The following is a 60,948-nucleotide window of genomic DNA, read 5'->3' as shown; positions in this document are numbered from 1 at the left end:
CAACAAGGCCTGTGGCCGGCTCATCCCTGACGGCCTTGGCCAAGTGAAATGGATTCAAAACTCTCCCGCCTCCGGGAGAGTGCCAGGCCACACGCACTCGGGAAAGGTCGTCACTACCCGCTGCCTCTCGCTCGACGGTCTCCACCGACACCGAACTAATCGATTCGGCAGAGACCCAGTCGAGCCCCTGGTCCTCGAACGTCTCATCGGAGCCGTCCGAGGAACCCCCTCCGGCGCCACCGCATTCTTCCGTCGGAACCTCCGGCAAAGCCACGCCAACATCTTCATTCTGAAAAAAGAAAATTTGCAATTAGTCGATTAAAACAAAAGCTTAAATTCTTCCGAGAAAAGCAAAATGCTCGCCGCAGCTTTCGAATTAAATCTAAAAGATTTGAATCAGAAGCGCAAACGGCGTCCATCGAACGATGTGCCGAGATATCTTCTGGGACCGATTCTCCAAGTAACATTAAATAAATTCTTACGTCTAGAGCCAATATGGACTAAGACTTACCTGAAAAATCTTTAATCTTTTCTGCAAAAGACAGCAAACGGCAAAAAAGCAACGCAATCGAAGAGCACAACAAAAGCACGTCCGACCAGAACAAGAAATACAATCGAACTGCGAATCGTCATGTGTGACGAATTTCGAACAAACGTTAAAAGACGCGTCAACAATGTTCGAATTACGTAAAAATTCGAATTAAATTTTATTGTTTTAAAATTAATTTATAATTTTTTTCTAATTTTGCTTCAATCATTCTCATGTGTTCGAAATTTGATAAATAAATTATCTTCTGCATTTACATGGTGCAGAATGTCCACCGTGAAGAGATAAAAGACGATGTTTTTAAATTCTACGTCTCGAGGCTCGACCATCTCGGAAAATTGCCCGAAATTCGTTTAAATAAGTCGATAAATATTTTTTTTTGTCCATTTTCGGCCATCGCATGAAATAAATCAAATTCTTCGGATTTTGATTTGTTTCGGCCAATATTATTTCGCTTTTCGGAGAGATTCGTCAGTTGCCGTCCGATTGCACGTTTCGCGTAGTTGTGAACGGCTGCTCTAAATCATATTTCGTTTTCTAATTTAATATATTTTTTCTTACCCTAATTAAGAGAATATGCATTGGAATAAAATTAAAGTAATAGTTTATTTTTTTAATATTAAATTTATTATAATATGTTGGATTTTATAATTATAAATACAGTAATTAAATTTCTTGGGCGGATTTTTGGCGTTGTATTACATTTACTATTGAGGAACCTGTAACTAAAATAACGCATTTTGGCATATTTTCGATTTGAATTTCTTCGGTGTGCGAATGGTGTTTAAGTTTTAAATTACGAAAATAACAATGGCTAGTGATTCAAAGGTATAATTAAGTTTTAAAATATATATGATAAAGTTTTATGTAATATAGTTTTGAGTTGTCCTGATGACATGTAAACTTTTAAATGTTTGAATACTTTTCTTTGCATAACACAATGCTTAATACTATTTGTTAATTTAGATCAGACTCATGTAAATAATTATTTTATTTAGGTTAATAAAAGTCCACTTTTCCATATTCAAAGTAAAGAAAGAAGTGATCTAATTTTGCCCTTTGATAGTCTCACATTATATACCTAAACAGCGACATCTGTGATTTAATTTGAGAAAATAATTATCAGAAATTAATTTATGATAATTTCTAAGTATTTAGCTATAAGGTTTGTAAATGTTGAACTTAAAATTATTAATAAAATGTAAGTTGATAGGTCCTCCTCCTTTAATTGAATTTGTTGAAATTTGCAAAATATTGTCAAGTTGAAAATTAGGTTAATGTTACTTTAGGCACAGCCTACAATAAGAAACAGCCTAGTCAAATGGGGGAAATCCCATTGAAGAGTTGTGTCCAAACGAAAATATTTTCTCCCGCTAGATGGAGCCACACAACGGACCATAACAACACACACTGATTAAGTTATCCTAGCTACATGCTGTCATATGTTCGTAAAATAAAACAGTAATTCAAACAGGATATAGCAAATTATTGATTTTTTTTAATTAAGATTTTGCCCGGATTTCTGCAGAACAATCTAAAACAATAGACATGTTATCAATAATTATCTAGACGGTTAAATGCGATAATAATTAATGGGCTAGATGTACTGTACCTATTCTGGTCATATTAAAACAATTTTCAACTTTAAAAAATATTTTTATATCCTTACAATTTTTTAAAGCAATGAAACAGTAAAAATAATGCAAAAAACATGTTCTCTTTTACTTTATTACAATAATTTTTATTAATTTTAACATTTTATAAACAAAATTTAAATTTTTTAAAATATACAAAAATCACGAGTTTTCACCAGGCCTGTACCAGTTGTGGCCACCCCATGTTTATAGAGGTGCCACTTTTATTATTTTTCTTGATAAAGCTTTATTATTTGACGTTTTGGGTCTATGATTCTCCCGAATATAAGTGTCGTTCACAGTTCTTATGTAGTTGGAAATGTAGGGTCTGATGAATTTTCTTAGAATTACATTACACAGTATATTTTGGTGTCCATCTTTACCACACATAAACAATGGATTTTTCTCCATCCAAGGAAGAATAATCTTACATAAATTATGCATCACAGCTGGTTGCTGAATTAAAAATGGTAAGCCTGCATGAATAGCCTTCTCCAGTTGCTGCAAAAACCCAATAAACTCTACTTTTGGATATAAGAGCCCGCCTAGATCATTTAAATTTATTATGCCCATGATAGGTGCAGGGGATTTCACTGATGCAAGTATGTCCAAACAGTCGGAACATTCAATTTTCTCTTCGGTGATACGTACTAAGTATCCAGCAATGTATGCCATTGTAGCAGATTGAATGTTTGGCTTTATAATATTGGAAGGTCTAATCTCTAGCTGTTTCAGTTGTGGCTCAATATGCTTAGTAACTTCCTTGATAGTATAGTTCTTATCCATGCATGCCTTTAAAAATAATAAATTATTATTATAATGATTACTTTATTAGGTATATTAAATTAAATTAAATTAGGTCTATTAAAGTAATTTATTAATCAAAATATAATACCTGATTTACAATAATGGACATGTCTTCATTAGGAGACATCCATTCCTCACAATCTAAGCTTTCTGCATTGCTTTCAAGGGATGCACTAATTAGTCCTGTTTTAAGAATTGTATGCAGTCCTTGCATTATGCTGCAGGCGTTTGTCTGGTCATTGAATCCAGACATGGACCGCAGTCCACTAAAAAGGTTCTCTATATCATCTGAATTGAATTTTCTGGTTAATATAAAATCAAAACCATTCTCCAACAAATACCTGATACACAGAACAGTGGATCTGGTTGTGAGACAAGCAGCTTCATAAGTTTGCTTACTGATAAATTGAACATTGGGACTGTCACAGCTATCTTTCCAGGACTGTAAATATCCCAAAAACTCACCATCCAACCAATTGAGCCTTTCATCATTAGCAGAAACAAACTGCATCACTGTTGCATTTCTGGAATGAATGTGGTGTTGAGTATTGCTGATATTGTGAATAGCAAACCATTTTTGCATCATTTCCAAATACTCAATTGTGCCCTCGGCCTCAACAAAGTTCAAGTTCCCAAACCTGTGTCCGTGCTTCTGTAAAAACTTCAGTGCAGCAATTACATTTTGGCTGCATATGTCCACTGCACGCTTAACCTTCATCTTATCAAAATTTGTTGGATAGACATGTTTAAAAGTTAAGCATCTTACTGGTTTAATAACATGATCTCTCTGTAGGTGAAACAAGTTTCGGAGAAATACACCACTAATATGTTTTCCATGATTCACCATTACCCTACTTGGAGAAAGAAGCAATGACCAGAAATTTTTTAATATATGACATGGATCATATGATAGGAATATTGAACGATTATTATCCATTGGATGTGGAATCTTTGGAATTGGAGGGTTAACAGCACTAAGTAATTCAAATAACTTAACATTTTTACTATGGCCATCAGCAACTATCCTGAGTACTTTTAGACCTGCTGTCTCCACTGAATGAATCACATCTAAAGTTAAAGTATAAAGTTCCTGACCTTTTAAATCATTGATAAAAAAAATATGCAACAGGAATTCGAAAATTTTTTGATAATCCTGAAAACACAAAACACAGGAGACTATTTGCTGTGACATGTTCAAGTCCAAGTTGTTTTTCCAGGCCATTCATTTTTACTGTTCCCACTACTTCGTCTGCTTGCTTGTTATACTGTTGATTAGGTTTAATGGTCATTTCATCCAAAATAAGTGAACCTAATTTTTCCACTTGTGACAACTTTTTTGCCTCCTGAGTTAATCGTTGCTTAATTAGGGAACCCACACTAACCCCAGAAACAGAGCCTATATATCTTTTCAATGTTGATTTTGATGGTAATGATAAAAGTGGAGTTTTCCTAGCAAATGTATATGCCCTAGAAGACTTTTTGCTCCATAAGACACAGTATTTTACTGTGTTGTCACTCCAACGAGGCTTTTGTTTATTGTAAACAACCAGCTGTTCAAGTATGAAATCTGCTTTGCAGTTACCTAAAAGTACAATATAATTTTATTAGTCACTAACACAAATCTGCCAAAAAAGTTAAACAATCAATAGCAGATTACATAAAACCAATTTTGTGTTATAATGTACTATATTGATATAATAGGATATTAGGAATATTAATATGTTATCACATGAATTATTGTAACATACCTTGGGCACTGTCATTCTCTAAGCTTTCTATATGATATTTTTCAAGCTTTCCAGCTAACAATTTATTTTCTGCTTTCAATCTACGTTGTTCTTCATACAGGCGCTTGATAGTGTAATCTTGTCTCCTGCATTTCTGCTCCAAAGTTTTCAGTCTTCTCTTGTCAGAATTCAGTTTTAACATTGTATAACTTGTCCCTACAGAAACTTCTATACCAGATGCAGAACTAGATGGCCTTATGTCACAGTCTGAAAGTTCACATCTGGCTGTGGAACTAGAGAACCTGCTTTCATAGTCTAAAAAAACAGCTCCGTCCACAGGACTCATTAATGGAACTTGATCATGTACTTGTTGCTCAGATTGAACATGCTTTCGTTTGGTACCAGTACAAACTCCTTTCTTGGGACTAACCTTTTTTACTTCTCTTCTGGCTTCTTTACAAACAATCTGCTTATAGGATGGGTATTCGGGAAAAACGCTTGGGACGGCATTTCGAATCAATATTCTCTTTTTCAATCCTGGTTTATAATCTGATTCTAGAAAGTGCTTACTGCAGACAACTGACCAGTCACTTGGCTTCCAAAGTTTGGAACTGTTTTCATCTGTAAATTTTAAAAAGAGTTAGCTTATACAGTAAATCTATTAGTTATACCATCTATAAATAATTTGTATGCATAAATAGATAAATTGTACAAAAATTTAAAATGCAATTGCAATATAGCCTAATCTCATTGAAGTTAGGGGTTGTGCAAAAACCGTACTTGTCCTCATTAAGGGGGAGTATATGTATTTAATTTTATTTGTATTTTAAAAAGCTGAAATTAAATGCTTTTCAAATACACCCATGTAGTTTTCAGCAATGTCTTTCTACCGTTTTTGAAATATCCGAGAAATTTGATAAAAGGAAGTAATATATAAATTTTCGAGGGTTGAAATTTTCCATGTGCTTTTTTAGGGAGGTTTTATAAAAGCCACAAAAGATCATAATGGGAAGGGGAAGTAAGATTTGGGAAATATGGGGACACGTGGTTTTTGCACGAACCCTTACAGCATATAATAAAATAATTGCAAAAGTGTAGCATCAATGGCAAGTAGCATAGATGTTATAAAATTATTCGTTTTTCCTACATTTAATTATGGAGTATTAAATAATTATGGAGTATTAAATAAATCTTACCTTTTCTACTGACAGCTTTTATCCATTTTAAACGTAAACTCTCTTCCGCTGGATATTCGTGAAAACTTGTTCCATCTTTTTTTGATTTATTTGATGTACAAAACGGCACAGAGCAATGAACCATTTTAAATCAAACTTTATAAAAATTTACCAATATCTTGATGTAAAATATTTTCAAAATTTTAATTTTTTAAATATATTATAACCACGTCTTTACAACAGAATTAGCATTGATTACTTGATCGAATAGTCCGGTCATCAGCGCTCCTAGTGAGGACTATGTGCAAACCGCCTCAGGAATCGACACACGTGTTCAGCGCAAATGACTAGGCTGTTTCTTATTGTAGGCTGTGCTTTAGGTAGCCAAGATGGCGGCTCGTCTCTAATTCCAGTAAGGAAACAGTGGGACGCACGTTCTAACCTAACCTAACGTAACCTATTCTAATAAATTACCATAATTATTAGCACCAAATTATTGGAATAGGTTAGGTTAGAACATGCATCCCACTGTTTCCTTGCTGGAATTAGAGACGAGCCGCCATCTTGGCTACCTAAGGTAACATTAACCGAAAAGTATTTCTTCTGATGTCATCTATTACTTAATTCAATGATTTAACATATTGTTTATCGGTATAATTCACACATTAATTATTTTTTATAACTTGGACTTGCCAGTATAAGATGATAGATCCATCAATGAATAGTACCGTATTAGTCTTTTGTATAGAGTTTAGAATAGGGGTATCCAAAATGGTACTGGGTTTTTTTTTAGCTCTTTCCACTATGTGGGCACTAACAAGGCCTTTTTTAACAATCTCATGATGGGGCATCTGGGTGTGAGGGACAGGGGGCCCAACATATGTGGATGGATCACATCCTAAAAATTCCTGGGGATTTTTGACCTGTCTGGATTCAATCCCAAGTCCCCAGAGTGGTAGGCTGCTATCTTGACTGCTCGGCCATTTGGTTGTCGAAACTGGGGGTCAACTGAATGCCATTTATTCATAAAAGTGTAAAACTACAACTTGCAACCGTGCCCAAAATTTTTTTGGCTAAATGTAACTTTTTAATTTTAAAATTATTTTTTGCTCAAAGCTACCACCAACCAAAGCCAAAATTATCGGGCTGGAAATGGCTATATTAATTATAAATTACAATATAATTTGCTATTAGAGTGTGGCGTTAGGTGCCATCTCTTGCTAAATTTAATAATTATAATTTAATTACATAATTTTTAAATAATTTAGACCGAACTGGAAGGAAAGAATCGGCCTAAAGCGGGATTCGAACCCGCAACTTCTGCAATCTGTGCAGACACGTTACCAGTTACGCTACCCGGACCTTTGGTCCGATCTCCCCATCCAGTATATCTAAGTATAAGCTACGGCCATTACAACGCCGGCTGGGGACACATCAAGTGCCCACGTCCAAGACATTCAACTGGCCATCGCAAGCCCGGCAAGGCATATATATATAAACATCAGTAGCTTCGTAGGTCGTAGCTTATACTTACATGTACTAGAAGGGGAGATTGGACGGAAGATCCGGGTAGCGTAACTGGTAACATGTCTGCTCGGATTGCAGAAGTTGCGGGTTCGAAGTCCCGCTTTGGGCTGATTCTTTTCTTCCAGTTCGGTCTAAATTATTTAAAAATTATGTAATTAAATTATAATTATTAAATTTAGCAAGAGATGGCACCTAACGCCACACTCTAATAGCAAATTATCTTGTAATTTATAATTAATATAGCCGTTTTCAGCCCGATAATTTCGGCTTTGGTTGGTGGTAGCTTTATGTATTACGGGTTGGCTGATGTTTATTTTATATTTTTTGCTCTTTGTGTAAGTTTGATTTTATAGATCTTTTTAAAAAATAAAATGTATCAAGTTGTAAATGTGAAATTCAGACATGTTGATTTTTTTCTAGAAATGACTGGAAAAATGTTGTAGAATGTTTGATTTTGATGTTAATAGAGTAACCAAAGGACACTTCGTCAAACATTTCATTGGAAATAGATGCATCAACAATGTCTGACAATATGAAACTTTGAAAAAAATACAATCACAAGATGTTGCTCTATCGCTTCAAAAGTGGCCATAATGCAACAAAGATTCACGATTTCAATCTGGAAAGCATTTGTTAAAGTGTTCACATGTGAATAAAGATCAACCATGTGTTACAAGTGTCAAAGTGCCAATTGTTTAGAACAGTGGCATGCAGTCCATGGAAGCTGTGGAAGTGCCGCTTCCCTTGTATTTTTTAAAATATAAATATGGTACATATTGTGTGATTATTTTCATAAACATGTTCTTGTATCTTTGTTTCATGTCAATGAGTCTATCCTTACGTTTCTATATTCAACGGTTGACTCAACAGTGAATTTTCCATTGAGTCCCTCCGTTGAATGATCTGATGTCATGTTTTGTAGAAAAAAGAAACATTTCCGTTGAAAGGGCACTTTTCATGATGGCCGACTTAATTAAGAAGGCAACGATTGTGACTGTTTTGCTAAATAATTAAAGTAACTCGCTTAACCATTATTTGAATAAATTCTTTTATTCAAATGAACCCTTGTCTGTATCATTTTCTAGTATACTCGGTCTTTCTTCTCGGTCTATAATTTTAATTAATTTCTTAAATATTTATATTATTAGGAAGACTTAAAGAGGGCCAAATATCAGTCGTAATCAATTTTGTACAAATGAAAAAAATCTTAATATTTCAATATTGACCAAATTATCCAACATAATCGTGCAATCACATGTTTTATTATACACAGCTCATTCATTAATCTGTCCGCTATTACAGCATCCATAGCAAGAGCAAATGAATAGTTTCTATAAGTGAAATTTACTTTTGGCCACATTTTTTTTTTATGCAGCAAGAGTATAGCGAAATGACATCACGAGCAGTGTTGGCCAAGTAGAAACCAGTTTCACTGTGTTTGCTGTAAAGCGCTTCTCGAGCGCTGCATAAAGAAACATGGCCTTTCCACGGAAGCCGCCATGTTAGTTCATTGAATACTCAATGGTCTTTCAGGTTGTTGAGACCAACAGTGAAACATTACTGACGGCACTCGTTTCAATGGAGAACTCAATGGTTCATTTAGAAACGTTTTCTTCTCACCATTGAGTCAACCATTGAATATAGAAATGTATGGTATTTTAGAATAAAAATAAATAAGTTGTTTATTTTTGTTATTTCCAGTATTTGTTTTTAATTTTTATGGAAACAGCTTTTCTATCATCAAATGCCACCGCAAAGGTGTAGAAAAAGGTGGTAATCTGCATTGTCACAATGGAGCTGCTTGCAACCAACATCACTGTCATGAAAGAACTTGCCAAAGTTCTTTCATGACAGTGACAGGACAGCAGCTATGAACAACTGGACTGTTTGGACATCAAGATAAAAAAAAATTGACAAAGTCAGATACTGCCACAACAACATGCCAATACAGAACAAAGATGATCTTAAAGAAGCTGGCTAGTCTGGGCTAGGAGTTTCTGCATCATGCATTTTAGAGCCCAGACTTGGTACCAACTGACTACCATTTATTTTGCACCCACCCAACAGAAATGTGTTACCAATGTAGAGTTCAATGACATATCCGACACTTGAGGCCCTTCAATGAAAAACTCCAGTCATTCTATGCTCACAGGATTGATAGTTTGAAGCAAAGATGGCAAAATGGAATTGATGTTGATAGTTATTACGTACCAGGTTGAACTGTAATCATTGAGTCAATTGTCAAAAAAATCTTTTTCAATATTTCTGAATTTCATCTTTACAACCTGATAGAAGACTTTCAATTTTATTTATTATTAATATATTATTTTTCCACTCTTGATATTTCTTAGATGGTATGATAAGATCCAAAATGTTGCAATAAAGGGAATTTTTGAATTTCGAGAATGAAAAACAGTCACAAATTCACAACCACTAGTTTTAATTGAATGAATAAATTTATGGACAAGTATAATTTTATATATTCAAAAATTTTATAGAAAGTAAAAGTTGTAAAAATATTCACACACATTTCAGTATCAGTCTTTAAAAAAAATTTTGTAATATATAATTTTAATTACTTCTTTTCTAGGATGTTAAGGCAGAAAGCGAACAGATTAATTTAAAAGTCGTCGGTCAGGATGGTAGTGTTGTCCATTTTAAAATCAAAAAACATACACCTTTTAGGAAGTTAATGACCACATATTGTGATAGAGCAGTAAGTAATGCATTATAATGTATTTGAAATATTGATTTTTAATATAAATATGATATAGATTCACTTCTGAACACTTTAATAAAGTTACTTTAAGTATACTACAAGTTTACTTGAAGTATCTTTAAAATATATATGATTTTTTCAGCTGAAGTTCTAGGTGTTTAGTTTTATAAAATAGCTAAGGGAATAATTTTCTGGTCTTTGTTTTGATTTCTACCATTAGATAATGTTAACCCTTCCAAAAAAGGGGCACAATCAAAAATATCAACATCCTATGAGTTTGAATAAACTTTGAATGTCTTCCTGTGGGAAGGTTAATCACATACTTGACTTAGGTGAGTCATTAAATAAAATATTATTATGGCTAAATATTTGATGGCTAAGATCAATGAGCCCCAGAATGTCTACAAAAAGGCAAAAGAATGAAAGGATAGGGGGTATGCCTTATGTGGCAGTGTTCAGCAACTGCGAGCAGAAAGAATCTTTGTATGCGCTTCCAACTCGTGAGTGACCTCTGTCCAGAGTGGATGTGTGTTGTTTACAAAATGGCAGTGAGACAACTTTGTTGAATGCTTGTTATGGAAAAATATGACAAGCATTAAAACAGTAAATTTGAAAGGTAAATGTTTTTACTACCAAGATACACAACAAATATAAAAAATCTTCATAGAATAAGTTTAAAAAGTTTTATTTTTAAAATGTTGCATTTACAAAATCAGAAATTGTTAAATTATGTAAAAATTATTAATTTAAGTATATACAACATATATACACAATTTATTTGTTATTCTGTTTACATTCATCTACAAAATTAGCCATTTTCTTCTTTGGAAGTGCGAACAATGAAAGCAGCAATCAAACTTGCTTGGTAGCTGCTTCCTGCACACACTTGTAGAGGCATCATCTGGTGGTCACTGCATGCTAAATGTACTTACTCTGGACATGCACATTTGCTTGAACCAGTTTGTCTGTTTTGCTTGGATGCTCATTCATGCCCACAGTTGCTGGATGTTGCCATGCAGGATATACTGTACCTGTACCCTAAGAATTCTCCTACTGGACATTTGCAGAGGACTTTCTCATAAGGTCCTGGCTTTACAGGGGAGAATATCTTGTTGACTGAAAGCAGAATACATTTGTACTTGTCTGGACTTCAGCATGGAGAGATATTAGTGTTTATGCAGAATGCCAGTTCAAGGAATAGATGGGGGGACTTTGTGGTATTATGACCACTGAGGAAGCCTGCAAAAGAAGAACCAAAGTGGAATCACTGCTTCTAGAATACTCCTCTCACTCGCTGTGAATTGGGTGAAAATTATGATGTGTAAAAAACAAAGCATTGTTGTACAGTACAAGATGTGTAAAGATGGGAAAGTTTAAGCCCTTAGTTGGTCAATACAATCTTTGTTCAAAAGATAATAAATAGCAATATGTGTCAGATTTTTTAGTTATTTATGTTAGGCTCAAAGCAATCACTCATTGAGAGAAAAAAATGACCACAACATGTTGTGGCTAATTCAAAACGGCCATGAAGCGAAATTTGCATTGTGGCTTTCATGATATTTGACCATGATGTGTTGTGGTGATTAAGAAAAGACATAACGCGTTCTGAACGTTAGCTGATGCAACCATGATACGAAGGATAGGTTGTCACTTGTCAACGGGCACATTGCAAACACTTGTGGAGTTTGTATTGTGTTCATTCTTGACTAGTGCTGCCATTTTTAGGGTAATTGCCTTTTTCCAGAGTACAATCAATCTCCCACTACATAGTGACACCAACTATATAATTCCAAATGTCATCAACTGACATTACATTATTTAAATTAATTAAATTAACATTATTCATAATTGATTTGTTCTTTAAGCCTATGTAAATATAAATTATGTTCCATAAACAAAATCTTAAGTTCACTTTTGTTAGTTGTGCATTCTTTTATACCACAATCACGAAACCAAGGTAATTGTGTATGTTTTAAACTAGTGGTTCCCAACCGGTGTTCCGTAAGCATCTCCCAAGTGTTCCGCAGATTTAGTCGCAAATCGGAAAGTGTACAATCGTATTCGAGCCGCCGAATATCAAAAAATTAAAATCATAAAATTTTCATAAACTTAAATATATATGTACAACTTGTACTTATGGAGTGTACTACTGTTTCGAATAAGATAAAGGCAATGATAAAAACTGAATGAAATATGTAAAAAAACATCAGGCACAAGTTTCCCATTAAAGTTATTTAGGTATATTTTTTCCTGTCTCAAAATTGGAGTTAATAATATGAGTAGAGATTCTGAATTATAACTGCTCAATTCTAATAAAATAACTGATTACAAGCTTATGTATTTCATATTAACTTATGTAAGTGTTCCGCTAAAGAAAATTGCTTACAAAAGTGTTCCGCATCCTAGAAAAGGTTGGGAACCACTGTTTTAAACAAATTGCCATTTGTATTTTTTTAACTTTATCTCACTCTTCCAGTCTATCCAAAATAATAAAATTTAAATTTTTATCACATCCATATAGGCTAAATTTAAGCACCTATATGCAATAAAAATTGAAATCAAATGATAGGGACAAGAAGTAATTTCTTTGTAGTAATAAACCTTATTCTCACACATTACCAGTACATGACATTTTTATAGACTTCTTTATCCAGTCTACTTTTATATTGTTTTATAAACAAATGTTGTTTGAATTTATTTTTTAAATTTGCTGCAACTCAATGAAATGTTTTCTACATAAGGGAAAGAAATATACTTTATTTTTCTAAATATAACTTTATATTCACTGACTTCTCCAGTACTTGACTCAGGTATTCATTTAACAAGCTATATTCTTTATACTCTTCTTCGGGTTTCTTTAACTTTTGCTATTCTTCTAATCAATCTTTGTGATCTGTTGTATATGAATAAACTTTTTGCAAAGCTAAAATATTATTATTATTCTTTAATTTATTATACTTTTTTACTTATTATTCTTCTGTTAATGGACAATATAGTTTATTTGTTGTACAATTCATATTTTTTAAAATTTACTCCATTTGTAAAAGTTGTGAGACTAGAAATTAGGTCAAATTTAATAAAATTTGTTAAATATGTAATAAATTGGTTCAATTTTTTCCTTTATTTTAGTTTTTTAAAACCATTATCTTAAAAATGGACTGTGTGAATTATTTGAATAAATACAGTTGTCGTAATTTATATAAAATATTAGTAATTATGCTACTACAGTGGATTAAATTAAAATCGGACTGCAGCAATAAAAAGAAATTTACAAATGAAACATACATGGAGCTAATCTTCAATACACACTGGTGTTCTAAAGTATTGAATGCATACTATAAAATTAATATTTTTTGATAAATTGAGTGTTAATGATTATGAAATGTTGAATCAGTATTAAGTCATTTCAATGAGAGATGCATAAAAAAATGCTCATTTTAATGTCAGTTACTGCTGTGTCAACAGTTAACTGTATAATATTCCCAAATATGCGAGGTGACACCTAGAAATAAATGCATTGAAGTTTTACATAAGGAAGCTCTGAATATGACTCAAATTTCCTAGAGACTGAACTATTCTTGTTGCTGTTCTATTGTTGCAACCTTTTAAAACTTAGCTGATTTACCTTGTAGTGAGCAGCACCACACATTTGCCAAGGGTTGACAAAATTCTCTGCTATTTGAGCTGAAAAAACTTGATTTGTTATCTTTCAAGAATTGATGGAGCAACAGGTTATTTGGACATTATTCATATTCTGTTGATTTACATAAACTCAGCAGGCTTTCAGTACTTTAGAACACAAGTGGAGTAATTCCCATATTTTTCCCAGCATGGTGCCAAGGTCTTGGATTTCCTGTAAGAGATTGCCCCTGTTTGCAGCCAGTGACACATGACACACCATCTTTTGCATGTCCTCATCAGGTGTGAATTGTCACCATAAAGTGCTTTCTTTAAGGACCTAAAGATATGAAAATCATTGGAGATAAAGTTGAAAGAATATGGTAGATGTGGAAGGATATTGGATATATTTTAGGCTGTGTTGTGCTGTATGCAAATGCTAGCTGTCAGCAGACCATGTTTTTGTTGTGAATTTTAAGCTTTAGGTGCTGTCAAAACATCACAATATTTCTTACTGTTCATTGTGTTTTCTGCTGTAGGTAGTGCTTTACAAGCACTCCCAAAAAAGCATGAGTAACATTTTGCTGGCAGACATTTCTGTTTGGACTTTCTTTGATTAAGGGGAGCCTAGATGAACATGAACAAATGAACACTTAACATCTGATTCAATTTCTTGAATCTGAGATGTTAAGTGTTTGTTTGACTCATAAGTAATCATCATCTTGGATTCTATTTCTTTGATGGTGATACATATTTAATTATTAATTAACTAGCAGGTACGCTGGTGTTGCTCGGGCAAAAGTAACGATAGCAAAGATTAAGATTATTACGTTATAGTCAACCTTACCCGTTTTCACAGAATGCAAGAATTGGGTCCCCCTGTTTCCAGACTAATTAGAGAATTTTTAGATGGGTCTAAAAATATGTTCGATTTCTCACAAAAACGAAAAAAAACTGTATCTGCACGTCGCTTTCTCTTAACAATTCCATTGTTGACACTTCCATTGTTACTTAACACTTCCATCAAAAATGGAAGTGTTAAGCCTTAATCCTGTCCCTCTCCCCCGTGGGGAGGAATTTTGAGAAATCCTTTCTTAGTGTGTGTTCTCGTGACGTACCCTTACTGTGTACCAAATTTCAACTCCTAACCGTTTGGGCTCTGCGCTGATTATTATTATCATCATCATCAACTCGTCTCAATTATATATATAGATAATCATTTGGAATAGTTGTTAAGTGTTTATCAATTTTATTAACTAGATGTCATCATTCAGAACTGGAATATTTGCTTTCTGGCATGTAAAATTGCACATATGATTTGCTCCTCTGATTATGCATTGATAAGTCATCTTCCTCTGCTCTTTAATGTGTCAAAAGTACTGAACAGGCATGAGGTTGGTGCTTCTTGAAGTCTGTGTTTAGACCCTTAGGGTCTCATCGTGTGCATATCTTTCAGTATCAATAGTTGTAGCTCTTCATTGACAATTTTCTGTCCTGACTCATAAGTAATCATCATCTTGGATTCCAATTTCTTTGATGATGGTATGAGTTTGTTGATGTTTACAATGACATGACGTACAGAATTTGTGGAGACTGTGATGCATCTTCAACATTTTGCACTGCATTGGCAAATTACAGGCTGAAACAAACACTTGGCTTCTGCTGGAACATGAAGATCCATATACTACTATCACTCTTTGAAAGATTTCTGCTAGTTTCTTACCTTCTGCAACAAAACTGATGGAATGCATTTCTTTGTATGTTTGTATTGATGCATTTTTCAAAATTACAGATTTTGAGCATCACCGGATAATACCATGCTTCAGCTGCATTCATTGCTAGACAACTTTGACACACATGTAGAATGCCATGATAGCACAGCATGCTGTCTTCCTGCTTTTATGATACCAGTTTAGTTTTCATTTAATCCACTGTATTCATAATTATGATATGAATTATTTCATATATTCAATATGGAAACTCATGTTTTTATTAAATTGTCACTTTTGTATTAATGATGTTAGTTATCTAATCATGTATGAATATTAATTATAGGGTCTTAACATACAAAACGTGAGGTTCCGTTTTGATGGGCAACCTATCAGTGAATTAGATACCCCTTCTGGGTTAGAAATGGAGGATGAAGACACCATTGATGTATTTCAACAACAGACTGGTGGCATTCTTTTAAACATGTAATATAAATTTTTTGAAGTTTTCAACCTATTTTTATATAAACAAAAACTGATTAAATTTGAATTAAATATAAGTATCTAATGTGAATTTTTCACTTATATATATAAAGCCTTAATAGTTGCAGAAATTAATAGATTTGTTTTGAGATTTGTATATAAGTATATTTATTGTTACTCAGAGCATAGTTGTGTAAAATATATATTTTTAAACTTAATAAAAAAATAACTTAATGTAAATAATTTATGTAAATTTTGTTTTTTAAAGAAATATACATATTACACACATTTGTAAATTATATTAAAATCATGGAGAATCAGTGATTTGATTAAAAATTGTTCTGTATTTTTAATATAATGTCTTATTTCCAATGTCATGAGGTATTGATAAAAATCCCTGTTGAGTATTTTTTTGTAAGTATTGGGTTGTTTGGAAAGCTGTTAGGGACTCTTAAGAGAAATAAACAGTTTTAAAACTTAAAAACATACCTTTATTCAGTTATGTATGCACCATTGTTTTTAATGACAGGTTGCCACTGACACTTCACAATACCCTCTTTGGAGAACTTCCTAGTTTTCCCATAAAAAAACTGTTCCACAAGATTTTTGCAAGCTTCCAAATTACCAAAGCTTTTATCACAAAGGGAATTCTGCAGAACCGGAACAAATGGTAGTCTGATGGGGGATGGGATAAAATATCCAGCCTAGTTTCAATAATTTTTGGTGTGTTTGTAAAGATATGTGCATTCTGCCATTATCTCGATGAAATACAATGTTTTTTCTGTTGGCCAATTCTGGACATTTTCCTTCAATTGCCATCTTTAATTGATCCAGTCGGAAACAATACTTATCAGAATTGATTGTTTGATTCTGTTGAAGCAGTTCATAGTACAGAATTCCTTTCCAATTTCACTAGATAGTGAGCATGACCACCTTCAGATGAAGATCAGCTTTTGGAATTTTTAATGGTGGTTTGTTTTTCTTGCCCCACAATAAACAATTTCCTTTTCATCATCTGTCACTAAATATTTCAGTAAAGGAAAATTTTCATTTCATTTTTGAAAAGAATCACAAATGGAGATGCGATCCAGTAAGTTCTTTTCAATTAAGTTGAGGTACTCAATGTCGTAATGATTCACATATTTGAGCTGCTTCAGGTGTTGAAATACAATACTGTTTGATGACTACACTATGTCTGCTATATCTGCTGTGATGAAGGTTGTTATCCAATACTGTTTTGATCTGGTCCTCTTCAATAACAGTCGGTCTTCCAGAGCAGGAGCTTCCCACCTTAAATTTAGTGAACTACTTTTGAACATTTGACTGCTACAGCACTCTCACCATAAACATTACATATTTCTTTTGCTGTTTCTATGGTATTTTTGCCTTTTTGATGAAAGAAAAGAAACAAATGTCAAAAATGCAATATGCTTGCTTCCATTTTCACAAGACACATTAAATGCCCATTACAAAAAGAAATTTTTATAATGGATTTTCAATTTGTCTTGTAACAGACATTTTTCATATTTGTTGATTTGTACAATTCTAATAATTTTCACATCATCCTGTGTCTCAACTGTCAACTAAAAAATTGAACGTTCCAAACAACCTAATACTTATCACTTCCTAAAAACTACTACTAAACTTATAAGATGCAGTGGCATAGCGAGGGGGTGCAAGGGAGTGTATCTTGGAGACCATTTGGGCACCTCTTGCAGAGGGGCACCCAAATGGTCTCCAAGACAAACTATATGTGTTTCTGGAGAAGGGAGGCATGCCAATAAAGTGTTGTGCCCAGGCACCAGTTATGTTCGCTACACCACTGACAAGATGTTAGATTAATTGCTGAGAACTAATGAAGTTTAAATGACAAATACTAATCAAAAGTAGAATTTTTTTACATTATTATTTTTGACCAATGTATTAAAATGATTAATTTATAAATTATTTCTTAAATTATTGTGATGATGTATTTGTCTAATCCAGTTTTTAAAAAACTATTGAACAGTTTTCAGTTTTAATCATATAAGGTTCAACAAGGGACAATTTTAAACTTATAGTACCTTGTTGTAGCTCTATTGTGTACCACTAAAGGTATGTTGTTTGCAAATCAAAGCTTTAGGATGGATGGTGAACCTTTAGGAGGCAAAGTAGAAATTTGTGCATGCTGAAGATTGAGTTCAGTTATTTTTAATGAACATTATTTCTTTAGTTGTTCTAATTAATAAAAATTAAAAGGAATTGATAATTGCATCATGATGAATTGAATATAAAAGAAGAATAAAAAGCTGAAATTACAATCCTGCCTAATATGTCATGTGGTAGGCAAAAGTCTTTTAACATGTATTGGGAATGCATGCAGTAGGTTTGCCATCCTTGCCATAAGAGATGTAAAATTAATGATAGTGATACATAGATTTTTATTTGCTAAAGATAAGCATTTGTTATGCCCATATATAATAATGAATTTTTGTATTTTTAAGCACAATAAATGAATTTTTCATCTAAGGCTTAGTCATTTTATAATGGGTATATTAAAAGCTACATTTCACATTTTTTATCACAACAAATGTTATAACTAAACAATAATAAAAAATTTGCTGTATTTCAACTGAACAATATTAGACTTCAGAATCAATTATTCAGTAACTTATGCTGCATACAGATTTTTAACCTAATCATTTACATAATTGCTGTACTGGCTAAAAAATGGAAATGATGATATTCATTCTAACAAGTATTTCAGCTGAAACCAAATATATACTCTCATAATAAAACTTTGTTTTTTGGCAAAGTACTGGGTCTATTTTTTTGAGAAGAATATATTTTTGTAGGATGATATTTGTAAGACCCCAGGGAGGTAAGAGGGAGTCATACCTCCTTTTCTGGCGACTCACTTGTCAAGGATGGCTGTTACGTCAACGGCGCGTTATGCGTTACGCGAGTGGAGGAGGAGGAAGGATGGGGTCGACAATAAGGCGAAGCCTACAGTCAAGAAAGACACCATTTTATAACAAAACAAGATTTATTAAAAGCGAAACGAACAAAACTACACGTCTACCCTCATATACAAAAGGGGGTCCGGAGATAGAGAGAGAGAGAGTTTACAAATATATATTCATACCTCTTAACAATTCCGTATTAGACGGAGTCCGGTAAATGGAATTGTAGATGGTCGTAGACGGGCACTTAACACTTTAGAATTCCTTTGAACTTTAGAAAACTTTAAGAACGGTCGATGGCGCACGTCGTACTCAAGAGACGATCGGAGAGAGAGCTCTTTAGGGGGTGAGGGAAGCGTCTTTTATAGGTTTTTGATGAGAAAACCAGTCACGTGATCGATAACTGATTGCAATTAGGGCCATAGGTGTTCCTGGGTTTTAAATAAACGACTAGTTTGGACGCTAACTGTAAACTATCGTGCAAGTTGATCTACCTGCTCCGAGGGAATAACGGCTTGTTGACAGTTAGGGGACGATCGTTGCCAGTCGAGGGTCAACAATTTCCCGGGTATGGAATGTTGTTGATTAAGCCGTTTATAACTGGAGTGAAATAATTCAGAAATTTTAGGTTCTTAACTTCCAGATTTCACATATATATTTGGTGTACGCCACTATTTCAATAAAGCAATAATTTAGTCTTTTGTGTTAAAAACTTGAACTAACTTAGTATTTCACATAGTTTGTATTGTTTAATGTATGTCAGTACTTCTCATTTAACAATAAGCTGAATGTTTTGGTTTAGTTAAACACACACACAACTATATTTAATAAATGCATTCCTCAAAATGCGGCCCGCCAGTTGCCAAGTGGTTCTGTTCCCTGAACACTAGGAGTTCAGTCATGGGTTTTCCAGGTTTTCTCCATGTCTGTAAAGCCTGAATAGGGCCGGTTATCCTTAAAAAGATCTCCCGGAAGGCATCCCCCTAGGCAGATCACTCAAGTGTTGCATTGCTGTAACTAAACAAACAACAACCTTAAAATGCAAATGAAATTTTATTTAAAAGTTGCAATTTGTAATGACATCGAGAAATGTGGTTTACATTGATAATTTAATACATACTGATGCATATTGAAAAAAAAATATATTTTTTATTTCAGTAAAGAATAATGATATATACCAATATCAACTGAAGCATCTTACAAAACTTAATAATGTGGTATGTGTCAGTATACACTACAGTAATACCAAATTCTTTAAAATATGTAAGTAGATTATATTTTAAAATAGAATGTTATTTTTTAATGATGATGATAAAGTTTTGATTAAAATATTAATTTTATAAATGTTTGAAAATTGTATTTAATAAAAATTTAGATCAATTACTGTTATATTTGTATTACAAATCAGTTACTTCCTTTGTCTTTGAAGTAATCTACATGAACATTGCGTAAGTGTTGTATCAATGAACTTTTTTTAGAAAATCTCTTATGACAAACAGCGCAGCAAAAGTGCTTTTCTCCCATATGAATTCTAACATGATTTGTTAAGCTGCTTTTGCTGGTGAAACGTTGGAAACAAACATCACAACAATAGGGTTTTTCTTCAGAGTGAAGACTTAGATGTGACACCCACTTTGTTCTGGACACAAAGCTACTTTTGCAAATATGGCATTCAAATGGTTTTTCTCCTTTATGAACTTGAAGATGAGTTACCAAATGGTGTTTATGCATGAAACCATGATTACAAAAATGACACTGAAATGGTCTTTCTCCTGTATGGATTTGAAGGTGTGATATCAAATGGTGTTTTTGAGTGAAACCACGTTTACAAATTCCACATTGGAAAGGTATCTCTCCCTTATGAATTCTGATATGAGCATAGAAGTTATCAATTTGAGTAAAACCCTTTTGACAGATTTCACATATAAACATCCCGTTCTGATCTTCATTGTGCATTTCTGAAAGATGATATAGATTTTATAATGTTAGTATTAAAACTTGCATATGTAATTTTTAATATGATCTACATATACTACTTATGAATCTATATTTAATACTACAATGATCACAACTCTAAATAGGATTTTTATAAAATCTACCTGTAATAATGAAAACAATTTTACAAAACACTTCTGCATATTGACAATATAAAGGTAACAGAAATGCTCCATTCATTGCCAAGTTGAACTTTATAATAAACCAGAATTTCTAACTTTAAAGTTGCCATAATGGAAATTGGTATATATGAAATTACAGTATTTGTAATTGTGACAAAGTTTTTAAGATTGCAAAATTTGGAACACCATTTTATGTTAGTTTTAAAGTGGCACAGGCTGTTAATTCCATAAACATTTCATTCAAAATCCAACCATGTAAACTATCTTTATTACATAATGTCTTGAAAGAAATATTGAAATTTCTGAACAAAGTTCTGAAAATGTTGGTTTTTCAAGACTTTAAATAGTTTACTAAAACGGTTTCACAAGATAATCATTAGCAGTTGTTCCAGTGATGCGATTTCTTACAAACTATGATAAAAGTTATGTTTGATCCCTGTAAAAGAAACGAAAACATCGAAAATTAAAATACTAAGTATATGTTATGACAAATAAAATTTTTAATAATACTGCTAGGTATAAAGTTAAAACTCTTTCAATATGTTAAAAAAGTATCGGTATACTTTTCTATTATTAAATATAACTTGATACCAACCTGTTTTGTTTTTATGCAGGCTTTTTCATCAGTTAAAACTGTTTGATTAGAAGAAAAAATAATAATTATTATTATTATTGTACAACAGAAGTATTTATTAATTACTACTAAAGTAAATATTCTTTTGAAAACTCAGAAAAGTTGAATTACATAATGTGATATATAGAATCTATAAAGTAAAAACTGACAAAGTGGCATTCTAAATAGGAATTGTTTAGAATCTAGAATAATCCTTCAATAATTTGCACAGGAAGTTCACAAAGAAAGATTGTACATGATTTAACTAAATGTTTTTATAAGTAAAATAATAATAAGTTTTTTTTATTAAATAATTATATAACTTATCATTATAATATACAGTATTATTAATTAATAAATTATATTACTTAATCAGTTTAATTAACTGAAATTAGGAATAAGTAAAATTTATGTAGAACTTTTTCATTTGCATTTTTTTTTTCTTAAATTTAGTAATTTAGTCATCACTCCAGTTTGTAAAGACTCATTTAATAAGTATTCTTCAAAAATTATATTTTTGAAGCACTTGACACTTTTTCCCCTTTTCCTTAGTTAAAAATGACAGTTTATCAGTGTTTTATTTGTTGATGGTTATATTTGATTACACCTAGCAGTTTGTAGAAATTTTTTCTAAAATTATTTGTATTCTTTCTGTAAAATTGTTCACAAATAGGTTGACATTCCTAAGTACAAATTGATTTAATAACATTTTAAAAATCATTTTATTTATGTCATTATTGCTACACACTATTTGTTGTTACAAAGAAATTATAGACTGATACATTTAAAAGTGAAATGCTGCTAATATATATTTAAAATTTATTATTATTGCACTAATTACAATATATTAACTATTGTTTCTGTTGATATAATTGACTAAATGTAACAGAGAGAATAGTTTCATTGCACTGCAATTTTCAAATTGTAGAACTATACACTCCCACTGTCATCCATCATCTGTTCTTTGTTAATAGCAAGATTGAGGCCGAAGTTTTAAACGCGAAAACGTGTACGTCGGACGTTCGGCGCCGCTTTCCTGTAAGCCTAGAAGTTTGACAATGGCGTTTGGAAAGTCGGTGGAATCATGCTCGACATTCCAAATGCCGTTGTCAAACGTCTAGGCTTAGAGGAAAGTGGCGCCGAACGTCCGACGTACACGTTTTCGCATTTAAAACTTTGGCTTCAACCTCTCTAATCTCAGCAATGGAGTTAAATAGATGAAAATCTAGACCAGGTATGGAAAGCTTAGAGTCTGGAGTTCCAATTAACTATAAGGTTAAATGGTTAATAAAACTTCTGGTCTGAATCAGAAAGTCATAGATTTTTAAATTAAAATGTGATTAAAAATGCCACCCAGTATTGTAACGATGTCACAATAATACACACTTGATTTTTAGAGTCTGATGTATCTATTATCTTTATGCATTGTGGATAAGGACTGAAACTTTTTTGCTTGGCATATACAAATTGTGCAGTACATTTCTTTCCTAGTTTTATTGAAAAAATTTCTATATTGTCTTTTCAATCTTTACTTATAAATTATCCAGATTATTTTTGTTTATAGTATCAATCATTATCAAACTCTTATCTAAAGGAGAGATGGTAACGTAAATACTCTACTAGAGTAATGAAATGTTAGTAGTAGTAATTCTGTTTATTTTTGTGATCTCAAAGAAGGAATTATAAATGAGTTTTAAAAGTTGTTTTTGTGTTTACTAGTCTTTGGGTAATGGCATCTTAGATTTTTTTTAAGACTGTATTCCTGTAAATTCTTAAAGGAAAAAAAAAATATAACAACATTGAAGAGGCTACTGTTTTAAGTGTTTTGATCTTTTGATTTAAATACTTCGATTTAAAATCGAAAATTTCATTCAATTACTAAAAGTATATTTTCATATTGTATAAGTATTATTTTACAATAATTACTAATCATGTATTTTACCAGAATATAAGGTTCAACAAATTTCAATAATAATGTGCATAGAGTAGACAAATATTTCCTTTTTTCCCCTGTCTTTAACATTATCAAATTGCATTTATCACAGAATGAAGAAAAATAACTTTTGTGATATTGTGATGGAAAATTATAATAATATATATGGAATAAAAATTATATATAAATTTAATAAAGTATACAAACTAACTAATTTGAAACAGTAAAATATTCCCGAAAGAATAAGTATTTTCATATGCACTTCAATTGAATGTTATATTTAAATGAAGTTTAAGACGCCATATCAAATGTTTTCACTCTTTTACAGTTTTTACAATAGCGGACTCTTACATTATTACTTTATTTACTATTTCTTAGTTTGAGGAATGAGCTTATTTCGTAATTTTCTTGTTTTTTACTTTTTAAACATTCATATTCAATTACTGCATCTAAAATCATCATTAGTTTTTTCTTCTCTTTTTAACAGCTCAGCAAGCATTTTCCTGTTGTTCTCTAGATTAATAAAAATAGTCATATTAGTAAAAGCCACATTCTAAAGTTAATTTCTTTATTATAATATTTAATTTTACATACATTTTAAAAAGAAAATTTACTTACTTCTAAGAACAATTGGAATACTAAATTCTGTCGCTCTGTTTTAAGTAAATCAGTGATATTGGATTATGAGGAGATATTTTTTTAGTGCAATGGATAAGCATTTCTTAATTTGAATAAATATGAATAAGAAGAAAAGAATATCTGCCTGTAGTTTTTCTGTAAACTTAAATAGTAATTAAACAATTATTTTTAATCTTTAATTTCTTTGATAAATAAATTAAGTCAAACTTTGAATTATTGTTAAGAACAGCACTAACATTTGAAAAATAACTCTTTTATTATGAGGAAATAACTACAAATCAGTTATGTCATCAAACATTAATAATTTTATACATAATTTAACAATTTCTTTTATTGATCTTGCATTTAAGAAATTTTTGTGTTTAAATTACAGTGATGATGATATTCTAAATGAACTGAAAAAACAAATATATATATATATATATATATATATATATAAAATTATTGACATTAGTTATAGAAACAAAGATTCCAGTTTGTATTATACAAAATTATATCTTGTCTTAATATTAAATATTTATTAATTATTATTTTTCTTCATAAATCTTGATAAAAAGTCTAATTTGTTCATTTAAGTAGAGAGATAATAAATACCTTTTAAATGTTATATTTCAATAAAACAATTATTTTTTACAACCTGGTTGATTATAATTCCAATTATATACAGACAAGTCAATGTGTTCCTCCTGAAAAAGAAATTAAGATTTATATTTTTCTATTTTTGATGATAATTTAGTAGTAATAATAATTAAATAAGGTAGTAATGTGTCAAATTATAAAAGCCAGGCAGCTGTATTATCCTAAGCAAATCTGAAATTATATCCTAAATTAGCAGGTTTTATCAATTTTACTTGTTTTATAGGGTTTTACCGTTAAACTACCTCCAGGTAAATATAAGTTACGTTCATATTTTATAGTAAAATCACTTTTACGCAAGTAAAATAATTACTAGTACGTTTAATCCAAATGAATGCAAGATAATTCTAACTAAAAATAGGAGTATTCAAATGCAAGAATTGAGAACTATTCGATTACAAATGATTACTGTACTCAAGAACGTACGTTATGTATTTAACTACTGAGCTACCGGATACGATACACACAAGAATGAGTTAATAACAGTGAAGAAGCCAATTCGGGTGCCAAAAACTAGCGTTTCGACCTGCCGTTTAAAATTTTAATTTCATTACAGTACTACAGAAACCAAGTTAATTCGTGATGTAACTTCTTGAGGAATTTTAATATCCTAATTGATCTGTGGTGGGAAAAATCCCAAGCTGTTGCGAAACAAACTTCTGCACCTGCAGCGTTGTAAATCAATGCCCCAAGGGCAGGGAGTGCCGGGTGAGAGGGTGAAAAGGACGAAATTACATTCTTCCTCTTGAGAATTCGATTATTGAAAGTTCTCGATTGGTTCATTTCAACGAAGATCTTGCTTGTACAGTAATATTAAGGATCATACAGGATCCGTTGTCGTGTGACGTTCGTTTCTCTCACGAGGTTCGAAATTGTTTTCCGAATACAGTTTGTCTTGCTCTTAGATGATCGTTGTACCCGGAGATGAATTTACTTATTTGTTTACGAGTGAAATCTTATTATTCCGCTTTATCCAAGTTATGTTCTTCAAATCCAAAAACCTCATCCGTTTCCGTTTTAGACAGGTTTCGGCTTGTAGTTAAGTTTTTTCCGTTTAGGCAGGTTTCTGTTTTATTCGGGTTCCGTTTAGGGCAAGTTTTACTGTTTAATTATTACATAGCTATGTTTATTTTATATTCCAATGTATCCTATGAATTTTCGTCTATTTAATATATTTAAAACTAACAAACATTTTACGATTCATTATCATTTTCTAGTATTTACTTTTCAAAACTGCAAAAAAAAAATTGTAATTCTTACATCATCACATTTAAAATCTTTACAGTAAGCTTATCAAAAGTTTTTTTTTAAATATTAAAATACGTTAATAAATTCTTTATTTCTGTATTATTATAAACTTTCATTGAAATGTTATCGCTACACAAGGTAAACATAGAAACTGGAGACAAAAGTAATAAAATTGTTGCAATTGTGCAATATTTATCATATATCACATATATTTTTGTCTCAAATTACCAATAATTTATGTATTTGTTATAAAGTAAATTATTGGAAAAATATATTACGACTGTTTTACACTTAATAATAAAATAGTTTGTTAGAAAAATGAAATTTTATAACGTTGAAATTGAAATCTCTAAGAAACATTTATGAAAGAATTTCTATAGTTTATAGTTTTCTACAATTGCCACGTTTGGGGACGTAGTCACACGGGGTGACATTTCCCCACACTAACCCTCTTCTCACCTCGAGTTTAAAAGTAAACAGTATCAAAATGAATGCTTTCCTGTTTTATTCGGTGGCCACCTGCTTATGGCACCCAAATACGTGAACATCCACGAGGTAAAGCAAAATAAAATTCAATACTTGACACGTGTTAATTACCATCAATTTGCGTATGTCTTGCATCTCGCACAAAGAGCTGCCATACCGATATGACAGCTCCTTACACAATAATATGTTGTTAGTTATCGTTGGTCGTGCGTTTTTACGGTGTTCTACCCGTCTATGCATGTCATTAGCCATGCAGATGATTCACAGACAAATTTCTGGCTACATCCCCGTGTGTTATATACATATAAAAAGGCAATCTTTATTCCTATGTGCTTATCTGAACTTAAAAAAAAATGTTTAGATAGTAGGGCCAGTTAAAATAATAAATTTGTAAAAGCTTTTAACTTGTTTACACCGCCGTTTGTCTGTAGTTTCCTGTTGGGGTTTAAAATGTCTTGTTTTTTAATAGTAGTCTTTCATTTAAAACTAAATTTATAAATTTGCTACTTGTAAATATTAAAAAATTAATTAAGTTATATTCATAATGGCTAGTCCTCTCAAGTATTTAATTTTAATACAATGATGCATAGTATGGCTCAGTTAACCAATTTACTGTTATGTTATACTGTATGTATGTATGTATATTATAAGAATGGCTCTAAACTGGTTTTACATGTGATAAAAGGCTATCTTTTGAGCCATCCTATATTCTACAACATTAAATTATCATCAGACTTAATTAAATAAATATATTAATAATGGCTGCCTGTCATTACATTTTGTTGTACACACAGGCGTCGAGAGGGGAGAGCTGGAGATTTTCTCTGAACTTTAGGGCCCACTTTAATTTATTAATAAAACAAAAACATTCTGTGTATCTCATTACTTGAAAAAACGGAAGGCCAAACGGGCCCGCTCTACCTCTGGTCCCATACAACTCTCGACGACCCTATCATTGTATAGTAAAACACACATTAATTAGACGGATAGCAAATGAATTATCTAATGAATGGTGATTAGTGTGGTTCATTTTTTATTATTGGGATCATTCGCAGCACTAAAATTGGATATCAGAATTCTAAATAAATTTAAGCTATGAATTTCTGTCGGAGGGAGAAAATTTAAGTATACAAAGATTATTTTATATCAGAGGTTATAAATTTTCTAGGCTCGCAGATTAAAGAATTGAATACTTCCTGAAATAATTGCATTCTCTTACATTCTATACGAAACATTTCTAACTGGAGCTAAAGAAAATAATAAAAGGAAAACGTTAATATCATTAAAATGGTTTAACGTTTCATCATTTTTCCAGGGTTATTGGACAGAATAGAAAAGCACAAATGTTTGCTAAAATTTATTATTACTGTAAACGAGATTGACCTGCTGGTATCAAATTACTGTAGTTTCACTATAGTCTAAGCTGTATAAACAAATTTTAAAAATATTTGATATTTGATATCTAAAATAAGAACACCTGTATCAAATATGCTAAGATTCGTTTTAAAAAATATTATTTTATATCTAAAATTTCGATATAGATAGATAATCTATAAATTACATCCATAACTTGTAGTATATATTAATTAAACTATAGTTTGTACTTAACGTTTAAGCAAGAGTGGAAAATTCTTTTAATTTAATTAATAAGAACCGAAAATGCTAAATGAAGTGCTCGGTCCAAGATGACCCTAAGGTTAGTGAACCGCTATTTTAAAATCGGAAGGCCACATCTTATTTTAGAAGAAATTCGTAAGACCGCGTAACGTATTGCATGTTGGGGACCGTCCATTAATTACGTGTAAAGTTTTGAGCCATTTTTGACTCCTTCCCTCTGTCGTGTACAATGATGTATGCTACTTTTGGTAAACTTCCTCTTTACGTGTACAATAGTTCGTGGACCTCTCCCGACATTCAAGAAATGATTTAAATTCTGCAAATATTTTCTAATTGAAAGTTTATTTATACGACAAGTAAATAGGCTTTTAAGAACAAATTTGTATGCCGCAGATACCGTTAAGAAAAAAATCCACATAAAACAATGCCTGGACCTTCCCTCAAACTGTACAGGACGGCCCCTTGAGTGTTTGCATTTTTGACTCTTTTCCGAGGAAACTGAAGGCCTGTTTTTAATATCCATCCGAGCGAGGTACGGGGCTCGACATATTCGGGACAGATCACCCCCAAAAATTCCTGGGATACGCCCGAGTCACTCTGAACGACAGGCAACGCCTTCACTTGGGCGGTTAATTATTTCAGACGAACCAAATTTTTCGAAAAATAGCCTTTGATAACCTAAAAGTCAATAAGAATCCAATGACAGTGCGCTATCAAACGCCCAAAAATAACTCGAAGAAATTGCTTTTATGTTGTTTTGGATCAAGTGTTGGCATCTGTAAAAGTTTTGGCAGAGAGAATCAACCGTATAATCTTTTGATTTCCTCGGTAATTTATAATATTCGAGAATGATGGATAAGAAACCATTTTTTCTAAGAAAATCGTAAGCTGGAGGTGAAATTGATTAACAAAAAATCCTCAATGGATGCGATCTCCCGAAGAATTTTATTTATTGTTTTGGAAAAGAACGATGAAATATTACGAATGTATTCGTCATAAGAGCAAAAGAGTTTTCTTAGATTTATTCCAACTTATCTGTGGTGTTAAGAATTTTTAATTCCTTGCCAGTTTCTACAAACAAATCCTGCTTATAAATAAAACTTATAAGAAGATTACGATCTCGCGATTTTATCAATAGAATGGAAATGGCGAATCATTAACATTTGATGAAGCTGTAGGACACTTTTCGAGTGTTAAAAATCGCCACCGAAATTTCTTAGATGTAAATTAACAAAAGAAAAACATTATACTTGAAGACCGTCTAAAAGAATTATTGCTTCCGGGCCACAGGAGCGTGGCTTAAATCGTAAATCTTGTCGATATTTATTCTACTTTCCTGCTGAGTGATTGATTTAAATGTATAATGGCGTCACGATAATCGCAGTAACGTGAAGATGGATGAAAACACATCCTTAGATCCAGTATGGTAACATTATTAATTAATGAAGGATTAATTACTTCAACTAATAAAATTTAAATTATTATCGTTATAAAATGCTTTCAATTACTGAGCCATTTTAAAATTACTATTAAAATTACACAAATATTATAATAATAAGTAAGAAACAAAATCAGTTTTCTTTTACCTTCCTGAAAATTGAAATAATTTTTAAAATAATTACATAATATTTTTATTACTTAATTAGCATTGATTTGAATATTATAATTAAGCATACTTTAGTAATTATTAATTATTATTATAGAAGTCTTACAGTAAAACCTCGATTTAACGTACAAAATTGCCGGTTCGTATGTAATACGTGAAAATTAACACACTGATAATGTTAAACTGCTTTTTATATGTAATTAAATTAGCAATTTTTTTTTTAATGCAAGAGTCGCCGTTCTTAACATTACTCTACAACGGGAGTGTCTCGATATATCGTTCTAAGACGAATAAAACCTCTTTTGTTTTGTTTTTAAGAATATTATTTATTTGTTTAGTTAAATAAAGTTAGATATATTTTTTGGAAAATGCACTTTATCTATTTATTTCGATTTAGTCTGTATACTTGTTTATTCCAGTCTCGGAACAACGCGAATACACAAGCAATAAAACACAACGAAATACTTTTACGTAAAATTAAACTTCTCGTACGTACTTAATTTTAATTAAACAAACGTATCTACGTAATGAATTAATAACAGATAAACTAATTTATCCTCTTCTCCCCGAATTTGTCCGTTAAATCGAGGTTTTACAGTGTTATACGTAATAAAAACACTATATACAGTAAAACTTGTGTAAACCGTTACGATTAAGGTTGAATATTTTATAATATACAATGATACAATAAAATATTTTTAAAAACTTAATCCAAATTTAAAAGAAAATAGATTAAAAATATTATTTCATTTACTTGCATGGCTGTTTTCAATCCCAACTTGCTGCATCTATGTTTGGTCTACGAGTGAAACTAAACAGAGGCATTCAATCTGCAGTCGGAAATGAACACTCCACCAATCAAGGTCGTGGAGTATTGTATTACCGACAGCTCGTATTTCATTCAGGGATGTGTTTACCGCTGTAACTTTTGCTTTAAAATTTAAATGATATACTTTAGTAATTATTAAATCAGGGAAATTAATAGTAATACGATATCGTCGTAATAAGTATTTATTACTTTATAAGAATCAATTGTACTGTATTATTAAGAGCGTTACAATATTTAAAAGTATACGGTATCCGCGGGGGGGGTTGAAGATCCCAAAATAATGATTTTGGTATTCGCGTGGGGTATTCGTTTCGTCGGATTCGGGGACATGTGCCAAATGGATTTCCTGCTACAATAATAAATGAAATTAATACATTTTTAAAGTAATAACTGTTAATAATTCTAACAATGTCGATTTCGTTTACTTATGTATTTAAGTATTTCCGTAAAACAAACTAAATTACGAATAAGTCTATACTATATCATCAATTTTTCCTGTTTAATGATTAATTTATATTGTAGCGAGGGTGCAGGAACGTCTGCAGAAAATCTCGAGACACTCGATGTTGATGGATTCTCTCTCCTAATGAAACAACTGAACTAAAGTAAACAATATCCCCAACATCCGGTTCTAGGAAGACATGTGTTGCCTTTTGCCGGTACTTTTCGGACCCAGTCGCTTTCCCCCGCACAACCCACCACAAACAACAATATGTAGGGGTAAAGTATCACGTTACACAGCGATATGAGGTACTTTCGGTGGTCTATTGATATGGAAGCAATCAGGTTTGTTACTTTAAAATAGAAATAAATATTATAATGCATATCGCACGGCTTCAACTAAGTAAGATTAGGAAACTAATGTAATTCTAAGGTAATTGAGTAACGACGTGTCTTGGTCCGCCCGAATCCGTCTTGAGTAGAATGCACCACTGACAAAGCTTCATCGTCATTATATTAATGTGTAAAATTCGTTAAGATTTATTTAAATGCGAACAATCTTTAAATAAAAACCATTTAAATAACAATTTGTGTTAATTATACGTTTAAAATTAACACGCGTTGTTCGTAAAACATATCTTTCTATTATAATTTTATCATCAATTTAGTTTTATTCGGTTCGATTGCGTAAAAAAGAAAATAATGATCGTAATTCTCGTAGATTATTTATCGTCGTATAAATGTTTTGAGACCCCCGAACCCAAAAAGGCAAAAAAAATTCCGTGGATACGAGTGTGTGTTGGCGTCTATTCCATTTAATATCTCAGGACGGTGTGAAGGAGTGTATAAGGGGCATTGGTGCTATTAAATTTCGTTGTGAAAGGTCAAGGGAATAAAGAGTAAGGTCACGTGATATACGTGAGTGGCCAGACTTAATGAAGATTTTACTTGTTAGCATTTACAATGTTTTATAAAACTCACCTCTACTCTCAAAATTAAGTCTTTTGCTATTTTATAGTAATTAAAAATATATTATACAGTTTTTACAACAAAATCTCATAACAGATGGCGCCACATACAATTTTAGTTATTTTGATTAATAATTCAAATGTTATTTTTAAAATAAAATCTCATAAAAGCCGAGAAACTTACGCAACTCGTTGCTAGAATTTTTTATGTATAAAATAATGATTCGAATACTGTATTCGACGGACTGGAAGAGGGAACCGGACTCACCGAAGCTGGACAAACGTTGGAATCCAAAAAAATTTTACAAAGCTAATTCTGTGTGGTTAGCATACTCGATGCGAACAAACAAACTAGAATAAAAATTTTTAAATTTCTTATGAATTTATATACAGCTCGGAACATGAAAATGAACTTGAGATTTCACGATCTATTTGAGGTGTGGCATCTTCACGTTTTAGACTAATCAAACCAAATGCAATACCAGATTTTCCACACTAGCCTATGTACACTTCCACCTGTAAATATAGAAAGATTGAAAGATTTAAGTAAAATTAGAGACCACAATTAGAAGTGGTTAAATACGTAGAATCACTACAGACTGGTGAAAACGTAGAATCCGAGGAAACGTGATTAATCAATATAATAAAACAGTTGTGTGACAAACTAAATTACGAATAAGATGTGATGCTAAAATTGCAATACAAAATTAATCGTCAATTTTTCTTGTTTAATTAATGATTAATTTATATTGTAGTGGGTGCAGGAACACGGTATAAGACCGAAACTTTTGTGGAAAAAAAAGAAAAAAAAAGGCTATTCGTATCATTTTAGAGTTTTCCTTATTCATTTCGCACTAAACTGTATTGAAAGAAGGTAGAAGTTCAAGTGGTCAGAGCAATTAGCGGAGCAAGAGATGTGTAGAAAATCATTTTAAGACGAACGATCCTGAATGTCAGTTGTTACGTAAAATACAGTGACATATACAGAAAGTTAAAAACAAACTGGTTCGACTACGACGCTTACTACTAGCAAACAAAATCTTTTGCTATTAGGACTACTTCATAATGAACACATGCAAAGAAAACGAACATACAATGTACAGTCATCCTCTCTAGAAACAGAGAAAGGTTAAAGGGCTTTATCATAATTCGTTAAGAAAACAGAATTTATCTATATCTGTAGTTTGAAAAATATTACAACGAAAATCTTTGCGTGTACATGAAAGATACGAGAAGCCATCTTCTACTCGTGCCATAGCGCATGCGAAGTATTCAGCGAGAAGAGCGAGACACGGTAAACTTCAAACTGTCAGATATTTGCCGGAGCCAGAAATTCGCTCTCGCCGGCCAGATTCTCGTTTCTCGCTTCTTTACGGTTTTCCTTTGCAGACAACTATATCGCTGGCTACTAGATTTGCGCCTGGTAGTCGCACCTAATGCCCATCGGTGCAACCAGAACGATAGTATTTTATACCTTGTATGCACCAGCAATATAACTTAAAAGTTAGCTAGATGAATAAAGTTACGTTAAACTAGTCTAGAATACGAAGAATAGGTTTGTACTTCTCACCGATCAATCACAATGATGCCATGACAAAGCCCAAAATATCCAATCACAGAAGTGACTGGAATTCTGAGATGGAGATGACATCGTTGTAAGCTAGTTCAAGCTCTCGATATGGATTAACAAAGTAGGGCGTATTAATCTATTAAAAAATTTCTGCTAATCTTATCTTAAGACACACAGGGTGATTCAAAAATCACAAAAATTTAAAAAAATTAATAACTCACAAACTATTTACAGTAAAATGATGAGGTTTTCACACAAATACTTGAAAAATAGTGAAATTTTATTATGTGTAATAATTACAGTACCAAAATAGTTACATTACTTGCCATAGATCGGCGCTTGATAAAATTACATAATCTGTGTAGTTGTTACTAGAGCTTACACTAATAATATTTATATATAATATATTTTATTCGTATTTTAACAAATTTACAAATGATACAGCGACATCTATGGCAAGAAATGAAACTATTTTGGTACTAAAACTTTTATTAAAACTAAGAAAATTCCGCTTCTTTCTAAGCATTTCTGTGAAAATCGCAACATCTTACTATAAATAATTTGTAAGTTATTAATTTTTTAAAATTTCTATCACCCTGTACTTTACAACTAGGGTAAAATGGCCAGTAAATAGACGGTATTGTTATATTAAGTTCAAATTAAGTTGATATTAAACTTAACAAAGTACTGGCGGAGACAACTGACTTCATTCAGTTTAATAATTTCTGTTTTCTAGCATTTTATTTCTTGCGTTTGTATTGATACAAATTCGAAAGTTTTTAAAATTACTTTTACTTGTTTTATTTTTATATTTTTATTTCGTTATGAATCGTGTACATTTTCTTCTGCTTTAACTTTCAATTTAATTGTTAGAAAAATTACGTTTAACTTTAATCACAAATTAGTCCAAAAATAAAACGTGTGGATATAATATTTAAACTGATACACGTAATCAATTAATATAAAGTTAAAAAGTTTTATTAAGTAAAAGTTTATATACACAATTAATTGTTTCAGGTAATTATAATTGTGGCTTAGACATATGCTGACTGAGATATTTCCCTACTGTTTTTATTTATGTGTTGACACGCACGTTGCTGGCGAAAATCCATTATTTTCCGTTCAAAATTTCACCAACCTAACATCCTCACGACCGAAGACGGTGCAAGTTGTCGCCGTCGACTTTAATTAACTGAAGAGAAAGGACACGTCCCTCGTTAGCAATGACAAAAGCACACGTATCATTCCAAGTACCGTCAGCAGGAAAGGGAAGACGCCAAACCGCCACGAAAAGTCACATCCGATGAATGAAGGTCGCATCCGGTCATTAGGTCACAGCCAGGTAAAAGTCCATATCCGGGTAAAAAAGTCACAATCGGGGACAAAGTCACATCCGGTGAGAAGACCTCGAAGATTTATTTCTTCCAGAAGAAGAAGATCTTCTTCCACCAAGGCTTCTTTTTCCTCTTTTTCAGAATCGATTTACACTCCTCTTCCGGTCGTTCTTCGCGTGCCTGTCTCTGCACCGACCATTCCGGAACTTCCGGATACCTCTTTTCCAGGTAATCGATGACAGACGAGGTGCTCTCATTGGGAGAGACGACAATGACCCGTTTCTTGTCGGGTTGAGCAGATTTCTCCGCACCCTCCACCATCTCTTTCGGACGCACGCGAATCACTCGAAATGAAGAGGAAGTCGATTCCGATGTCGAGGTGCTCTCCTCTGGACTGTCTCCTCCAGAGGTATTCCATTTCTTTAACGCTTTGAAATGATCCATTCTGCAAGCAAAAAACAAACGAGTATTAAATATTGTATAACATTTCTATAGTTTATAAAAGTTGTGCTATTCTGTTTATTGTCATTAAAACTAATGAAAATATTCTAGAAGAAATTAAATAAACTCATCTATTCTAATTCAGTAAAGGTTAGATTGATTATAATAATGTCATATCGGATGTAATGTGTCTGCATATGTAATATACACACACAAAATTATAACTCGAAATGACAGAATTTATTATTCGAGTTTGCTTTAACAATTCGACTCGATTGACGAAAATGAACAAAGAAAAGATTGAATGCATTTCCCCAAAAGGCTCGATTTTTCACTTTGAAGAAACCACACGACGATTGTTATCGAAATATTCGTTGTGGGAAAATTATCGCTGCTAATTGTGATTTAGCGCCTAACAATGTTAAAAAATACCTAAATCTAGAAAGATCAGGGACTAAACTTACCCAAAATAATCGCTTTAATTACAGCAAAACTCAGAAAACGCAGTAAACAATTCAATAATCGCATTCCAACAAAGCAAAAGACAATTGTCGAAATTCTATTGTTGCGTCGCGATTCAGTTTAATGCTAAAAATTCACATTTTTTGACAGAATTTCGGAATTTTCGCGTCTGTCTTTCTATAGAGACGAATTTCGACAGATTATTCTGCTATTTGTCTGTAGTCTTTCGTTCATCCCCACAGAGACGAGGTAGAATCAATTTTGTTAGAGTTTGGATGTTCGAAGACTTTCATAAACTATTTAGATTCGAGTAGGATTCGACTTAAATGGAGCAATGGCACAATCTTTTGGAACTATTGTTTGTATATTGTTGTTGTGCTGCAATTTAAAAAAAAAAAAAAAATTGTAGAAGTAGGAATGCCAAATGTCTGGCCTTTTTTAATCTCGAAAACGCAGTTAAGTAGATGAAAGTTGAGATCAGATATGAAAAGATTAGGGGCGGGAGGTCCCGATTAACTATGCATGGACTTCCGATGCAACCGGAAGTCACTCTATTTCAATTTAAAACTCTTTTCTTGAAAAGAGTTAAATAGATGACAGGCCCGAATCTATTGTTAAAGGAAAAGTATGATGTACAGGGGCGAGACACTACAGTACTAATCTGAGATTGAGTGCATCTATTTTAAATTAAATAAATTTAAGATATGTAAATTTACATGTTTATTTTTAGTTGTTAAATATTATAAATGTTATAAAGATTTTAGAACTTAGGGACAATTTTAAAAATTTGTTAAAAATTTGTATTGTGTTTTGTGTTCATTCTTCTTGTTTCTTTGTAATAGTTTGTGTTTTATATATATATATTTTTATATACATAAATAAATAAAATACAGAAGAAGGATGAAATGTTGTGCTGCCTATGAAAATCACATGAGTTATCAATAACCAACTTTTGAGGTAAAGTACTGACTTTAGTGGGATTTCAGCTTAAAACATTTATACATCACAGTGTTTGCGCATGTAAATCATAAATGCCAAAATTCAGAATAATATTTTGTTTGAGTTTGAATTTGACATTATAGAAGAAAAATGTAATAAAAAAAGTGGCACGTACGGCACATTTTCCAAAGTATCGAGAACATAGAAGATCCCAGATGCAAATCGAACCCCAACAATTGTTCACTCGTGCAAAACAACCTGTCAGAAGTGGGATTCGAACCCACGCCCTCATACGAGGACCAGATCTTAAGTCTGGCGCCTTAGACCACTCGGCCATTCTGACACGACCTAACAACTTCCTAATCGCCCGATTATCAAATCGAAAAGCAATCGTCGTTATCGATCCTGTCTACGAGTTTCGCATTTTCGTCGCACTTATCCGCTTTCGGAGGAACTGACATTCGAACTGCCATCATCGAGTGGACATTTTACAACCAACTTTTCACGTTTTATTGCATGTTATTATTATAATTGTTCGGTTTCGCATCGAACGTGCGTGTGTTTCATCCCGATTTGAGAATTGCTAAGCGGACGGTTTCTGAAAATCGTCTGCAATTTTGCTTCTTATAAAATTTTTACACCTGCAACACCTTTAAAATCTAACACCTGTAAGTTTTTACAGAGGTTAGATTTGTGGGAAGCGAGTGTTCGGGTTGTTTCAATGTGTCGCGAATTACAGAGAACGAAGCGCTTGTCGTGTGAGTGCGAGAATTCGAGTAAAGGTTAAACGGTGTATCTCTTCGTGTACAGTGATGTGTACGTGTGTGTGTGTGTGTTTCAAGAACATCTTTTGGTCTGTCTAAAAACCTAAAAAACAATAAATTACGATACAAGTATAAGATACGTAGAAAAATGAAACGTAAGAGCTCTTATTACCGGAGATTTCGAAAAATATTCACTTGTACGATAAATGTCCACTTCGTCCTCTTCGTGGTAAAGTTGAGGAGGGAGATTCTTCTATTTCCCAAATGTTCCTACAAAACAGAACGACAGCGAGAAAAAGACAAGTTCATTCATTTATTATCTAAGGTCAACATTATTACCTTTATCAGATAATATTTCATGAAGAGAGCAAAAGACCTGACTTAGCCTAGCTTACTCGGAAACTCAATCCTCATAACAGGTGTTTGGGAAGAAAGGTCGGCCGAATATCGCGTCCAGTGAATAAACGTGTCACGTCCGAGTGGTCACAATCGGGAGACAAGTCCGTGGTCATGTCCGAGTAAAGGTGTCATGTCCGGGATGAAAAATGTCGAATCCGGTAAGAATGTCGCATCCGGGTTCGGATGGACGAGTTGGAAAAAATCGAAAAGGATCACCGCCTAGGCTGAAAGAACCGCAGCTACCCGCTGGAACAAAACCGCAGACACCACGGCTCCTCGGCTACGGCGGCGCTCGCCTCCGATTCTTCCGAAAGACGATGGAGACCACGTCGCGAGCGCAGCCGAAGACGCAGACCTCGGGATAATAGGAAGTGACATCGAATTCCAAGAAGAGGACTCGAGGTGCTGTCTCTCCCTACGTCTTTTACAACAAGGTCTGTGGCCGGCTGATCCCTGACGACCTTGACCAAGTGGGGTGGACTCAGACGCTCCCGCCTCCAGGAGTGCCAGGCCACACGCACTGCAGGAAGGTCATCACCACCCGCTGCCTCTCGCTCGACGGTCTCAAACGACACCGAACTAATCGATTCGGCAGAGACCCAGTCGAGCCTCGGGTCCTCGAACGTCTCATCGAAGCCGTCCGTGGAACCCCCTCCATACAGCGCCACCGCATTCTTCCGCCGAAATTGACGGCAAAACCACGCCAACATTTTCATTCTGAAAAAAGAAAATTTGCAATTAGTCGAGTGAAAACAAAAACTTAAATTACGTCGCCGACAAAAGCAAAATACTTTTAGCAGTTCCGTAATTAAATCTAAAAGATTCGAATCGACCATCGAAGATGTCTTCTGCGACTGATTCTTCCCTGAATGTTAAATAAATTCTTATGTCTAGGGTGAATATGGACAAAGACATACCTGAAAAATCTTTCTTTTGAAAAGTCTTCTTTGGCAAACAGCGAAAAATCGACGCAATCGAAGAGCGTCGATTTTTTGCTGTCGATCAGCACGTCCGACCAGAACAAGAAACACAATCGAACTGAAAATCGTCGTTTGTAACAAATTTCGTACAAACGTTAAAAGACGCGTCAACAATGTTCGAATTTTGTAAAAATAAAAATAAATAAATTTTATTATTATTTTTAATTAATTTATAATTTTTTTTAATTTAAATTTTGCTTCAATTATTTTCTTGTGTTCGGAATTCGATAAATAAATTATTTTTTGCATTTGGATGGTGCGAAATGTCAATCAAATTCTTAAGATTTCGATTTATTTCGCCCAATATTATATCGCTTTTCGGAAAGATTCTTCGGTCGCCGCCGTGGTTACACGTTTTGAGTATTAATGCAACATCAAACTGAATTAAGTTAATATTTAAAAAAAAAAACGAAAAGCCTTTATAATCCTGCGTTTAATTTTGGATAAATCTTTCCCGTTCAACTTAAGCTATCGTCCGGTTCGAACAAATTCCATTACGGGATTGTAGAACATCAATTCGGAGTTATTTGAACGTAGCTTATATTACTGTACATGAATATATTTTACAATATAATCGAAATGGGTTAATAATAGTAATAATAAGCGCAGAGTCCAAACGGTTAGCAATTGAAAGTTGAAATTTGGTACACAGGTAGGATACGTCATGAGAATTTTTCGAAATTTCCTCCGTAAGGAGAAGAGGGTTAAGGATTACCTTTAACTTGGATTCTACTGTACTATCTCAGATGCGTTTTTTTTTTTTTTTTTTTTTTTGCGTGAAATCTAACATATTTTTAGACCCATCTAAAAATTCTATAATTAGTCTCGGAAGAGGGTGAACTTAATTCTTGTACCCGGTGAAAATGAGTAAGACCGGTTATAATCTAATAATCTTAATCTTCGCTATCGTTACTTTTTGCCCGAGAAACATCTGGCTCATTTGTTAAGTTAATTAATTAATAAAAATCACGTTAATTGACATTCGCATAATATAAATGACATTCGCGAAGCCATGTTTAAAGGTGCTTAACTTAAATTAAGTAACAATAATTTATTAATAAAATATTATATACAGAATAATAATAATAATCCATTCTACATTGTTTATGGGAAAATTTGTTTCGGTTTGAGAACAAATCGATTTCCGAACAACTTTCAGGAACGAATTAAGTTCGTAAACCGAGGTTCGACTGTATTGTCTTCGAGACATTTCCAGATTTATTGTATTAAATAAATAAATAAAATTTTATCAGAAATTTAACTTAATAATTCATTTGTAAAACAATTGTAAGACAACGAACACTTGAGTGAAGAAAAAGCTGAACATCTGCAAAACAAAAGAAAAAAACGTGAGGTAGAGTCTGTACAAAATTTCAGTAAATATAAAATTTAACAATAAAATTCAATATTAATTTTAAAATATAGGCCACATTTCTTCAATGGTATTTTTCAGTTTAAGTAAAGAATACTTAATCACTTCTGAAGAGAGAAAAAGTGAAATTTTCGTAGTAGTTAAGAAATCATCGTTCATTTCAAGGAACACAAATAGAGAATTTCCTAAAATTAGCATTTCAAAAAATTATATAAATTTTTAATTTCTTTTCAATTTACGCCTTCTAAAATGCTAATATTAAAAAGTTACTTGGGAATTTTTATTCCTTTACGTCAATCCGCTTAAAACTAATTTTTTAAAAGTTTCATAAGAATTTTAAAGAATTTACAAATCAAAATAAAATATTACACGTACTTAATTACATTTATCAAACCGACCTTTAAAATTAATAGTTTCGTTACAGGATAACATCCAAAAAACGACAACGTTAGTTCGGTTTCATTGCACTGAATCAATATGCTATTTACCTGTAATATATATTTTTCAATTACTAATTAAATAAAATTATTATGCTAATTAAGGATTTTCAATAAACTTTCATAAAACTGTTACGAATTACCAAATGCGCTTCGTCCAATCGCTCACTTTCTAAATAATGGCTGTAGATTTTCGAATATAGATTATATAGCTAAATATAGAAAACATATGTTATATATATATTTATATATATAAGTTTCGATATAGATGAAATACTAGTTGTAAATATGTGATACGTTCAAAAGTTCGTGAGAAATGTCTGTAATGTGTGCAGGTGAAGTCAGAATGAATCAGACTTTTAAATATTTGGAATTTACTTGCGAAATATTTAAAAGTCACAGCGCATGAGATGGTGACGTCACATTCAGTTCGCGATGTGTCTACGCATGCATTTTGTAACACGGTAAAATCGAAATTTTGCAGTACGGTTTAACGCGAAAATGTCTAGTATCGAACAAAAACAAGCATCTAATATTGTGTTCTTTTGAAAAAGACACTGCAGCAAACTCTAGAAATAATATCTGCAATTAACAGGGAAATGGCTATGAAAAAACTGCCATTTACAAGTGGCATAAGCTGTCTGTGGACAGGAGACAGTTTACTGGGAGGCAACTAGAAAACGGATCGCACCTTCACTTCTTGGAACGAGATGAAATCGCAAAAGTTGGACGTACTGTTCACGAAGACGGGCAGCCATTTGTAGCCGCAATCGCGGTAAGTGTAGAATTTCCGTTCGGACCTGCCACACCATTCTCTTAGCGGATCTGAAAATGCACAGTCTATCATCACATGGTGCGAATATTGTGGACTACAGAACAAGTTCAACTGAGAAAACAAATTTCTGGATATTTCATTGACGCTATTGATGCGGACACAGTTTTCTTAAACAGAATAATTATCAGTGAGAAAAAGTGATGTGTCAGTGACAGAACCAATTGGCGATTGGGAATAGTGTAACTTCTTCCAGACGGAAGTTCGAACTGTATCCCTCACAGATGGAAGTCTTTGTTGACAGCAGCTAAATCGCACATTGCGAGTTCATTCCAGAAGGGAGAACCGTGAATAAGGAAATATAAGTCCAAATCCTTCGACGACTATGTGAGGCAATCAGACAAAATACCTTCACATTGGGCTTCGCAAATCTGGGTGCTGCAACACGATAACGCGCCGGTTTATCGTTCTCTACCCGTACAGGAATATCTGAGTAAACATTCCAATACAATCATCCCACATCACCCATATTCAGCTACCTTGCCCATGTGATTTCTACCTTTCTACCCGCATAAAAACACACGTGAAGGGCCAGAAACTTCCTCAACGCAGATGAGGTGAGTTCTGCTGCGTAAAGTGTACTTCAGATGATCGCTAATGAGAGGTTTCAGGATGTACTCGAAAACTGCGACTGCTACACAGTTTTCGAAAACGACAGGATAATCCTGTCTGTACGTATTTAGAGTCAACACAAAAAGCGATAAAAATGTTTTTCGCGTGCTTTTTGAACGTACCACGTGTAACTCATTGCATTATATTATAAATTAATTTATCCCAAATGAAAGAAATACTTATAAATACATAACAAATAATGAAATTTGATTCGTACATATTAGTAGTATTTCTTTCGAATGGCCTGCCACTCTGGTTGATACGGGATAGAATCCGCGCGAGAACTCCCTAGAAAATCATGTCGGCCCATCCTTCACTCCGACGCTTTTGTTTTGAGCCTGGCCAAACTCACAATGAGTATAAAAAAATAATGTGTTAACACTAACACATTATTATTTTTTTATTTTTTAGAGCAGAAAATTAAAAATAAAAAATTACAGTAGAGCGTCGAAAAGTGGAACCAATTGGGGACTGGGTCCTTCCAGTTAATGATTTGTTCCAGTTTCCGACTTTGTACGAAAAAATACATTAACCTGTCCGATGTTCAAATTTTTCTCCGTTGCGTATCGCTTCCTGTTGAATTTTTCTCCGTCGCGTGTCGCTTCGTGTTGAATTTTCGTCGATTTTAAGCCTAACGAAAATTTTTATAATAATCATCGAGGCTATCGTATCGTTAAAAATTATTTCTGCATTTTGTACAAACAAAATAAATATATTAAAGAATATAAAAAACATGAAAATTATACTTTAGAAGTAAATTTACTATCAAAAACATTCGATTCAGCACGACACAGTCCGACTGAAAATCGTTCCACTTTCCGGCCATTCCACTTACCGACGTTCCACTTATCGACGCTCTACTGTATTACGAAAGATATAACGTATTTCACGAATTTATATCGTTACCTTTAATGTTAATTAAAATAATTTATTTATATACTTACATTTGTCGAAATACTCGATAAATAATACAAGTATAGTAGCACCGCGATTATCAGTATTAATATTACTATTCCTAGTGTACATTTTACAGATATTAACTTTGAATTAATTACAATTGATCCAAGTGAAAATTCAAAAAGAATTACGATAATAGCTAAAGTAATGGAATACTCATTTTGAATAACATTGCAAAATTTAAGACTGTCTCTGCTATTTTTCAAACATTGCCAAACAAGATTCAAAGAAATATCTCGATCATTTTTTTCTGTTAAGTGAATCATCACAGACAATTGCATCTTTTGTAATTCGCACAAAAGAATCAGGAAAATTATCTGAGCAACATTATACAATGCAATGTATATAGAGTAAATTGTAGTTGACACCATGCAAATAGCTAAAGTTATAGACCATTTATAGTTAATATACGGCAATAATACATAAAGATATATCACCGCAATATTCACTCCAACTGATGCAACTAAAATAATCCAACTACACGTGAATCTTTCTTGAAGTTTTATGAACTTTTTCAGATGAAAAGCGACAAACGTTGATTCGTTCATAATGTGAAACCACAATTTTCGACTTTTCTTGTAAAGCTGAATATATTTTTGCGAGTTCCAAACAACTAAAGTTTTTAACTTGAATAAAGTCATTAGTAAGAGCGTTATTCTTAAATAAACGGCATTTTCTCCATATAGTACGCAGGTGTCACATAGATTCAATGCCAATTCTTCGCTTTCTGTCGATAATATGATGACATAGTTGACAGTCCGAAGAAAGAAAAATGTCATAAGAAATATTTTGTAGAATTTCTTAAAAGGTGGCGAATTTTCGTTGAAGTTAGAAATATCGATTCCAAGTATTTTGAATAACATAAATGTTTGTGAAAATACAATATCTGGGTTTATTTTATTGCTATTCATACCGTAAAAATTACCAAGAATGCTATATTCCTCTTCGTGTATACTGTAAAACGTTAAGTCAGTAATAATGAATTTGTTAAAAGATCGCATCCCGAAACGATCGATATACATTAAGAAAGAATTTCAAACTTTCTACTCATTAATGGATTATCTCCATTATAATTTTATATTCCAATAACTTACGAACTTAACTGAAATTACTGGTGTTGTACTGTATGCAATTACGAGTTCTGTGTACTATTAACAAGATGATATGGCAAATATGGTTATTAGAAACTAAGCATGTAAAATTAAAATATAAAAATTCCATTAAAAATTAATGGATTAGTTCAATAAAAGTACTTTGGTAAAATTGCAATATTTTACCAAAACTTCTTGCGTAATATCTGCAAGTTTTCTGTTTTAAAGTCAATTTGAAAGCGAATGAGGGGTGTGGTGCACAGATCAAAGACTTTTAAAGTAGGCGCAATGCCATGATATATATTTTATTCATTACATTGGTTTTCCATTTTAATATTTGTCATATACCTTTTCCACTTTTATTGTTTCTCATGTAGAATCTAATACAGTATTGGTATAACCTTAGCGGGTCTGCCAAATAGCGTGGCAGTTGCGGTGTCAGTCTATCACCCTGGAAATCCGGGTTTAAACAATGTCATCTAGATAATCAGGCCTGTGTTCTCGAAAGTTGAGTTAGCAAGAGTAGTTATAACAATTCGATGCCGGCAGGAAAGCACAAGGTTTAACTTACTCGTTAGATGATTTCCTTCTGTTAATTATTTAGTGTTATCGTAACGTTGTGTATTAACGAAAAGTACAATTTAATTTCTCTTTGAGATTTTAAGTTTTATTTGCACTTCTCATTCTATTATCTATCAAAATAGAATTTTATACAAAAAACTCACAATTTTCAATTTTTTAACATTTTACACTGTAAAATTCTCCTCGGATAATGACATAGATGTATGCCGAAAAGCTTCGGCTGATTTATGGATTTGATATAGAATAAAAAGAAGAGATAGATATAAAACCCACTGTGTATTTGTATACGATATAGTTAATCAAGAAGTAGCAAATATTATCATAGAAATTATTAACATAAAAAATGCCATATTACTGTTGCTCAAGAATATAACTGATGTCATCGTTCGAATAATTTTGTATGGTTTTTTATTTTAGAATTTTCGTTCACATAGAAAAGAATTTTAGTCATAAATTGAGTGATTATTCAACCGTCACCAGCATACAGCATTACTTGATAGAATGCTTCAATTTTACAAACTTTAATTGTATTTAGTAAAAATGGTTTTGTTCCTAGGTAATGCATCTTTGGTAATGGTCTGATTTTTCTTTCTACAGTGATTATACTACAGTGATTCTACAGTGAAGAAAATTAGTATGGATTTCAACAATAAATTTTAAATCCATACTAATTTTCTTAGAAATATCTTCGGGAAAATGAAAATTTGCACAACAGAACCTTTTCCAAAGTGATTCACTGGAGACAATCGAATTTAAAATTATGCTAGAATTAAGATACAACACTAGGGGAGGAATTTAATAAGTGTTTTTACTTAAGAGTAGAAATACTTATTAAATTGTTTTATGTGTATATGATTTAAAAACTTGGTTCCGATTCTTTTATTATTATTTGTTTACGACAACAGGACACACTCGCTATTTCCCGAAGAGGATGCTTTCCGGGAAAACTTTGTGGATAACTGGCATCTATTTATATTAGAACCCGTCCGGAGTTTATCTTCTTACACTCGTCAACATCGTCGCTCAGTATAATTCTTCTGGAAAAAGAATTAAATTCTACATATTTATAGAATTTTGGATTTCTAAGTTAGATTCCATATATGTAACTATGCCTCGTAAATTGTAAACGCCTTGAATTCAGTGGCTTTCAGGGAATTTAAGTTCAAGTTGTCTGTCAATTTGAAAAGACTATATGATTGTATCTTTGAGTGGTGATTCTCAAACTGTCAGGCACATCTTACTAGGAGGCAAAAGATTTTCCTGCGAGTCGAAAATAATGATATTGATCATTTCTTTGCAAATAAAACTCACACGGATATTCAATATTCTGTTCGCTACTTTTCATACAATATAGTATTAATGCAAGTATAACACACAGGTTTAATTCATTAACATTTTTTACATTGCTTATCTTTGTGCTTTGTTGTTGTTAGGTGATACTTTCTAATGCCATGTAGAGTATTCTGCGTGATCTCCTCACAATTATTATATATGCATGTCTTTTTTCAACAATGTTAAGAACTTCGTTGAAAAAAGGCGACGAATATCTTAAATAACTCATTTAATAGCCGTGATCTAACTTTTGCTTATTTTAATAAATTGCGAGGGTCTAAACCCCCCTTTCTCTTTTGTAGTAGTGTCGCTGTTTTTATAAACCTCTTAATTTTATATAAGAATTTTAAGGAGGCCTTCCAAGGTCAACGACCGCAACGATCTCTTCGAAATAAATGTTAAAATATATATATATCAACAAGAAAAAAACAATCGTTTGTATTACAGTAACTCGGTAGGCGATAGGCGGATATACGTAGGCGAAGACGGAATAGGCGTTGTTTTTCATCTCCTCTTTGTTGCACGTGACACGTAGCTACAGCAATAAATCATCTAGCTCGTGGTCGAGCGCGATGTATGACAAACAATATCGAGATTGTTGACCAAAGTGTAGAAATTATTGTCAGCTAGACTCTAATTGATAGATGAGAGCTGTCAAATCTATAGAAATTTATATTTTAAATTCACCTCTGCAAAGTACTTAAGTCTATAATTTAAACAAACATCTCAGTTGCCGGCGTTCCTTCCAGACACGATCCAGACACGAACACACCAACAGGTGTGCGTATAAATCCTGACAGTATGACAGTTCTCGCCCCCTTGAATTTGGTATAAAAAAGGGCTCACACCCCCATTGGGGAGGATGACGCCAAGGACCCCAGACCAGGACTGATCAACTTTCATCCTCCGTCCATTCTACACTAATTGACGCCGACGACAATAGATAGCGAGGTAATTCTCTCTTATTATGTAGAACTCTCTCTCTTCCCTCAGTTGATCGAGGTCTAGTTAAGAATAGATAGGGAAAGGGGATTAAAAGCCTTTCTCTGCTCGCGAATAGAACGGCGTAACCCCGCTAACCGCTTTATTAGAAATTCCGTTAAGGATTATTGTCGTTACGATTATTATTATTATTATTATTATTACTACTAGTATATGTATCCTTTATATAGTATCTTTACTAAATATGTTTAGTATCTTAAATATGTGTGGTTACTCGAACACGGCCGACACCTTATCGACTTATCCGCGACCTCCCACTCGAGACGTTCCCCCCTTTTTTTGCCCTCTTAAATTGCCATCCACTGACCACTTGAGCGGGACTCACCTTCCCGTCGTCGCTTAATCCCCGATTCTCACAAAATTCTTGAAACGTATATTTGCAGTTATTCTATCCAGATTATATTTTAAATTTCTTCAAAATAGTCTTGTTTTCAAGCAATGGCTCTCATCGAACATTATAGTTGTTTCTAAAAGAGACAAAAACTCTTTCCGTCCCATTTCTATTTTATCTTTCAAGCTGAAAATTTTCGAAATTTGTTTATACCGTAGACTATACTCAGCGATTTCTTCTAAATGAATTCCAATTCAGCACTGTGGCCTTCGGCATCATTCCACCACTACCAATCTTTTGAAAAATATATCAATAGCACTTCAGAACTTCGAAAACAGCAACATGTCTTCATAATTTGTATAAATATTATCCGAGCATTCGATTTTATAATTCGCAAACTCCTCTTCTCAACTCTTGGAGAATACTTGGAAATATGGCCTGCATATCAACCCTAGCTTAAGAATTACTACCTTATATACATCTGTATAATTAAACTTGTTTATTTTGAATTTCTTGATTTTTTTTTCTCTTATGTGGCATTCAGCAAGGTTCAGCCTCTACTTGTAATTTCATAAGCTGACGATATTAAATTGATCATCCACTATCCTAATGCGCTTCAGATAAGTCTACATCGTTTAACTTCCCTTGTGGAAAATACTAATCTTAAAATTAATGTCCCAAAACCTGTAATAATGAGTTATTCGCTAATTCGTAATTCTCGGTTACCCACTTTCTATACAGTTGCGAAACTGTATCTAAACTAGCAGATGAACCCGACGTTGCTCGGGCTTTTTATAAAAATTATATTTAGTTTTATCGTTTTGTTAAATTTTCTGCCAAGAGATGGCGCTACGTGTAAACCAGCAAATCGAATGGAGATAGAAATTAATTAATTTACAGAAATCCAATAGATATTTTGAAATGCGATGTTCGACATTATCTAAGTTAACTGCATGTGAACGTAACTGCCGAGTTTCGTAGCAATTGGTCGAACGGCCTTGGAGTGTGTAGCGAAGAAACATTTGAAGGAACATTCTCATTTACATATATAAATGCTTTGTGTGTAAAAAAATGTACTATTAAATGCCCTTGAAACATCTGAATTATTTAACTATAAATGATATGTGAAACGTTTTAAAAAAACGAGCGTCAGGTGAATCTAAGCCAGCGCTGCAAGCTGCAACGCACATGAGGGCGGAGCGCATCTGACTCGACCACCAACGTTTTTTTTATTATTATTCAATCACAAATTTATACAAAGATATGTACAACACGTGACATGTATAGCATTTACTAAATATTTACTAAATATAACGAGGTCGACAATTTGATTCTATTTTTTCAGCATCGCTGCTTTCCACTTATCCAGCATGACACTATTGGACCCGATGTTTCTGCGAATGATTCCTGTAGAAAACACAAATTCATCATGCAATTTGCATGTGTTAACCTCTTAACAGTGGATCAGTCAGACGTGGCGCTACCACTTATTTGTGGAGTAGAGGCGTGGGAAATTTTTTAAGAATTTTTCCACGCGTTTTTCTCGTTTCCGTTTAGGAAAAAAAATTTTTAAACAGTTACGTCTAGTAAAGAAATAATCTTTCTTTATTGTCACATAATTTTTTTATATGTGAATTTTTTTCGCGGTAATTTTTTGCTAAAATCTTTTTTTTCAAATTTATATTAAATTCTTTTGTGATTTTCCATCCGTTACGATTTTTTCAAAAGTTTTGAATTTATTTTCAATTTTATATAATTTTTTAAAGTTTTAGGCATTTAAGTCATAACGATTTTTGCCAACCTGCGAATTAAATTCAAAAAAATGTAATTAACAGTTAACGAATTTCATCCATGACTGTAGATGACGTAAAAGTTGTTATGTTTACAACTACAACGCCTGGCAGCCTTTCCCCCAGACTGAAATGTGGGTAAAGGTCGTCTCGTGTTCTACTCTCTGTAGAAGTGACGTAATCATTGTAAATAAAATGAAAATTTCAGTATATCTTTTATTTAAAATTTTAAAATTCGTTGTTCAAATTTACACCGAAATATTAAAGCGGTTTAAAATATTACCATTTGGTAAATAACTTACTTTACATATAATAAATTTAAATAAATTAAACTTTCAGAAACAGCAAAACAATAAAAAAATGTAAAAATATATTTATATTCATCTTCACATTGATTACATATGTTATCGACATTGACCAATATTTAATTTTAAAAACAATATTCATCATTGGCATGCATCAGAAAAAAAAACATAACTTTCGTAAAACACACTTCACTGAGAAGGTCTCTGAGAAAATTGATTCTGCCTCGTCTGTGGGGATAAGTGAAAGATTACAAAAAGACTACAAACAAACAAACAAAAAGAAACGATCTGTCTTTATAGAAAGACAGACGCGAAACCCCCGAAATATTGTCGAAAAATGTAACTTTTTAGCATTAAACTGAGTCGCGACGCAACAATAGATTTTCGACAATTGTCTTGCTGTTTGTTCGAATGCGATTGTTTCGAGTGTTTTCTGAGTTTTGCTGTAATTAAAGCTATTATTTTGGGTAAGTTTAGTCCCTGATCTTTCTAAGTTTAGGTATTTTTTAACAATGTTAAGCGCTAAATCACAATTAGCAGCGATAATTTTCCCAGAACGAATATTTTGATAACAATCGTCGTGTGGTTTCTTCAAAGTGAAAAATCGAGCCTTTTGGGGAAATGCATTCAATCTTTTCTTCGTTCATTTTCGTCGATCGAGTCGAATTGTTAAAGCAAACTCGAATAATGAATTCTGTCATTTCGAGTTATAATTTTCTGTGTATATTACATATGCATACACATAACATATGCATACACATTACATAACCTTTAATGAATTACAATAAATGAGTTTATTTAATTTCTTCTAGAATATTTTTATTAGTTTTAATGACAATCAACAGATTAACATAACTTTTATAAACTATAGAAATGTTATACAATATTTAATACTCGTTTGTTTTTTGCTTGCAGAATGGATCATTTCAAAGCGTTAAAGAAATGGAATACCTCTGGAGGAGACAGTCCAGAGGAGAACACCGCGACATCGAAATCGACTTCCTCTTCATTTCGAGTGATTCGCGTGCGTCCGAAAGAAGTGGTGGAAGGTGCGGAGAAATCTGGTCAACTCGACAAGTAACGGGTCATTGTCGTCTCTCCCAATGAGAGCACCTCGTCTGTCATCGATTACCTAGATAAAAGGTATCCGGATGTTCCGGAATGGTCGGTGCAGAGACAGGCACGCAAAGAAGGACCTGAAGAGGAGTGTAAATCGATTCTGAAAAAGAGGAAAAAGAAGTCTTGGTGGAAGGAGATCTTCTTCTGGAAGAAATAAATTTCCGAGGTCTTCTGATTGGATGTCACTTCTTCCCCGATTGTGACTTTTTTACCCGGATATGGACTTTTACCTGGCTGTGACCTAATGACCGGATGCGACTTCATTCATCGGATGTGACTTTTCGTGGCGGTTTGGCGTCTTCCCTTTCCTGCTGACGGTACTTGCAATAATACGTGTCTTTTTGTCATCGCTTACGTGGGACGTGTTCTTCCACTTCAGCTAATTAAAGTCGACAATGACAACTTAGCACCGTCTTCGGTCGTTTGAAATATCTCAACTGAGGATGTTCGATTGGTAAAATTCTGACTGGAAAATAGTGGATTTTCGCCAGCAACGTGCGTGCTAACACCTGAATAAGAACAAAAGGGAAATACCGCAGTTCGCATATGTTTAAGCCACAATTATAATTATGTGGAACAATTAAACGTGTATATAAACTTTTACTTAATAAAACTGTTTAGCTTTATATTAATTGATGTGAGGTTGCAGACGAGGTCCGTAAATTACGAAATTCTTCCATTTAAATTACAACAATAGATTATATAGAAAAGAGAGAGATAAAAAAGAGGAAAAAAAACTCTTGATCTAGACATTGCGACGCAAGATGTAACCAACGAGTGTCCGAACACGTGTCGGAACACGTGTTAAAAACAATCCATCTATGTCAAACGGAAGAGTAGAACTCTGACACGGAAGTCCATAAATAAATGAAATTATGACTAAAGACTCATAAATAGGTGAAATTCTGACTTGAGTGCTCATAAATAGTTATGAGTTCGAGTCTTATAAATTTATCAGCAGTCTCAGAACACAATGATCAAAAAGACGCCAGATGGACACTCCGAGTCGGACCTTTCCCATGACCCGGGTCGTCCCGAGTTTCGGCTATAAGCAAGGGACAGACCAATGGGAAAACGGGAAAGGGGATGATGGGCCAATCGGAAATCGGAATAGCGAGCGAAGAACTATAAAAATCGGAATCTCCAAGGTCGAGGGAGTCTCCCCCGCATCCCGCAAAGAGCCGTGATCTGTGTTGTGTTGTTGTGTTGTGTCGCCGCCAACGACGTACGATGCCTCAGCACCTCTGCGAGCATCGGTCCAGAGATCTCATCTCGTCCGCCCCGGGGCTTCGACGGAAGGGAAATTCTCGCCACTCCGAAAGACTATAGAGAAGTGGACTGTCTATTGTAGATGTAAGCATATATGTTATCTAATAAACGGGTTTTCTTATGTAAAACACCTGTCATCATTTGCCTCCTCCGCCACACCCACATGCAAACGTCCCTTAGGCTCATCCTGACACGGGATTAACTTATCCCCACCAGTCGGCGACCTTACATTGATTACGTGTATCAGTTTAAATATTATATCCACACGTTTTATTTTTGAACTAATTTGTAATTAAAGTTAAAAGTAATCTTTCTAACAATTAAATTGAAAGTCAAAGCAGAAAAAAATGTACACGATTCATAACGAAAGGAAAATATAAAAATAAAAGAAGTAAAAGTAATTTTAAAAACTTTCGAAATTGTATTGATACAAGGGCAAGAACTAAAAAGCTACTAGTAAGTAAGCCTGGCGTTGCCCGGAAAAAAAATAAAAACAAACGTTATGGTTATATCCTACTTCTGACCTTCATATTATATTATAGTATTTGATTTATAATTACAAAGGTTATCTTACGTAAGAGTTTATCACACCGAGTGATCAATCTAACGCATTTTAACCTATAAATTGTGTATTGTAGAAAAGTAAAGAATTTTTAAAATGTGTTAGATTGATCACTCGGTGTGATAAACTCTTACGTAAAATAACCTTTGTAGTTATATAAATCAAATACTGTAATACAGTAAACATTAAAACGAAAAGCATATAAATAGTTTGGTTATTTCAACCTACCATTGTCACGCTTATGGCGATACTCGGATGGTACAAAATGGCGCAAATTCAATGGTCAAGTAGACAGGAATTGAAAATGTGCGTTAAATTTTTCATATATCGTAATATTTTCTAATGTTAACTCTAAGAAATTGTGCCATTCACATCCGCATATCAAACGGTAATCTGCCAACGAATCAAATTTCAGCAAAAGGTGGACCAAATATTTAAACACGGCACCCTCGAAAACAACTTAAATCATATTTTGTACAGGTCAGTAACCTTATAGTATGACGTACAGGGGTAAGTAACTAGTAATTTGAGGTGAAGAGCATACATTTTAATGAAGTAAATTAAAAATACGTTTAAAAATTGCAGCCCGGCATTGCGACGATGTCACAATAAATAATTGCTCGTTAATTTATTGAAAACGCTTTTCTCTCTTCATTCAAAAGCATGAAGGAAAGACACACTTCGATCTAGAATGTCGGATGAGAGATTAAATTGATAGACATAGAATTTGATTCTCACAAAATAAATTAATTTCGATCGTATTTTAGATACTTGGCCAACAGCAAAATCATTTTAAAAATCAATATTCACTCTGAAATAGTCGTGTCGTGTTATGCATCTGGTTATAAATGCCAGATTGAAGAAGAAAATTACATAAATCGGATAATCGGAAATCACATTGATCGTCTTTCAGAATCAATTCGATGAGTTATACTTCAGAATCAAGACAGATCTATTAATATTATATATATCAATAATGTGTTTATATGTATATAATCTATATATATCAGCAACATACATTTTGTCATAATAGACTTTTCTAAAGACAATTAATTCCTTCAATTTCTGTCGATGTGAGGACAGTTGCTACTATTTAATTTATAAACAACCGAATAACATTATAGTAGAGCGTCGTTAATCGGAACGCCGGTAATCGGAATTACCAGTAATCGAAACGATTTTCAGTCAAACTGTGTCGTGCTGAATCGAACTTTTCTGATACTAGATTTACTTCTAAAGTATAATTTTCATGTTTTTATATTCTTTAATATATTTATTTTGTTTGTACAAAATGCAGAAATAATTTTTTACGATACGATAGCCTCGATTATTATTATAAAAGTTTTCGTTAGCCTTAAAATCGACAAAAATTCAACACGAAGCGACACGCAAGGGAGAAAAATTTGAACATCGGACAGGTTAATATATTTTTTCGTACAAAGGCGGTAATGGGAACAAATGACTAATCTGAACACCCCCAGTCCCCAATTGATTCCGATTTTCGACGCTCTACTGTATTTAATGTTAATATAATTTATTTATATTTATTGTATTCTTTATGTATCAATAATACATAAAATGCAAAAGATATATAATTTAATTATCTTGTATTTTTTATCCTGCTCTTTACTCGCGCTTCTTCACACAATTCGCCATTCAATTCCTACGATTATTTTTAATATCTACCAAATAATATTGTATGATAAGCATTCGTATTGAACACACAAACTTCCAAAAACGATCGAACGCAATTAACTTTAATTCGAAACAATTAATTGTATGTTTAAATGAATTCAATTAAAGTTTAATTAAGTGCAATTAACAAAATCATATAAATTATATTTTAAAAAAACCATTTTCTTTAAATGTATATATATAATCAATCAATTGTGAACTGATTCGGGCCAAGGGACATCATCAAAAAATCTGTGTATTCTGATGTCTCCTTCTTGCAGACGTTTGTTCGGATCCTGAAAAGACAAGAAATCGTAAAAAATTAATCACAACAGTTGATACTGTTTTAATTATAATTTTATCTGTAAACTTTCAACGTCAACTCGTATTACAGTAAGTTATTCAGCTTCTAATTACTGATTAAAATTTGATTATCACAAACATAGAAATTAAGTATTCAACAGTGTTGATTAAACAAACTGAATTACTTATTCAAATATTCACCTAATTATTCAGAAAATGTGTTGAAATGTTATAAAATGAACGCGTTTCTTATAATGAAATTCTCATATTAAACAACGTAAATACTAACATTTAATACTTCGAAATGTAATGAAAAATAATTATGCAAATGGGATGTGTCGTGACTACAGTAGATATTATAATCTTACCTTTTGTAGTAGATCCTCGATCATGTCTACGGCATTCATCGACAGTCGCATACGATACTGCAACTGAAGCTCTTGAACCTCTGAAAAGACACGCTTACATTAGTCACAACGTTTTTCTTTATTGTTAACAAATTAAAAATAACGATGGCTTACTTTTCGCTATCTCGATAAGGGACGTCCGGTCCATATTGTCAATGTTCTCAAATTTTTTCAAATAAATTTCCATTGGAGTCTTTCCAATTAACATCTGGTATAACACGATTCCAAATGCCCACCAATCGCAATAAGCATCTGTAAGTAATCCGTATTAATTACAAGAGTTAAACGAAATGATTCGATTAAATTCGAATAGATCACCTTACCATACGGTTTTTCCTCAAGAATTTCTGGACAAAGATATAACAAAGTCCCGCAATAGTTTTTGGGATTACGTTCATACTGACGGAAAGAAACGATGATGTTATATGAAATGTGTAGCTCTACGAAACATAGGATATTACAGTATACATTACTTACTGTGCACACACCGAAATCGATTAACTGTGCTCCTTTCGTCCTATCTATCATGATGTTGCTGGAGCTAATGTCCCTATGAATTATTCCTGTCGAAGACAAAAATAAATTCGTCTTTCAATTTGCATTTGTGAAAAAAAATGCATAAATAGATTTAGAAAAATCACCTTTGTTATGAATAAACGTGATGGCCGAAGCCACTTGAGCAGCAAGTATTTTGGCTTCGGCTTCCTCCAGAAATTTGTTGTGGCGTATGTAAGTTGTCAAGTCATTTCCGTCCACATACTCTGAGACGAAACAGAAACTGAAGAAAAGAATTATTAGTCTATAGAAGCATAAACTGTTGCCAATAACTCAAATGAAAAAATTAAAATTTACCGTGTTTTCGTTTTGAAATAACTTATTAACGTCACAATATGAGGATGACTTGATGTGGACGTCCATGCTGATTTTTCTCTTTCTATCTTACGACTCTGTAAATAAAGACATTTTCTTAATATACACTTTGTAAAGTACTATTTTTTTTAGTATGTTAGGAAACCGACTATAATTACGGTCGGTGAAACTTCCGTTAACCTAACGGGTACTTTACGCGGATTCGAGATTAGTTTGCCAGGCCTGGGCTTTTAAGCGTGCACCGAAAAATTAGTAATAATAACGACAAATATCAAGTCAGATCAAAAGTTCAAATATATTTAATTAGCAACTAGAACGTATTACGTACAAATAAATTTTTTGTTTGGAATTATTCATAACGAAAAATCAACAAGTCAACCCGACAATAAACTTAGCTTATCTTAATAGTAATTCCCCTTTGAAATTCGACAAATCAAATACTTAGCAACTATGAACAAAATCTCTTACTAATTAAACGTCTATCCGTCACCTCACTATACAAAGAAACTTACTTCCTCAATCCTTTCGATATCGTCAAATCGTCAATCGAACTCCTCTTTTGCACCTTGGATCGTCCAATTATCAATCTTGACTTCTATCAGAAAATACTTCGCTTTCGAATCTACCTCGCTCTCAAAGTCGCCTCGGTTTGGAACTCACCTCTCCTTCTTCGGTTAACGTACGGGTTTTATACTGTGAGGTGACGTCACACTTGAGCTGGGTTACTCCTCTTATTTACATACTTAGTTGCTAACATTAACTTTGTTCTGGCAGCTTTAAGTTTCCGACAAAGCTTATAAACCGTTTACAAAATATTTATCATAATTTTCTGGGATGTTTAAGACGGTTTATCAAGTATTTCTCTACTAGTGATTGTGGGGACTCCCCCCCCATTTTTTTTTCTGCGGACTGTTACTTCCGCCGGGCAGCGCAAGTGCGCAAGATGTTTCCTATGGCGCTTATTTCTCCGTGAGTTGTTTTTTCTTCATTTTTCATTACTAACAAGAGAGTGGTGGGAAACCTTCGTCCTAAATAAACATAAACCCCAAACAAAAAGATAATAAAACGGAAATAATAATAAAATAAAAAATAAGGTTCGGACTCAGTTCCTTACAACTTACTAAGAATATTCTGCATATATTTTAAATTAATGTTTATAGAACATCGCTTAGTGCATCATCAACGATTAAATAAATTTTCATAAACGTGTAATAACATAAATGATGTGTAAATTGATGATTTTTGAAGTCAAGAATAATTTAATATACGTGTTCTGTTTTTTGACGCCGTATTACAATCGAAAATAAAGCTTAATGCATACCTGTGCGAGACAATCGGGCTTTATCTTGACGGTTTTTAAAGCCACTTTATCATCTGAATTTTTACACCGAGCCAAATAAACTGTACCGAAACTCCCCTTTCCTATTCTTTCAAGCTCGTAATTGTCTTTAAGAACGTGTTTATCATATTTTGATGAATCCAGTCGAATTTGAGAACGTGCCAAATTATTTTCCAATTCGCAGTTCTGAAATCGCAAAATCAAATTATAAACTTCTTTAATTGAAGGATTGTATAAAGAACGAGTCATAAATAACGCTGATTTTCCAAGAGAAAGATAATTATCTTACCTTTGTAGGACAATCTGTAACTTGCTGTCCACTTGGTTGAGCATCATCATCTCTCCTGTAAAAAAATTCGATTAAATCGTAATTAATATTAAATAAATCTCAATTATAAATGTAATTAATAAGAAAATTTATTCTTTCTTTTGCTCTTTATAACTCCACATTCGCAAAAGAAACTTCTTTAGGCAGCGCACCATTTTTGCATCGCAATCGCAGCAATAGAATATTGTTAAATGCAGTTTATTGTAAAGTATTGTTGTAATTTATTGTAACGAAATTACATTTAATGTGAAATCATGTCATTAATTATATGAACTTTAATTCGCGTATTAAAATGAGCTTCTGGAAAATTTTTTACAAAGTCTCATCATTGTTTTAAATGTACATTTCTGTTTCGTTGCCATTAAAGCAAAAAGTTTAATTTCTCTGAATTAACAGAGAAGTTAGAAATTCTTATTATTTGTGATTTCAGCTTGTGTTAAAATATATTGCACTTGGATGGTTCCACTGAAAAATGTGTTTCGGTTCTCTGTAGGAGCCTATATCTGCAGAAGTAGTTTAGGAAGAGCAAATAAGCATCATAGCCATGAAGAAATGAATTCATCCGTTGTTAATGAGTGATACGGAGGATGAGGGGCCGATTTTATTGTTAGTAAAAGCAACGGTTTTTTTAAATCAAAATCAAAGCTTTTAAGCTACAAATTCAATTAGATATAAAATTATATTATATTTGGACGTAAAATCTCAATAAAAGGAACCAGTTTCATAGAAATTACATTATCTTTCAAAGTAACAGAATGCTCGTAACCTTTTCTTACATCTTCGTATTTACATTCATGTTCTTTTTTCATGAAATTTATAAAGAAACCAGACGTAAAAACTTTAAAGATGGGAGGCTCCGATTAAGTATCCCAACCTACCCAACCTCCAATGAAAACTGGAAGTTATGTTATTTCAATTCAAGAATTTCCCTGAAAAGGTACAATTTTCAATGTTGACTCAGGATATTATTTCTTCATATTATGAAGTTTAGACTATTTACAAAAATTTTTTACATATTTGAGTCTATCTTTTAATCCTTTACACTACTCCAGAAGTAACAGTTACTATGGTTATTTTGAAAAATAAACTTTTTTTACAAAAGGTAAAAATACGTAAAAAACTCACAAAGTTAAAAACAATCCAGTGTCAGCCTTTTATTAGAGATTCTCACACTTTTCCATTAAAAACACAAAGAATTCTTCGCACCATATTATTTTTTTCCAATTTATAACTGCTTCTAGCCCTCTGGTGGTAGATTCGAGTTTTTTACATCATTTGCATATGGTACAACAGATTGTCCTACAAAGGACAAACTGTTGTACCATATGCAAATGAGCTTTTTACCATATGACAGTGTTTTTAATGGAAAAGTGTCAGAACCTTTAATAAAAGGTTGACACTGGATTGTTTTTAACTTTGTGAATTTTTTACCTATTTTTACCTTTTGTAAAAGAAGTTTATTCTTTAAAATAACCATAGTAACTGTTACTTCTGGAGTAGTGTAAAGGATTTTTTATTAAAGTGTTTTTATATTTTTAACTATTATAAAATGTTAAAGAAGCTTAATTTTGAGGATAGTGATGGGTTTTATTTAAAAGAAAGAATAGTGTAAATGCTAATAACGAGTAAAATCGTCATTAAGTCCGACCCTACTGAAGATTCATCTCCCTTTATCTCATCACCTACTCGACCTTTAATCTTCAAAATTTAAGAGCATCAAACCCAATAATACACAAACCTGCCTGAATAATTTCAAAAATTTTCGACCAAAAGCACATTTTCATTTAGATTTCAATTATATTTTATAAATTTGTCTTAAACAAATTATTTCTAATCACTTATTTGTTATTACTCCTTAAGATTTTATTTTATTCTGATTCTAGTTCTAATGCGAGAACCGAGAGGGGAGAGCTTCGTGCTTGACCCGCTTACCGGCGCGGGCTGGAGGAATCCGTCACTGGGTCAGGGGATGGCGATGAATCGAGTGGAGGGGATAGCGGGGTCGAGATAAGGTGTCGGTCGTATTCAAGGATGACAGGCATTGATATACAACAACATATTTAATAAAGAGATAATATACTACAAGACTAAATTACAACAATACAGTTCAACTAGGAAACGACAATACTGTTGCCCAGTGGTGATATTTGGCGGGTTCGCACAGGTCGAACCCGTTGTTAAAATTTTCAGTTTCCCGAACCTTGTTAAACACACGGAACATTTCTCAGTGGGTTTGTTTTTTTTAAATATATTAAAATATGCGTATTATACTCTGTAATACTACTAAACTAGAGCCTTATACCCCGTTCGTACCGAGCATTTCAATCTAGATTGTGAGCAAGGTCAGGGAGTATGTCTTGGTGCGATCTCTCTCGACTGTTTCAATCGAGGTTTAATCGCGATCGATTCAAGAGAGTTCTTGAGCCAGTCATAAGAGAGATCCCAGAATGCCACGCGCGCGAGATAATACAAGATGGCTGTCGAACACGTATCGGGCTATGGACAGCGAAAGAAAAAGTATAATGTATCTCGAGAGATGATGATGACACGTGTGTATTTCCAGAAGCGCCATTTCGCGGTAAAGATTACCCCTGCCTAAAAAAAAAGGTCGACAGCCCTAAAATATTATCGTCACCTGCCCTTCACCCATGGCTTGTTACGTTCCAAGTACGCCACTGATTGTTAGATATACGGTTGCAAGAAAAGGAATTGTATTTATTTCTATTCAAAACTTCTATTTCATTTATCGGTGATTGTCAATGAAAAATTTTCTGCTAGCGAACCCCTTGTTAAATATTTCGAATATCACCACTGCTGTTGCCTATTCGGCTCGAACGTCCGATTGTCAATATTCGGTTGACGTTCGACCGGAGTTATTATTGTCTTATTATCTTAAAACTAGGCTTATGCTAACTTAGAATTATGAGAGAAAGAGTTTCCAAGACTGTCAATACCTCGGGTCGTTCATATCTCTTGGCTTATGCGGGTGAATCGGTAAACACTTGCCGATCTAGCTGAATATCGGAGGTGGACTGTCGGCGATTATGGCGGACTATGGGCCGCTGTATGGTAGGACGATTCCTGGGTTTCCCGTTGATGTCCGCTAGTGACAGCTTGGAGCTTGGGTAGGCCCCTATTTTATACTCGTTTTGCGGAAACTGACTAATGCATCGGATGATATAACTTGTTCTTAGTTAGATTTGTGTCTAGTAATTGTTTATATTAACTTGTCACAAATCGAATGTTTCGTCAGATTTATTACCTTTTACCATCTTGTATTATTACTCATTCTACCTCCTAACGTTTATAGTAGGTGTCAAACAAGTGAATCATTAGCGAGAGATCACTTAAGATCATGATAACAATGTTCCCTCTAATTGTTTTTGTAGCTGAGCGGAACGTGGACTTCTCGGAGCAAAAAAATTTTTGCTGAGCATATATATATATATATATATATATATATATATATATATATATATAAAATCTTATTTTTTCCTATACAAATTAAAATAATTAATTATAGA

General features: G+C 32.9%; 2 protein-coding genes and 1 non-coding gene across 4 annotated transcripts; 1 reads left to right on the top strand and 2 right to left on the bottom strand.

The window, feature by feature from the left end:
• Window positions 1–1,234: 1,234 nt before the first annotated feature.
• LOC136968760 (small ubiquitin-related modifier 3-like) lies at window positions 1,235–31,268 on the top strand. Of its 2 annotated transcripts, none has more exons than XM_067262794.1 (4): window positions 1,235–1,375; window positions 10,008–10,133; window positions 15,810–15,949; window positions 31,135–31,268. In XM_067262794.1, the coding sequence occupies exons 1-4, from the start codon at window positions 1,358–1,360 to the stop codon at window positions 31,214–31,216; spliced, it is 366 nt and encodes a 121-aa protein (XP_067118895.1). In that variant the 5' UTR covers window positions 1,235–1,357; the 3' UTR covers window positions 31,217–31,268. The 2 variants fall into 2 exon arrangements, with proteins under 2 accessions (XP_067118895.1, XP_067118896.1); XM_067262795.1 differs by lacking the exon at window positions 31,135–31,268 and adding an exon at window positions 20,047–20,071.
• LOC136968761 (THAP domain-containing protein 11-like) lies at window positions 4,092–6,035 on the bottom strand. Its single transcript, XM_067262796.1, has 3 exons — window positions 5,912–6,035; window positions 4,737–5,336; window positions 4,092–4,570 (listed from the first exon to the last, which is right to left on the bottom strand). Exons 1-3 carry the CDS (start codon window positions 6,033–6,035, stop codon window positions 4,092–4,094), a joined length of 1,203 nt encoding a protein of 400 aa, XP_067118897.1.
• Window positions 31,269–37,026: 5,758 nt separating the features above from the next.
• TRNAL-UAA (transfer RNA leucine (anticodon UAA)) lies at window positions 37,027–37,110 on the bottom strand. Its single transcript has one exon. It is a non-coding gene; the product is annotated as a tRNA-Leu (tRNA).
• Window positions 37,111–60,948: the final 23,838 nt, after the last annotated feature.

This window comes from Centruroides vittatus, unplaced genomic scaffold (genome assembly GCF_030686945.1).
Source record: "Centruroides vittatus isolate TY-2023 unplaced genomic scaffold, ASM3068694v2 contig_1520, whole genome shotgun sequence".
Lineage (NCBI taxonomy): Eukaryota > Metazoa > Arthropoda > Arachnida > Scorpiones > Buthidae > Centruroides > Centruroides vittatus.
Note: the sequence above shows the minus strand (reverse complement) of the source record. Positions and strands in the feature narration are given on the sequence as shown.

Excerpts from the sequence above, each read along its gene's own strand:
- LOC136968760 (XM_067262794.1), top strand. Across the intron at positions 10,134-15,809 it reads CCACATATTGTGATAGAGCA|GGTCTTAACATACAAAACGT; the intron begins GTAAGTAATGCA and ends TATTAATTATAG. Across the intron at positions 15,950-31,134 it reads GGTGGCATTCTTTTAAACAT|CGAGGGTGCAGGAACGTCTG; the intron begins GTAATATAAATT and ends TTTATATTGTAG.
- LOC136968761 (XM_067262796.1), bottom strand. The coding sequence starts at position 6,035 with ATGGTTCATTGCTCTGTGCCGTTTTGTACATCAAATAAATCAAAAAAA. Across the intron at positions 5,337-5,911 it reads AAAAGCTGTCAGTAGAAAAG|ATGAAAACAGTTCCAAACTT; the intron begins GTAAGATTTATT and ends TAAAATTTACAG. Across the intron at positions 4,571-4,736 it reads AGAGAATGACAGTGCCCAAG|GTAACTGCAAAGCAGATTTC; the intron begins GTATGTTACAAT and ends TTGTACTTTTAG.